Here is a 72,089-nt window from a genome sequence, read left to right on the forward strand (position 1 = left end):
CGCCAAAGGACAAGTCACAGTCACAGCTCGAGTCACAGTTCAGGTCACAGTTCAGGTCACAGTTCAGGTCAAAATCACCTGCATAGCCATTTGACAGCTACGCCGCCGCAGCTGCAGCAACGTTTAAACGCCACAAACGCTCCAACAACCGCCAACAACAACAGCAACACCAACAACAACAACAACAACAACAACAATAGCATGCCGTCGGAGGGACTTCATCCGACGGCGGCACTGCAGCTTTATGCCGCTGCCGCTCAATTGGCGCCCGGCGGCGTTCGTGTACCGCCGTGGGGACCGTTTCTGCAATTTGGTGTACCGGGTGTTTTTGGGCCAAACGGTCCGTTTTTGGGCCGACCACGTTTCGAGGCAACGGCCGGCGGACATCCCAGCACAGCGGCGGCAGCAGCGGCGGCCACACAAATGGCAGCGGTAAATGCCAGCAATGCCTTTGCAAATCTCACCGGTCTCAGCGCTGCGGCCCTACGCAATGTGAGTGCCGCCCAGACAACGGCCGTGGCCGCTGTGGCAAGCACTGTGGCAACCATACAGCATCGCCTCATGATCGGCAATCGACAGAGCTTGCCGCCGGCGGGACCACCGAGCGAGGGATCCAACGAGGATGGCGGTAAGTGCAACGATTTCAACAGAAAACCGAAAACAGAAAACGATCAAAGAGCACAGCAAAGAAGAAGAGTATATATCTGAAATGGTCTGATTGGGAAAAGAATAAGTCAAACTGCGTATAGATATCTGATTGGGAAAGGGAATGCTTATGTTTGAGCTCCTGATTCTTCAATCTGAGAACAACGAGTTGTTGTTTTGCCTTTGCCACTGTATGAAGAGCACTATACCTATGGTAAATCTTAAATATTGGAAATTGCAAGATTTTAAATACGTCTATAATTTTCAGGGCTGAAAACCTCCAAAATTTTGTTAAAGGTTCGGTTCGGCTGTTCGAGCCATAGAGCAAGACATCGGTTCGGTTCGCGAATTGGTTTATATACCCCAGAACCCAAGATTTGGGCTCAAACCTTGGTTTAATTTCATACAAAAAAATATTTGAATTGTTATACGTATAAATTTTTGATTATAATTTAAATTTATTTGAAAATTTAAATATGACGTATTTTATTGCAAAGTCTCAAATAGTTGCGTGGTATTAGAAAATCATAAAATTTATGTAATAACTTTTTTCCCAACCGAACCTTTTAATTAAGAAAACGGTTCGGTTTAGGTTTGGGTTCGCAAAGTCAATAATTTCAAGGGTTCGGTTCATGAGCCGGTTCAGGCTGTTTAAAAACCTGAACTGAACCGACTCCAAGAGATTCGGTTCAGAACCGGTTTGTAGCCTTGATAGCTTTCTTGAATAGTGTTATCCATCAACTGATGCCTGCTTAAGTTTCATAAAGTACGGTCATTAGAGTGGCTCGCAAAAAAGCGGCTATCAAAATCGTAATCTACGATGAATTCTAAGAAGAACTGCCCAAGAAACCATGGGTCTAAAATCAATATCGAGCTTCCAATTTGTAAGGAGAAGTTATACGTGTTTTTTTTACGGGTAACTGCAGTTAACTGTCTGTTCCAACAATATTAAAACTAGTGCGTGCTTTTAGGAGCTTGTATTTATTTAAACTCGTCGATGAATAAAATTTTAGCGATTTTTGATTTATTTTAAGACATACCAAAAGTCGGAATTAGATCTGTAATGGAAAGATTTTTCTTTAATGTACTTTTATCTTAACTTTTTGAATGAATATAGAGTACATTCCACTATAGTCCAAAATAGAAGGGTTTAGTTAAATCTAAGAGTTATATAATAAGAAATATAATTTATCTCACCCTCTAAAAAGAGAGCAAAAAATGCTATGAGCTGGCTAGATGCCTTTCTCTAAGGTATACCCAAAATTTAAGTAATATATACTATATTCTGAAGTAAGACCTTTAAAGGATAATTAATTTTCAAAATATTTGTTTTCTAAAATGAGAGAAATATATTTTTGACCGAAAAAGAAAGGCTACGATGGGAAAATTCCATTTTTCGGGATATATCTAAAAAATAATGAAGTATATTGAGTACTTTCCTTTGTAGTCTGAATTACGGCACCCTTAATAAACTTTAGAAAAAATTCGATGAGCAGAAATGCCGAAAATTTTTTTGAAAATATCTATCTATATACATTATTTCGATATATAAGCAGTTTTCAATAGAAAGACTACAATAAAAGTTAAGAGATATAAGGATAGTTAGAGAGATAAGTGAATTTTAATTTGTTGATGCATAAGACTGTGAACAATTCTTCTCTAATGTGTTTATTTTTATATTCATTTATTCGTTCATTTCAAACACGAGATCAGAGCTCTCTGAAATTGTATTGATCGTGAATAAAAAGATTCCTTAGTATAGTTAAAATCAATGCTAAACTTTTAGTTAACACCTTCATTCACTTAGCTATGACATAATGAATATCTTTATATATTCATATATTCATTAATTTGAAACTTGTGAATTTGAAATCGGAGCTCTTTGAAATGTAAACCATTTTATAGATTGGAACTCCCCAGAAATCAATTTGTTTGTCTGCACAACGTATATGATTCTGTATATAAGGTTTGCGACTCTGGATTGGGTGATCATTCATATTGATTCACACCAGATTCACAATCTGATGAGCCATCATTCAACGCAGCTGACTTGGCACTGACTATATGGAGGTCAAACTTATAAGCGCCATCTATAAGATGACAATCTTCATAGTCCTTATCTTCACAAAAGAGAGAAAAAGAGATAGAAAGAGAGAATGTGAGTGAATATGTTAGCGAATATGTTAATTCATTCAATTAACCGTGTGCTAAATGTTTTTGGATTGTCAGTTTTGCCAGTCGCATTTGACTTTTGCTACCTACAAAACTTATTTATTGATTTAGCTAATCAGCGATCGTTTATTATGTAAAGTTCGATTGATTTTTGCATACAAAGTAGATTGGTCCCCCGTCCACGGCCCCCTCCCTTAGATCCCTCTCCGGTGCCTATTCCGGGAACTACTAGTCTGAATTTTAAGATTCCGTTGCCTGCTGTGAGCTATAAATGAATGCGATGAAGGTCGCATTAAAATTGAATCGAAATCTCCTATTCACTTGATACGAATGTAAATCGGAATAAATGACGGTAGTCATAACAAAATTCATGATCATCATTAGGCCCATGTCTCATTTCCATTAAAAGAATCTTGAAAATTCCTTTTGTTATATCATAATACTTAGCAACATCATGAAACTTATTCGTTTTTAGCCTTAGGTCTTCAAGATCAACTTTTCTATAGTTTAAGCCAACGCTTAAAATAGTTTTGTATCACTTATATGGCGTGTGCTTAGCTCACACTTTGGTAGCCATAAAAACGTCCTCATAACAATATATGATATTATATAAGACTGTATAAATATTTATTGTAGATACGAAAAAAAAGACCAACTTTTAAAATCAAACTAAAATTCATCTTAAATATTTTGTTCTTAAAATGTTCATATTACTAATACTAAGAATATTAATCTAAAAAATCAAAAATCTAATACAAGAATAACAATGTTAAATTGTTAGGAAAGTATAAATATGTCATATTTTATAGTAAGATAATAGTTGTCCCGTAGCGCTCTGGTTAGAGTCGTTAGAGTTAGAGTGAACACAGTAAAATTTCATGTATAAAATTAACCAAACCAGAAAAAAGTGTTCATGTATAAATTTAAAAAAAAAAGTAATAAGTTATAAATTTAAAAATATTTTTTTTTTAAATTTTAATAACATTTACTCTTATAACAGGAACTTGGTCTAATTTGAATTGTTCTCAAAACCAAGACGTGTTTTCTGTCTTTAAGAATTTTATGCTCTCAACGCGTTTTTTTAGACCAAAATTCTTAGCTTTGAGACCAAAATCTTAATTTTAGAAAAAATTTTCTATCAGTGTATCACAATAATTTATTAATTAAACAAAGATTCAATTAAATTGTATTCGAATCTATGTTTAATAGAAATTTTTAAAATTATTAAACAATAACTAATAGCATATTGGTTCATTAATATGTTATGTATATCAATATGTGAAAAACGATATCAGAATTCTCTTTCAGCTGAAATATGAATATAGGAGTAATCGCTACCTTACTCTCTCTGATTACTGACAACTTAATATAAATCAGTCTACTGCGACTAAAAAAATTCCAATCTGTATTCAATCACACTATTTGTGATGGCGATAAAAAGAATTTGACACTTTTGATGTTTGGAAATTTCCTTTTAAATAAAAAAAGTAGTATTCAGGTCTTGATTGTTGTTTATTCAGACAAACTTAAGTCTTTTTCGGATTCCATCTCTAACTTACACAGACTATCGATAGTTTTGCCGTTTAATTGGGCATCTCTCAGCTTTGGATAATCTTGTTGCCCTTTCAACAAAACATACATAAATTAATGCTCTCAATTAGTTTTCGTATTCGAATTAGCTAATTTTGTTGTTTAGTTGTTGCCTTTGCTCAATACATCGATCACTATCGATATCAACTATTATTGCCATGAAATAAGATTGATTTTCTATGGAAATGTGATTAAGTAACGATTTAGTATTCCCAGAACAGAGACGCTATCAATATTATCGATAATTGTTGTCCTATTTGCCATCTTTAATTTGATCACATTCAGTTATCAATAATATATAATAATTTCTTTGTACTTGGGTGGAACTTTCTTAATGCGGCTCTTGCCCCATTTTAAATGGCCCAAAGCATTTGTTGGCCCGCAATCATTGGGCCCAAATTGATGAGCTCATTCCAGACAATTGCGTTAGCTGCGTTTTGATTGTCGGTTGGCCGGCTCGCTCAGCGGGCCAATAATGCTTGGCCAAGACCCGTTCCGCATTGCAGTGGCAAGCGGCAAGAGGCAAGAGGCACGAGGAAGGGGGAACGCTACGGCGACGGCGACGGCGACTGCGGCTCATTGGCCAATTAGCATTAACAAATGATGGCTAGTTGGTGTAATTATGGCCATAATGCATATATCCAATGCGGTGATATGCTAGCACCACCGCACCATCGCAACCACAGCTGGGGGCGTTAGCGGTGGGCGTGGCCAAAAGGCGCGCTTCTGCTTGTTGTTGTTGTTATTAACTGCACTTTGGCTGCAGCTGAGCAGAGGGAGCAGCGGGAGCAGCGGGAAGACGTAAAGGGGGCAGCTGTTTAATTAATTGCCAACTCAAGAGACAAAGAGAGAGAGGGAGTGAGGGAGGGAGACAGCGCCCACTTCCTGTGTCGCCATTTTAAAAAGTAATTATTAATTTGATTTGATTCAATTTGATTAGCAAACGCGATGGCAGATAAATTCATATGTAGAGTCGCAAGTTGCAAGTTCCCAACTAAGACGTGGGCGCACAGCTGTGGGCGTGGCATGGCTGGCTGCCGTTGGTGGGTGTTGGGATCGTCTGGGGCAACATGAGAGAGAGAGGGGGTGAGGGAGGGGAGTACGCTTCGCTTGTGTCGTTGCCAATGCTCATTAATCATTTTGGCGAGCTGAAAAAACTCTTGCAAGCAGCCGTGTGGCAGCAACGTCAACGGGGTAGGCGGGGGAGTGTACAGACACAAGGAAAAAGAAAGAAAGAAAGAAAGAAAGAGTAGGAGAGAGAGAGAGAGAGAGAAAGGGGGGGACACCATCAGTCACTTGGCCATGCTCCGTTTTCTTTTTGGCTGCTTTTTGCTCATTTCACGCCGGAAATGAAGAAACTGTCATAAAACGATCGAAATCATTTATCATGCGATTTTTCGTTGCTGTTTGCCATTTTGTTTCTAACTCTGCGGCTGTGTGTGTGTTGTTCTGTTGTTTTTATAATGAATTTGAAATGAGCTTAAAGGAAAACACACACAGCACTTCCGCCTTATAAAGACGACGGACGACAACAAGTCCAACTGAAATCTGAAAACTGACAACTGACAACTGAAATATGATACGTGTATGATGAATCGCTTTTGGCCAAATAGATTTGATTTCAATTCTTTAAGCATTTCCGTTTCGTAATGAGCTTTTTGTGTCAAGCAAAGGGTTCGGATGAAACATAATGGAATTGAAACAGCATTCAATTATAATCTATGATTATAGATAATAAAGAAAAGTAAATTTTGGAGAAATGTAGAGAGATGGGGAGAGAGAGATAGAAAACTGTCTATAAGTCAAGTGAATAACACAAATGAATAACTTGTGAATACAACAAACAGTCATTGAATTAAAAAAACTAAATTTTAATTAAACGTTCCTTTGAATATAGTTTAATATTTATTCGAAAATCTTAAAAGTATGCTATAAATAAATTTTTATCGAATACTATTCACATTTCACAATTTCAATTGGTGCTGAAATAATCAGATTTCGTTTAAGTGAATTACAATTGAATTCTAATGTCTAAAGTGAGTCAAATGAATGCATTCGCATATTGAATACGTATGACTAAAGCGAATAAAAATCATATTAGGCTAAACACTCGCCAGCTCGAACACGAAATGAGTTAATCTTTCTGCAGCTATTCGACTAATTCAAGTGAATGCATGTGAATACCCTAATGGTACTCAATTCAATTGGCGTGTTTTGATTAACATGTATCAACTATGGTTCTACACATTTCGCAATTGCCTGCAATTAAGTTTTGGCTATTAAAAAAGGAACTCAACAATCCCCTCTCGTAACCTACCTCCCCCACCCACTCAAATCCCGTTACACGCCCAAAAAAAAAAGAGGCAAGAACATGAATTTAACTTCAACCTGGACAGGTCAAAGAGTTTTCTTACAATTTTTAGAGTTGCCTTTAGTTTTATTTTTTTGCCTTAATTTTTATGACTTAAGTGGTTCGCTTTTCCCCTCAGAAGAGAGGGTTGGATGGAGGGTTGCTTAAGGGTGCTACTGTTATATTGCTTAGCTGACGCGCGCTCTAAACGAAACCTAACATGCCACGGAATGTGATTGTGGCATGCAACACAACAATACAACAACACAACTCGTTTACTCTGATTTCGACTTTAGCTTGCGAAGTTGCAAGTTTGAGGTTAGGGCTGGCATCGTTTTGCAACGTTGCCAAATTGCAGACTGCACCGTTCCAGTGAGGATAAAGGGAGGGGAAGGCTGCTTGCAAAGTGCCACCTATCGTTGCACATTGCTCGTTGCACATGGCACTTGGCACACGGTGGGCGCAATAATCATAATAAATTTCAATTATCGTTTGCATTTTGTGCCACAGCACAAATCACAAATCCCAGAGAGCGACAGAGAGGGATAGAGGCGGGTGAGAAAAAGAAGGCAAACACAAAATGAATTATGTGTCTTTACACTCAAACTCACACTCGCACTCACACTCAAACACATTCACATTCACATTCACATGCACTGTTATTATTAAGTCATTTGAATGCACTTTGTGTGCATAAAACGCACTCACTCACACACACGCACACATACGCACGCACATTGAAATGTGGCAACGCTGTGCTGTTGACGTCGACGTCGACGACGACGCCGACGCCGCCCTTTTGGCTTTGGTCTCGTCGAGCGTTTTGTTAGTCGCTTTTGCTCTTAATGTCTCTATTATTCTTGTGTATTTGACGTTGTTATTGAGTTATTAAAACGCACACACACACACACACATATATATATATATATATATATATATATATGTACACTTCCACACACTCACACACACACACATACACTCCGCTGACCATTGAGGCGACGTCGCGTCGTTTAAAACAAACGAGTTTTTTGTCGCTTTTGCGAGCGGCAAACAAACGTAACACAGCGCCTGCCGCATAATTAGATACACTTTAACAACAAACAGCAAACAGCACAAACCATTCATTATGGGCGTGCTCCAGTTGTGCGTTATACAAAGAGGAAGTGGAGGAGAAGGAGAAGGCGGGCTCAGGTTCACATTGCAAAAGAGAGAGACAACAAGAGGGAGAGGGAGAGAGGGAGAACGTTCATTAGGTTCGCTAGCATAGAAAAGGATATGTGTTTACAAAGTGGTCAAATGGCATGTATGAGTGTATTCATTGTTGCATGAATAATATACGACTATGCGCATATTAGATTGCACATTCGCTTAGGCAAGTCAAAGTGAATATAATGAATGTATTTATGGGTATTTATAATACAGTTAGAGTTAGAATACAAATGATTGCCTATTAACATATATATGTATATATAATGAGTATATTTATGAATAGTTTAATTCAGCAAGTGTATTCACCAACTTTTCTATACTTATTTAAATCTAAATTTATTTCTATGAAGTAGCTCTATAATGTCATCAATATTTATTGTATTTTCAAACATTTTTCTTGATCAATTTATTAATCTTAGAATGTATAAGCCAGAATAGATTTCTGAATAGGAAATGTTTGACATTTATTTTGATAAAAAAAAAAGGCTAAACGGAGAGCATTGCTGTTCAGCCAAATGTGCAGCATCCATATATATTTGTCCAGCGCTGTGCGAAGCAGTCAAAAAGCGTCTCTAAGCGCAGCCAACACCTTTTGTACCTTTTGTCGGCTTTGCTGCGATTCTCTCTTGGCCCGATCGCAGTTAATTTGATAAATTGCAAAGCTTTTGCATGCATTTCGGACAGAGTGTGTCTATGTGATTGTGTGTGTGTGTGTGTGCCACGCCCCTTTTTTTGGTATATATACACAAAATATATATGTATGAATATGCATGTGTATCCTGTTCACGCGAAACTGTAGCGAACCGACAAAATAGAAACGTAATTAAATTGTTTTGTTTTTATTGTTAGCCGACGGCAACTGCAACGAGGATATGGCCAATGGATTTAGGGTTAACAGAGGAACATAAGGGAGGGGTAGATGAGTGTGAAAGGGAGAGGACGGGGGGAACATTATCCACTTCTGTGGAGCGTTGTAATTGAAATATATGATTATGAATATTTATGCATTTTATGTATTTTGTATTTTGTATTTGTGTGTGTTTGTGTGTGTTGTCTTAGTTAATTTAAATAATTTTCCAACACTTAATTATGAAGCTATTTAGTGTGATAACAAAGCGTTTTGGCATCAACACAGATTACAGCGAACTTTTGAGGGAACCAGTTGCCTTTCTCTTTCTCTTTCCAGTTTCAGTTTCAGTTTCATTTCCCATTCCCATTTCTGTCCCTTTCTGAGTCCCTAGTGGTTATGTGTGCTTAGTTGGGGGTTAGTTTTTGGGCATTTCTATAACCGTAATTAGTTTTAATAACAACCAAATTAACTCTAAAAAAAATACATAAATAAATAAAAAAAATAACATTCGTTTAATTTTTTCCATATTCATAGGATTTCCTGGAGATGGCGATGACGACAGCAGTGCTGCAAAGCGTCGTAGGTCGCGAACAAACTTCAATTCGTGGCAGCTGGAGGAACTGGAACGAGCATTCTCGGCCAGCCATTATCCGGATATATTCATGCGTGAGGCGTTGGCCATGCGACTGGATCTGAAGGAGTCGCGAGTTGCGGTGAGTTTAGTTGCAATAATTGCCTCTTGGCAGGCTCCTTCTGCGGCCTGAATTGTCGCCGCTATTGTTGCATCTTTGCTGAGATTATACGCTTTGTTCCAGATAGGTATGGTTCCAGAATCGACGTGCCAAGGTGCGTAAGCGTGAGCACACCAAAAAGGGTCCCGGTCGACCGGCCCACAATGCCCAGCCGCAGACGTGCAGCGGCGAACCGATTCCTCCCAACGAGCTCAAGGCCAAGGAGCGGTAAGTTGACGGTTCCATTTTACACAAACATATATATTATTCAGCAAGTTATCAAGATTATACCTTGATAAACAATATAAAGTTTATCAAAAACATAGACACACTTTAAAGGCTATTTTTAGTAAGTTGGCAGTTAATTAAGTTGTCACATCACTGTTTTTCTATTTTCTACTAGATTGTGTTACAGTTTCTACTAAAATTATAGTCACTTCAAATGCAGTTTATTGCGTTTAAGCTTTACTTACAGCTTCTGTCGCAATATGTATTAAACTTAGCCTAGTGCATGTTTAGTAATTCTTTGATAGAAAATTCAGTAATATAAAAATATGCCCAAATGCTTTTAAGCTTGACTTTATGTTATTTTTACTCAGTCAATTTGTGAATCATTAATTTCTCAAAATGATATGCAATGTAAATAAATATATTTTGGACAAGTTGGCAGCACTGTTATGCTTATTTAGTAAGCTCAATAATTATTTGCTCTCGCATCAACTAAGGCTGCAAACATACACTGGTGGGCATAAGTATTTTGACAAAAGTATAAGGAAAATTTACTCATAATTTGAACTAACTTCATGTACATTTTAGCATTAATGAAAAGCTCATTTGGATTCCGTTTGAATGATACAATAAATTCCTTAACCCATTAAGTACCCATTGAAAATTTAGAATTTATGCAAAAATCTACTTTTTTCACTTTTTTCCTAGGGCTTCAACAAAAAATGTTTTGATGCAATAGTTTCTCCAAACAATTCTAATAGTGACTGCAAAAATAAATTTTTTTAAATGTCTTTGCTTATATTTTTTATGATTTTTTGCATGGGATGGTCTCAGAAAAATTTTGTATGAAAAAGAGGAAAATGTGCAAAAAATTTAATTTTTTAGCAATTTTCAGAAAATCATAAAAAATATAAGCAGAGATTTTTGAAAATAAATTTTGCAGTCACCATTAGAATACAGTTTAAGTCAAAGTATTGCTGATAAAGTTATCAAACCCCCTAACTAGACATTGAAAAACAGACCTTAAAAGAGATTGATACAGATTTTCCAACGAATATTTTTTAGTTTTCCAATTGTATATTTTTTTCTCAACAAGTTGACAGCACCTAAAGCTGGTAATTCAACCTAAAGCTTGAAGAGAGGGAGCTTAAATTGCGTTTATCACTCTAGATATTTAGATCTGATCAGAGAGAGCAGGATTTATTCAACTCTTGATAACTTTACTATCTAGTTGCACCGAATTTGTATTAAATCTTTGCTTTGCTTTGCCTCTTTTTTTTCTTTGGTCCTTGCAGAGCGAGAAGGCGCAAGAAGTTGGCCAAGGCGATCGACAGGCAGGCGCGTAAGTTGCAGGCCAAGGGAATCACCGTTGACCTGGAGGCGCTGAAGGCCGAATACATATCACAGCATAAGGCGAACGGCACGTTCTCCGACTCCGATCTGGAGGATGATGGCATACAGATCGATGTGGTTGGCGGCACCGACAGCGACGATGAGCTGGACAGCGATGCGGTGAGTCCCGCCCGCTTGGGTGGCGGACATCTTGGGATGTCCCACTGTGGCGGACTCGATGGCGATGGCGATAGTTCGCGGGGTGGCAGCTATATTGGAGGCGGCGGCAGCTTGGGCAGTCCCAGTTCGGTGGCGCCTCCATCAACGCTGCACACGAGCAGCAATGGAGCTGGTGGTGGCAGCGGTGCTGGCTATATGCACTCGGAGCAATCCGATGCCGGTGAGACGGATGAACGCGATTCAAATGCACGCGACTCGGGCTCCCCCAAATCGTTGCTCTTCCCCGCCAAGGCCTTCCATCAACTCAACCTGCAGAACTCACAGCATCACAGCGCAGTCGCTGCGACGGCAACGGCGGCTGCGGTCGCTGCAGCAGCGAATCTTGTCCACCAAACGTCGCCCATCAGCATGCGGCGCAGCAATCCGTTCAGCATCGAGTCGCTGCTCTTCAACAACACGTGAGGCAGTCCAACTCCAGATTTAGTTCCAGTTCCAGTTCGAGTTCCAGTTGCGATTCCAGGTGCATATCGACTTGGCCTGGTGCTCGGCTCCATTTACCAAGCCGTCTAGCTCTTTCGGAGTTGGCAACGCGGTCGGGTTTGTCTTTTATTAATTTCCTTGTCATTCAAAGTATGAGTTCCTAAATGTTTTTGCTCATTTCACGTTTTTTTGTTCTTTCTTCTCGGGTACTTATCTCTTAATATAATTAAATCTATTGTAAAAATTAGTTTATTTCCTTTCGTTTCTTTGTTTCGGCTTTATCTTTATCGTTTATTCTGCTCTCACTCCAGTTACGGCTTCGAGCTTAATTATAGCTAAGTGATTTTATTTATTCCATTTTTTTTTTTGTGTCTTAGCTTAATTTTTATTGTTCCAAGAGAGACTAAAATTAGCTCGTAGTTTGAATTTTTTTTTGCTATTTTTAAGATATTATTATAAACAAATTTTCATTTTTTTTATTTTAATTATTATTTTATTATGATTTTTATTTTAAACGCAAAGCAATGCTTAAAAGAAATGGTAAAATTACGATATATATAATATGTAATAATAATAATAATAAATATAAATATTACATAAGTTTTTTTTTTGTGCCGTATGACTGAGTATGTGTGAGTGTGCGCGCGTATGTGTGAGTGTAAAAATGTAATTTAAAATAGCAAAAAAAAAAAAAACAAAATACAGCAAAAGAAATAAGAACATAAGCTATTTTTTTTTTGTCTTGAAATAGAAGAAAAAGAACAACAAGGTAAAGAAAAGAACATATAACATATATCGCATATGAGACACACGAAAATATTACAAATAGAATGCAAAGAACATATGTATATTGTATTTAAAAAATAATAAAACAAAAAATAAACCCAAAAGCAACATATTGTCCAACAAAAATAAAAACAAATTGTAAAAAACAAAACAAAAAAATACACAAAACATGGCTTTTTTTTTGGTCCAATAAAATGGCAAATAAAAGTTGGCGAAATGCGTTCCAATAAACAACAATTTAAATGGCATCAAACAAATATTCCGCATAAATGAGTTGACGTGTCTTTTTGACTTCCTCTTTAGGGTCTTGAGAATTGGTCGCTCATTTCACACAGTCTTCGGATGTCTAGTTAATGGGCTCGAGTGATTTTGATTTTTATGCGAGGTATTCAAAATCAAATATGTTTCTAATAGCTCATAAAAATATGGATAAACAAATCAATTGACAGCTGTAAAAATCGAAATGCATCTAGGGAATTTTATGGGTATCTCTTTGGCAGGTTTCAGCTACTTATTCCTACAGAAGTCAGGGAAACCTGTTGTGTTATTTAAAAACAAATCTGAATATAACAAAAGTTCTCAGCAAACAAAGCCAAAATCATAACGATTGTATGAACTAAACTTTTAGATATCAACTTGGATTTAATAACCATATCCTCCATGGCAATATTATTTTGATTCTATTTCAGAAATTTGCTTCTTTTTTTTTAAGCCAAACAGAAGCAAGATTCTACTCAATTAATAAAAGTAAGTAAAACTATAAGTAATGTTATGTTACATACCGATCGAAAGGTTTAGTCCTAACTTACAAAATGGCGTACTAAAGCTTATGCTAACTCACCTGGTTCTTGACATAAGTGGGAGGGGAAAAATTTTAATGATTGCAGCTAATTGGGCAGTTGGGGCCTTTTGGTAACATTTTTAATTTTTACCTTTATCACCCAAATCCGACAACTAGTTCAAAAGATAATTAAACTTGAAATTTTTAGTGGACTTCTCAAAATTAAATGAAAATTCAGTTTGTTTGTTAGTCTGTTTGTATCAAAGCGCTAAAGAAGATTAGGGGATTTACTACTTTACGACTTTTAAAAAAACCGCTAGTTTATAGGGAAAAAGCTAAATTCCGCTAAAATTGAAACCTCAACAGTTTCCAAACCATAGAAGCTACATATATGTTCTATATATCATTGGAAATGTGTGTTTGAGGCTTTTAGGCGTACCTTTAAACTTTATTTCTTAAGTACTCAGGTAACATTTTACAGGTCAAATATGGTTTTTTAGCTTACATTTTGCCGATTTTTGACAAAAGGGCTCTAACGATTTTTATTAAATTTAAGTATGTTGTAGTACGTACAATTGTGAAACATAAATTTTGGCTGAGGAGTTTGGAGGATATTACTTGTTAACTGAATATATACATTTTTCTATCGGTTGAAAATCACGTTTTAGTACGAAAATTTTTTTGGTTTTATGGGATATCTCAACCAAACTGATACAATATGCATTAAACTTGGTTTTATATATCCCGACCAAAATTGGTTAAAATCGGACCACTATATCATATAGCTGCCATAGGACCGATCTGTTCAATATTAAGTCTTAGCATGAAAAACTTTTTTGTTTAACGAGATATCGTAACCTAACTAATAGAATATACATTTAAGTTAGACTTATTTACTTATGACTTATAGACTTATGTATTTTTTTTAATATTAATGAAATTCAACAACTAAATATATATATTTTATTATCTGACTGCATTAATGATAAAGTTACAATGTCACAAGCCAAAGCAATTGCAAAAATTTCTGTTATTCAACAAAAATAACCTCTAAAAAAAACCAAAATTGGCATTCGGCACTGTGCAAAAAGTAATTTTTATGTACAGAGAAGCTTACCCTTTTTGCGCACAGTGCACAATGACAATTTTGGTTGTTTTTTTTAATTAATTTATATTTTTATTTAAAATTTTTATATTTAACTGAATTTTTTTCGTCACAAAATTGGATATCAGAAATTTTGGGGCTAGAAATTTCTTACGTCACAAGACTTTTACCTCGTGTAGAGGTTTTTTTGTGGGATTGGCATTCTCGAGAAATAATCAGAAATGTGGGCGCACCTCTAAAAACAGCTAAGAAAAATAAGCCAAATTTTTTAAATTTAAAAAAAAAATACACCATAGAAATAAAATGTTTGTCATATGGGGCCCCAAATCTATAAAAATAAAAATGGGTTTCGTTCGAAATTTGTTGGAGGTTAATTTAAGTTTCAATTACTTTTGAGAGTTCAACATTTTCATTTAAGTTTATAGTAGTAAGTATTAAAAAACAAAAGCAAATTTTCCAAAATAAACAAAATTTTATTGCTGAATCAATAAACAGTATTTATTAAAATTCGATTCAATTTTAATAAAGTTAAGAGTGTTTTAAAAACAAAAGAAAAGGTATAACACACTATAATTGGTAGACAATTATCGTCCTTTCTTTTATGTAGTACGAAACATACATAAGTACACGTATATTTAAGATGGTTATCGCAGTTGATAAAAGAGGTCAAGTAAAAGAGCTTGAGAGAGAGTGAGAGTGAGCAATCGAGTGAGAGATTAAGCTAATTGAACGCGTGCTGATCAACAGGCTGATCCGCTTTGCTGCAAAATGCCAGTCAATGTGGCATGCAACACACAAAAGAGTGTCAATTGAATTTGCATACAGTTTTGGGGCCCAAGTTGCGGTATGGCACAATTAACCGTTTAAATTTTAAGCCCGGTTAGTTTAACTGGCTGTTGCTGTTGTTGCTGTTGCTGCTGTTGTTGTTGCTGTTGCTGCTACACAGCGTGACGTCGACGTTGACGTTGACGGCAACTGCGGCAAGCGCTTTCATGGGAATTTGTGGAGTTCATTTCATGGCAATTTTATTGCTTATTAATTTTTCAGTGTTCGCGCTTTGCTTGTTGTTGTAAGTCTTGTTGTTGCTGTTGTTGTTGTTGTTGTTGCTGTTGCTGCATGCTGTTAATGATTCCGCGTGTTGCTTGCCCCCCTTTTGTGGTTGTCGATGCTGCCCTGTTGATATGATTATTACGTTTATGTATTTTAATAATTGTGCATGATTTGAAAGATTTTCTGCTGAGCGCTCAATCTGTCGGTATGTGTGTGTGTGTGTGTGTGTTTGCGTGTATTTGTAGATTTCTCGAGCAGCTTTCAGCTGCCTTCAGTTTCAATTTCTTAACTTCTCTTCAGTCTCTTGCTCCACATTGCTCTCCTTTCATTTCTTCCCTCTCTCCTCTTCCCTCATTCCCTTTGTCCTTCTCTCACTGGCTGCTTCTTCCATTCGTTTCGTGGTCGTGTGCCCCCGTCGCGCATCCATAACTTTTGTGGCTCAATTACTTTTCGATGCAAATCAAATTGGTCGCTTTTAACAATTCTTCACACGTTTTTCATTAAATTATTATTATTATTTTTCTTTTTTTTTTTATTTTCTTCTGATTTTTCGACTGCCTCCTTAAACCCTCTTGACCATACAGAAGAATAAAATCTCTCTGCTTTGGCTCATAATTTTACGGATTCACCTTTTCAGTCTATCTTTAACACTGTATTTGTATCTTTAGGTACATCTGTATCCGTATCTTTTTGCTTGCGTTTGGTTATTGTAAATGAGTTTTTATTGAGCTCAAGAGATATTTTTGTTTTCCTTATTGTTCATGAATTATTGTTTATTGGCCTCTGCCCTGCAATCGGTTAGACTGACTAATGGATGTGCTACCCTTTCATATAATATCTTAGCATTTCCTATCATAGGACAGTAAAAGCTTAAAAATGGATTGTTTCAGATGACTAGTTTTTTTTAAAAGTTATCATTTCAGAGAAGATAAATTTGAATACGATTCTCTTAGAAAAAGTAAGATATTATATCTATTTAAAAACGATTATTTTAGAGAATTCGCTCTAAGATGTGGTTTTTTTCTTCGACATTTTCCGCTATATATATGTAACGTTTCTTCTACAGGAATTGCATTAAAAAAACTTCTTTCTAGAAAAATTTCTTTTCGGTTGCGTTTATTTTAGAAAGTTGGTTCTTGGCAAGATTCTTTTGGAGAAGGTTTTTAAAAAAATAGACTTATAATAATTGTAAGAGATTGTCTCAAAGTACTTACTGGTATCAATATGCCCGCTGTTGTACCCTACCTTATAGCGCTTAATCGAAATCAATAAAGTTATTAAAGCGACGCTTTTAAGTTTTCTGTAACAGATTCTTAAGCCAACAACTGAATAACAACGTAGCAACAATGCGGATTAACGCTTCATCATAAACATGGCAACAACAATAGCAGCAACGAAAGCAGCAACAACAAAAGCAACAACAACAACAACGATAACAACTGATTGTCATAATTATGGGCATTTTGGTGTTTGCCGCTTTCTTAACCAACATTGACTTTGACTTCGACTTCGACTTGAGTTTTGGGCTCCTTTTGTTGTTGTTGTTGTTGTTGTTGCTGTTGTTATTGTTGTTGTTGGCTCGTTTTGCTGCCGCTTCCATTTCAATTTCGCAGCGGGAGTTGCCACTCACACACACAAAGACACACACAGACAGACAACAGATTGCTAATCAAAGTGTTTATAGTGGAAGATCGTTTGTATTATGATCTTGATGCCTTAATTTATTCACACTCTTTGGTAGAAGCTTGGAATTGGCCTGAAAAACTGGCCTGGAGCTGGTGTTAATCTTTGCGCCTCAGTGTTTTGGACTCGAGCGTTTTCTATTTACTTTCGAGCGCTTTTCAATTTTCACAGCGGGTCAAAATGGGGCTCGGAAAGTACACTGCAAAAAAGACTAGCTTCTAAAATCAAGAAAATATTTTATTAATCTAATTTCTAACTCTTATCTAAAAAAATCAAAGTTCTTAATACAAGAATAAAAATCTTAAGTTGTTATGAAAGCATAAATATGTCATATTTTATTATAAGACATTAGTAGACCCGTAGCGCTCTCGTTAGAGTCGCCGCTTCAGACGAAAGCTGGCACGGGTTCGAATCCCACTCGGTTACAAGGAAAAAACACCAGTAAAAATAACATTTATAAAATTTACCAAATCAGAATAAAATGTTTATATATAAAAAAAATTATATTATAAATTTAAAAATCTTTCTTTTACTTTTTGGCTTAAATTTTAAGAACATTTAATCTTATAAAAATAACTTGGTCTTATTTTAAATGTTCTTAAAACTAAGATGTGTTTTCTTAATTTCGAGACCAAAATCTTAATTTTAGAACATTTTTTTCTGTCAGTGTACGAAATGGGCAATGGGAATTGGGAATGGGAGAGCTCATGATCAGCGCTGTCTACAAACCCGAACAATGTTTGTAATTTATTTCATTGTACGATGATTAGCAGGCATTTCTTTAACCAAGTGAAAAAAAGAGCAAATCTCGAAATGAAGTTGGAGTTGGAGTCAGCAGTTGAAGTTGTATATAGAGTCTATAGACGAAACTGAGGACGTCATGGCTTGCTCCACTTTCTTTGTTTTGATTTTGGAATTTAATTTGGATTTTTTATAGTATTTTTATTGGTAAGCCGATGCGTCGGCTTATTAGCCCATAGTTATGGTCAAACGAGTAGTTTATGGACTGAAATTTTTGTGGGTCTGCCTCCATCCGTTGCATTGTGTGCTGTGGCAGGTAGCGCGAACAAATTGAAAAACAAACCCAAAAACTCGCTATGAAAATCTGAGCATATTGTTATAATTGAGTTTTAGCCCACATGCTGCCACGCCCATAAGAAAACCACAACAGCAGGCGGAGATGGAGGAGGAGGAGAAGGAGGAGAAGGAGGAGGAGGACCAGGGGCAGAAGGAGAGGTAGATTCCTGGGGATGGCGCTGACACCAAATATCATAATAATGAACTCAAGTGCGTGGCCAGGACACAGGATGACAGGGATGTGGACAGGCCAGGGGTGAGGGTGAGGGTGAGGGTGAGGATGATGTTGTGAATGTGGATGTGGAGGGGGGAAAACCATCGACCCCTCGTTGCTTCCCCGGGTGTGAGTGACTTTTAATTTACTTCAAATCCGTACTCAACTACATGGCCCCCGGGGGAGTTGTTCCTGTGGCAAGTGGCACGTTCATACAAGTACTCGATGTACCTTGCCTTGGCGACTTTTGACTTTCGAGCGTCCAATGGTGCAACCACCAACAAGGTCCGTTAGCCCAACAACACTAAGCAACAACAATTTGAAATTTGTTCATTTCTACGTAGTCCAAATTAGAATAGTCCTTGTTTTTTGTGAACATTTTGAAAAGGACTTGGTTAAGAAAAGTATGACTATTTCTTGCTTCAAGACTGTTCTTTTATATTGTCTGATATTCAGAATTAGTGTTCTATTTTTTTGATTTCTTTTATCAAATTTTTCGACGAAACAAAAATTTTACTCGATTTAAACATTATTTTTATTTTTATTGATATTGAATTTTTCTTGGTACTTTTTAAAATTTAAGAATTCTCTATTTTTTTTGTAAGCTTTTTATGCCTATTTGAAAAATTTTAAACTTCTCTCTGTTGAATCCATATTTATAATATGTGATTTCAGTAACTATTTTATGATTTCTTCCTTACTTTACAGTTAGTACTCCATTTAGTGCTTATTGCCTTTGTTAAACTTTTTCATACTGATTTCTGGTAACAATTTATTTGTTATAATGATAAGAATTAAGGCACATTTTTTAAATTTTTTACTCGTTTTAAGACAATATTTAAGCTTTTGACAAAGCTCTGAAAGTTTGAAGCGGGTCCGACTTTTGACCTAGCAACTTTACAAGTTCAAAATTTTGTTAATTTTTAATATCAAAAAAATTATACACATTCTGAAAAAAATAATATTTATAAAAATGTGACTATAAATTTAACTAAACCTTTCTAGAATAGGCTCTTAAATATTTATCGGTTTTCCATATATTAAACTAAAATATATTCAATACAGCATTTTGGCTGTAGAGTGTAATAAGCCAGTGAAGTTTTCATAATTCTTGACACATTTTTCCTCCCATTTCGCTCCTGTCCTCATTGCTTTAGCTCTCTTCCGTTCCTTTGCTTTCCTCCCTCTCCCTCTCCCTCTCGCTCTCGCTCTGCTTCGCTCTCTGTCTCTCTCGCAGTCTTTGCATTTGTCTATTTGGTGCGCACATCATTAATTTGTTATACGGAGATTATCTATTTTTATTGTTATTAATGGCAAACAATTTATTAAGCTGCGAGGACGACACACACATGCTGAACTCCTCGGGCAGGGCACAAAGGGCGCAACCCGGGGGAGTAGGAGGGTTGGTAGGGGAGGGAGGGAGAGCGAGAGAGGGAGGGAGAGAGGGGATGGCGTAGTTTGAATCATGTAAATCAACAAATTTCACTAAACTACGTGCGGGTGTTGTGCAGATGGATTGCTCATTATGTATAGAGGGAGAGGAGAGATATAGGACGAGAGGGTGAAAGCGAGAAAAGGAGGGAAATAGATAGACTTAGAAAAGAGCAGACAAGCAAAGGAAGGGACAGAAAGAGAGAGAGAGAGAGTGAGAGAGAGGGAAAGGAAGAGAGAACTGTGCAAGGTGTTGACGTCCTGCACTTTGTAGCACATTTTGCATTGTTGTTGTTCCCGTTGTTGTTCTCGTTGTTGTTGTTGTTGTTGGTGCTGTAACAGCCGCTAGCCCGGATACTCATTAGTATGCGTAGCGCCCACAAAACTGTTTATTAGGGTCATTAGCGGCGCCTCAGAGCCTGCTCCTCGGCCCATTTTCCCAATTGCCATTTCCTTGTTGGCCAGGCCAGCAATAGACCTGGCAACTGTAACTGTAACTGGAGCAGCAGTAGAACCAGAAGCAGACACTCACAAATACCCCTGACCAACACTGGCAGGTGCTACGAAATCCCCCAAATGGAGAGAGAGAGAGAGAGAGAGAGAGAGAAATTGGAGTTGAGGAGTCTGTCAAGACCGCAGTTGCACGTAGATAGCTAAAATGAGAGGAAGGGGGCAACATTAGACCCTAAAAGCAAACTTTATCATATCAAAATGAACCAGTTGATCATCATTATCAGAGCATGATTAAACGTTCAGATATTGCAAACAGTTGCCGGTATTATAATACTTATAATAAAATGACTCGAATAATTTAAATAATTATTTATGCAAATTATTATGTTCTTTCATTTCCTCGAAGCATAATTTAAAAAAAAAATATTTTTGTTTTCTCAAGTATAATTCAATTATTTTGATTTCATTTAATTTAAAATTGATTAATACGTTTTACCTAATCCTAATTGCTAATCATATATTTTATTTTATTTTATTCACTTTAATACTAATTTTGTTTTTTCATTTAAAATAAAATACAGAGCTATTAAAACTATATAACAAATATAATTCAATTAAGACACTATTAGTACAATAAACTTTTCTTGTAACATGTTTAATATTTTTTTAATACTTACACTAATAAAAAAAAATGTTCTAAAATCAAGATTTTGGTCTCAAAATTAAGAATTTTGGCCAAAAAAATGCGTTGGGAGCATAAAATTCTTAAATGAAGAAAACACATCTTGGTTTTGAAAACATTTCAAATACGACCAAGTTCTTATTTTAAGAATAAATGTTATTGAAATTAAAATCAAAAAATTAAAAATGAATTAATAATAGATTAATATTCTTAAAAATAGTAATATGGTATGAAAATGTTCTTATTTTAAGAACGAAATATTTAAGATGAATGTTAATACTTTTTAGAAGTTGGTCTTTTTTTTCAGTGTAGATACATATAATATCGATGTTGTTAAGAGGAATTACACTGAGGTTGGAAAACAGAAAAAGTGTCAGAGATTAGAAAATCTTAAAGAATTTGAAAATAATAGAAAGAACAGGAACAAGCTACTTATAATAAACAAGCTACTTATAATTAGTTCATATAGATTCTAGAATATAACGATATGCTCTACCCAAACAAATGATTTCTTTATTATTGAATATAATAGTCGACTCGTTTATTAATGTTGACAACTGTAATCTCTTTTAAGAATTTTCTTAAATGAATTCTCAAACGATTTCTCTATTAGCTCTGAACAAATTGTACATATATTTATATATATAGTATGTAGGATCGACTGTTTAGCTAATAGTTTATAGCTGCAAGTCTCCTCTGTCCTCTGTCCTCTGTCCTCTGTCCTCTGTCCTCCTCCCTCCTCCCCACACCCCTTTCCCTTGCAGCCAAGTCGCTGCGTTGCGAGGCAAATGGCAAATGGCTAAAGACAAAATAAACAGCGCATAAATTTAATATTAAATAAGCATAACATAATAAATTCGATTCCAATAAATCCAATTAGTCATGGCCAAATTATTATTGAAGGCAGCCGCTTGTCAGAATCCCACAGGGTGATGAGGGGAGAGGGGAGAGGGGAGAGGGGAGCAGACAAGTGGCAAGTCGAGAGCTGAGAATCGAAATGCGATTGGGTCGCCCCCGCAGTGACCTTACCCCCCATCCCCCCGCATCCCCTCCTCCAGCAAGTATGTATGGTATAAATCCTGCTCTGGTTGTCGAGTATATTTTATGCTCCGCTGGCAGTTTCGTTGATAACACAACGACGCTGATAACAATGCGGGGCCCAGGGGCAAAGAAGCTAAAGATGGAAGTGGAGATGGAGATGGAAGTGGAGATGGAGATGAAGATGGAGCTGGAAACAAGCGTTGCTTTTTGTTGTTGTGCTGTGAATTGAACTCTAACCTCGCTGCAACTGAAAAATTGAAATGCCAAGCGAATGAAATGAAATGTCTGTGAGGATCCCAATTCGGATCGGATCGGATCGTGATGTGGATTCGGGTTGCTCTTTTTGGGATGCGTCTTCTCCTATCAGCGGTTGTCTCACATTTCCGTTATGCGTAGACAAATGAGATAATTGGGCACATGAATTTATGCCAATGACAAGTGGCCTACCATGTTGACCTCCCGCCCCTGCCCCTGCCCCTGCCTCCATTCCCGCCCCTGTTTTCCTCCTGCTCATACTCAATCTAGCTGCCTTGTTTTTTGTGTGATTTATTTAATAAGCAGGCATATAAAGAAATCGACATGTAACCCCTTTCCCCTTCCCATCCACCCCTGCCACGACCACTTACCCCACCCACCCCACACCCCTCGCGTCTGGCACGTCCATGTCCAGTGCATGACTGTAAAAATTTATTGGCCATCAGTCAGAATTGCCAATGCAACGTGGGGCAGCGAGAGTTGTGGCAGCGAGAATTGTGGCAATATGTTGCACACGGGCGCCGATAAGCACCGCCAGTTATGCAAGCCGTGCAACATCCCCCTGCCCCTGCCACACCCCCTGCCACTGTCACGGCTCAATATGTTTTCGACTGTGCAAAATTGCGGCGCACTTGAAAATTTGTGACGTGTTGGCAACGCGGTTGCAATTGAAGACATGCCACAAATCCAATTTTTGGTTATGTTGCAAGGTTATCTTCTGAAGCTGCTTCAAGCATTCTCAATACTCGCACTCAACTGTCAACTCAACTGCGAATCGAAAAACGATGTCGATAAAAGTAATTTCAAATAAAATTGACACATTGTCAACTTTGCAACGATTGCAAACGCGATTTTTGGAATTGATTCGAAATATCTGAAATATCTGAATGAATACTGTTTGTAAGGATAAAACCAAAACACACTCGTTGATCAATTGCTTATATCCAGGGGAAAAATATTTACACAAAATTAAAGTTAAATCTACTCATTATTTTAATTGTGACGGCAACAATTTTTTTTTTTTTTAAATATCTTCTCTTATATTTTTTAAAATTTTTCAAAAACTGCTAGAAATCACAATTGTATCCACTTTTTCCCCCTTTTAATACAAAATTTTGTTCAGATCTCCTAACAAAAAAATCATAAAAAATATAAGCAAAGATGTTTTTGAAAAACATTTTTTGAGGTAACTATTAGAATTGTTTTGAGAAACTTTTTGCAACAAACGATTTTTTGTTTAAGCCTAAGGAAAAAAGTAGATTTTCACATAAATTCAAAATACTCAATGAGTACTTAATGGGTTAAGTAAAGTTTTATATAATTCAAACGGAATTTAAGACCTTTCCATTGATGTATATATAGTATAAAAGATCTTTATTTTTAAAGTGTTTTAATAATTAGTTTCAGTTTAGTCAAAGCGTGATCTATGCTTCTTTAATGTATGTTCCTTCTCCCTATTATTGTTTTAGCGTTGCCAGACTGGTTGTTTTCTTATGCTTATAATATATTATGGATAGTCCTCTTTAGATTCAATCTATTGTGATTATTCTCATAAGTTAATTATAATTTTATTAATTACATTTTTAATCTTTAAATATACACGTATCCTACATGTTCTACCATTTTCATGAATGTTTATAGATCGAAAGTCTGTTATTGCGTTTACTCTTTGTGTTCTACATTCGTAAACGTTTTGCACTTTGGTCAAGACAAACAAGTTTATTTCACATATCTGAAATTTAGTTTGAAAAAGTTTTTGAAGTTTGAGTGAGAAGAAGACAGATAGAATAGGAGATAAACATGGAGAGAAAGAGAGAGAAGTTATATCGTTTATTATACAAAGAAGGTCTGAATTCAAGTAATGCTTTACTTTTGTCCGTCGAGTCAGGATAATTGTTTAAATTTTTGAAAAATATAATAGAAAAAGGTTCTAAAGCACTTTTAAGAAAATGAAGGTACATATATAGAAAAAGCGAAATTGTATTATAAATTAGACTTTTACCAACTTTTAAGGTATATTCCTTGACTTTTCCTTAAATTTGACCTTGTAATTAATTTAAAGTTTAAAAAATTACCCAATCAATGTTGAATCTAAGCTATATTGAGATATAAGAATGAGAATACTTTCTTTTACTGAGTACTTTGATTTTCAGTATTACTCTTCAATTATTCTTTTGTTCATACTAAATCTTGATACTGCCAACTTATAGTGCATTCTGACAGCGACTTGACCTCTTCTCAGAATCATTTCTCAGTTGTTTTGTTGCGCTGGCAAAATGGACATCATTTTTTTTCGATGAAACCATTGGGAATGCCTGTGATTTTGACCTGTTCAAATGGACAGGGGAGTGGGGGAGGGGAGGGGGGAGTAGAAGGAGGGGTTAAGAGGGTGAGTTTGGTTCTGAAATAATGGAGCTCAATGATATTAATACGTTCGCTCGTTATCAAATTGCGTTTGCATGCAGAATGGACAGTTTGGACGGAATGGGTTACAGTTGCCATTTCTCTTGCTCTACCCATCTCTTTCACTCATCTTGCAGCTATCTCTCTCTTACACACATAGACTGTTAGCTGTATGTTTCTTGTGCCGTTTCTCTTGCTGTTATTATTATTGTTATTTTTCTGCTTTGCCGGACACGGACATGAAACGAGCGCCATATTTAAGCTTCGTACGTGAGCTGTGATTTGTGGTGATGCCATCCTGAAAGTCCACCTCCCCCATCCACCATCCCCTACCCCTATACCCCTCAGGCAACACCCCTTCACAAGTCGAAGCATACAAGAGGCGAACCAAACCGTAAAAAGCCTAAACAATAAACACACATATAGAAAAAGACGAAGAGAATTGGCGGAAGAAAGAGAGGGGAAGTTAGAGCTATGGTTTAGAACGTGAGTAGAAATTTGGAGCAGCTTTATTTGCTGCTGAATGGTGGGTGGAAAGCGAAAGGGGAGAGGGGAAAGGGGGTCAAAGGTGACAAAATGCCAATGCAAATAAAACGACGGCGACAAAAACTTTATTTAATTTAAAAGCTAAAAATATAAAATAAATTTTCCACATTTGACTTTTACAACGACAATTTGCCCGTTGACTGTCGTAAACCGACGCCCGCTCATCCCCTCCCCCCCTTTCCCACCTTTCTGTTGGAGCACCCTCGTCAGCAAACGAACCTAACCAAATTTTTCTGCCTATTGCAACCTTTTTGTGATCCCTAACACACACAAAATGGCAACCCCTAACCCAAGTTAGCAGTGTGGAGGGGGAGGGGGAGAGAAAAGCTAGAAAAGGGAAAAAGTGCCGTAAACCGTAAAGCGTAAACCGTAACCAAAAACCGTACGCAAAGTTACGATAATCGTTTATTGAAATGCAAATTTTTTGCTGATTTTGCTGCTTTTAGAAGTCAATTTGAGTTGCTGGCACCCCAGCGCTCTTTCCCTCCCCCCAGCCTCCCCCGCTTTTTACCCCTATCTCCCTCCCCATCTCATAGGTAGCTCCGGGTTTCGACTATGTGGCAACTTTTACACTTTTGTTATGATTGTCTTTTGCTTACGCCAAAAACAATACAATAAAAGGTCATCTATTTAACATATGCATTTGCATATTTACAGTTTACAAGTTACACACACCCTCACTTAACCCCTAATACCCCTCTACCTCTAGAATCTATGGGGTGAAATAAGTAAATCGAGTTCACCTGGGTTTCAAGTGTGTTTAAGTGGGTTCATCCAGTAATTACCTTTGGGTCACTTGCATCATTGAGCGGAGTCTTGAATTGTGTTTCTTGATTTTTAAGTCCCCTATATATATATTTCTTGCTCCAGCTATCATCATTCTTTATGTTCAATTAATGGATTTTTCTGTTATAATCAGATTTTCATCACAAATCATAATATTTGCTTCAGGTTTTTTCATAGAATGGGTTTTATAAGACTGTCGTACTCAAGTTTCTCAAAAATTGAGGCAATTTTAAGACTATATCGAATATTTTGACAAATATATAATATTTCTTTATAACTTTGTGACAGATGGAAATATGATATTATTATTTATAAACTGAACTCAACGAGCATCGAAAACGTAACGTAAATTTTCTATTTCTATGAAAATTAGTCTATTATAAATTGTTTCCAAATCGAGCTATTCTAAATCAGGTTTCTACACTGAAAAAAAGACCAACTTCTAAAATCAAGAACATTCATCTTAAATATTTTGTTCTTAAAATAAGATTCTTTTAAGACCATATTACTAAATCTAAGATTATTTATCTAAAAAATCTTAAAATCTTAATATAAGAATAAAAATCTTAAATTGTTAGGAAGTATAAATATGTCCCATTTCGTATGAAATAAATGCTGGACACGTGGCACTCTGGTTAGAGAAACCGCTTCAGTTGTGAAGCAGTAGGCGATGGCTCGAATCCCAGAAGAGTAACAAATTAAAATAACATTTATAAAATTACTAAGGCAGAATAAAATGTGTATAAATCAAAATTAAAAAAAAAAAATTATAAATATAAAAAATAATTTTTATTCTTTTTTATTTTTTGATTTTAATTTCAGGAACTTTAATTCTTAAAGAAAAACTTGGTTTTATTTTAAATGTTTTCAAAACCAAGATGTGTTGTTTTAATTTAAGAATTTTACGTTCTCGACGCATTTTTTAGAACAAAAATCTGAGTTCTGAGACCAAAATTTTGATTTTAGAAAATTTTTTTATCAGTGTATATATTGCTATATCTTCTTGTATAGTGTATCGTCTAAGATCTTCCGAAAAATAGTTTAATAGTTTCCCGATTAATTTAAGGAATTAAGTACAGGTATCTGCAGACTTAAGTATCGTCTCTCAAAGTTCAATTTTGATAAATTTTTTAAGTTTCCCATTTTCCCTCAAATTAGTTTCAGATTTGGCATTTGTTTTGCTCTTTTCTTTGTCGCTTTAATCATCTACTTAAACCCGTTTTGTGGTCACATATCTTATCGCATTTCAGTCGATCGATCAGAAATCAAAACTCTAAATCTCATTAATTTGACAAGCGTTGCGCACAACACACACACCACACAAACACACACACACACACACACACACACACACACACACACACATCTCTTTAACACACTTTGCACTTCAGATAGACAGACAGGGAGGCAGTGAGAAAGGGAAAAAGGGAGAAACGGAGAATGGGCGTGGGGTTGATCAAATTTCCCAGCTGGGAAAGATAAATATTTTCATAATACAATGAGTTACAGTTAGATAGATACATATGTATCTCATAGATACTAAATTAGAGACAAAGATAGCAGCTCCTGGTGCTGTTGTTGGTCCTCATCCTCATCCTCATCCTCCTCCTCTTTCTCATTCTCTCTGGATGCTCGACTCGCTGATGCAACTGTCAACTGTCAAAAGTAGTGCAACCAGGGATTGGCATTGGGTTCGGCAAGGGGTTCAAGGAGGGGTTTCGGTGGCTCGAGGTTTTTGGACTTGATCTGGGGAGTGTGTTCGACTATTTGTGGCAACGGCAACATGAAAATCAAAACTGTTAGATACGCTGATAAGATAAATAATTGGAATATGAAGCTGGCAGAGCGGCAATCCTCCCTGTAATCTCTTCCTCCTCCTGCTCCTGCTCTACGAGAATTGACACACGTCGCGTGACACACAGAGAGACAGAGAGAGAAGCAGAGGGGAGACAGAGGAAGACGTATTCTCACTGTGTGTGTGTTTAATCACAGCAAATAATTAAATGTCCATTTCACAGGGCGACACCGTCACCTTTCCCCTCCCTCTGCCTCACCCTGCCCTTCCCTTGTGCCTGTCTCACACTTTGTGGCAGCAACGACACGTGTGCAACAAGAGGCATTAGGAATTAAGACTTAATTTAAGTGCTTATCGCCTAAAACAAATCAACAAATATGCCAACCCCTCGTCTACGTCTGCCCTCTTCACCACTCTCACTCCTACCCACATACACACACACACACACCTGAATGAAGTGCATTGATTGCTTGATGACTTTTTGGTTTGGATTTTTTTGAGGTTTGCCAAAGCAAATCTAACATTGAGCAACAGACATGTCTCTCTCTCTCTCTCTCTCTCTCTCTCTCTCTCTCTCTCTCTCTCTATCTCCTGTCTGCTGTCTCTCATTGTCACATTTATGAGTTGTGCTTAGCTAATAAAGTCATTATGTTCCCTTCCCCAACACAAAAGCACAATCCTCATTCCAGACATTCTATGATATCAAACACACGCATTGTTTCATTATTTGGAAGTAGCTTATGTACACTACAATAGTTTTGTTAGGGCATTTGAGTACTAGTATAAAGTTGGATCAAAGGTCAATTAAATTAAAGCAATTAGAAAAATAAAATTATTCTTTTTTGTATTACATATAAATATTTAAAAGAATGGATTATAGTAATATTATTAATTCGCACAAAGTAAAGGCACGATATTCCAGTTGCAACCGTCTTTGGGAATTGTCAGTTACCTAACTTATCATATAGAATCTTCTTTATATGCACACTCAGAAAAAAATCAAGATTTTCGTAGGCGATATTCTCAAGTACAAAAATCTTATTTCAAGTTCGGTTTTCGCAAGTACGAAAATCTTAAAATGAGATTTTTCGAGGATACTTTAAGTCTGTTTTGTGTTTAATTGAAGTCTGAAAAATTGAAAACATACGACTTTAAGTACACAAAAATTTTGAACTTATCCCAAAATATACTTGTTTCTGGTACAAAACATTCTTACTTTTTAGTTAATTTAATCTTAAAACATACTCTAGTATGTATACTAAAATTAAGCAAAATAACAAAATTAAATATCATTTAAGCATGGCTTATTTTGTTGGTTCTACTTTGGAATAGGTGCTGATTTTAGCAGTGATACAAGCTTAACGTCATCTTTGTGTTGCTAAACTGATAGAAAAATGCTGTAAAATTTTAATATTTTCACATTGATTTAACTATTTTGCTCTATGGTTAAGCGTTAAATACAGATTTAAAATGTAAGCACTTTAAATTAAAAGCAAACATGAACATATTACATTTAAATATATTTCATATTTAATTTAAGTATTATAATATTTAAAATATAATTTGCTTTATTTATTTTATTACAATTTTTTTTTAATTTTAAAATTTTTTTTATTTTAACTTTGCTTTTTACTGTTTTTTATTTATTAATTTATTTTCTCAATTGTTTTTCAATTTTTTTTTTATTTTGATGAATCTAACTATTAACTCAATTTAACTTTTTTCCTAACTCTTCTTCTTAGCATGGCACAGAGTGGGGTTCGAACCCAGGCCATCGAGCTGAAAAAGTTCTGTCTGTAGAAGGTCGGCCACTCTAACCATTAAACCACCGGACTTAAAATAAATATTTTTCTATTTTTATACCCTGTTTTTAAAATAACCAGCTTCAATACTAATGAGTTTAAAGTTAAATTAAAGCTTATTATATTTAATTTTAATACGTTTTTTATTAAATCTGACATCAATCCGAATTCTTTGCCACATACTTAAAATAAGTATGCTACGTTTAAAAGAAATATGGTTATTTAATTTGAAGTTTTTTTTTATTTGCGCAAAAAGTAATTTATATCTTCGTGGTAGCTCACCCTTTTTCGGACAGTGCAGAATGCCAATTTTCGGGTTTTATTTTTTTTTTTTTGTTAATTTATATATATATATTTTTTAAATTTTTATATTAAACTTTATGTAGTTCGTCACAAAATTGGATATCAGAAATTTTGGCGCTGGAATATGCTTTCGTCACTAGACTTTTCCCTCGTGTAGAGGTTTTTTTGAATCCAGCAATTAATTATTCCTCGTATTTTCAAAGGTAGCGTCTTGTTGCGTTCTGATAAGCCACACTTTTCTATATTATTTTTAACCCATTACTACCCTTAGTACCCCACACCTCAACTAGTGTCATATCGTAGCGTTCCAATTCTAGTTCCAATTTGAATCGAATAATTTTGATTTGACAAATCAATCGGGGAGCAAATAATGTCATTATTTGCTGGCATTATTTGTTATTTGTTATTGTAATTATTATTGTGGCATGTTTATCGTTTAGTTGTTTTATTTCTGGGGCTTTAGTTTATTCATCAGCATACGCCCACGTGTCCCCGGCCACGCCCCTTTGCCGCGATATAGTCACTTATTAATTTCATTATTTGCTCAACGTTCGTTTTATTTATTCATCAATTTTATCAGCACAAATTAAAAACAAATTAGTCGACAGTAGGTAAATAATAATAAAGTGTAATAAAAATCACAGCCAGAACGGGATGAGGGGAAACGGTTCGACTGGTAGCAGGTGGGGTGAGGTGGGGAGTATGGGATGGGGTAGGGGTAGGGGCTTGATATGAATCCATCGTTGATAAGCGCAAAGCAACTTGATTCCAATGTATGTTAAATGATTAAGAACTTTTTTTTCATTTAGTTTTTGCCCTGTTGTTGTTTTTATTGTTGCTCGGCTTTTATTTTAATGCCATTTTTATTGTTTTTAATGAGCTTTTAATAATAATTGATTTGTGATTGCGGCAATTTGATAAAAACCAAAATGAACCCACTGAAACAGAACAAATGACGCCAATTCCAATCGATATCGAAATCGAAATTAAACTCTAGCCTCGGAATTGAACTTGAACCGGTATTAAATATTTAACTGTCATATTACTTTCTATTATAATTCGATTAAAGTTGCAAACTAATATCCAATAATAGCTATAGACTAAGGAGATATATTCAGTTTACTGCTCTGGTAGATCCTATGCTATAAGGAGAACTTTTAAATACTTAGCGACGCAGCCGAAAACCTCAAAAATGTTGGAGAATTCAATAAAATTTAATTTTTGATTGCGATTTCTTGAATTTCTGGGTCACAAATGAAAGGAAACAAGAATATAAATTCTACCAAGTTTTCAATGTAAAACTTCAAAGGTTTCAGTATTATATTAACAAAATTGCTTGCAACGTTAGACAAAAAACTTTTTACACTGATAAAAAAAAAGTGTTCCCAAATCTAAATTTTGGTCTCAAAACTACGAATTTTTGATTTAAATAAATTATTAGATATTTATACTTTTCTAACTATTAAAGATTTTTATTCTTGTATTCATATTCTCAGTATTAGTAATATAATTTTAGAATGGTCTTTTATAAAGAATTACATATTCAAGATAAATGTTTTTGATTTTAAGCGTTGGTTTTTTAGTGTAGATTATCGATATTCCTTATACATACTCAAAATTTTAAAATTACCTACTTTTCATTAATCTGCTTTGATTTTTTGAAGGATTGTAAAACTTTACATATTTTATAGCCTCTCACTAATTTTCAAACTCAACCTATAAATTTATTATTTACCTACAGATATTTTCAAGATAATTTAATCGATTGTAGTAATTTTTTCAGCACAGGAAAATTATTTAAAATAAAATGAAATTGTTCAGAGGCATATTTTTGATTTATTTTTAATTAAGCTTATCGTATAAATGATATAAATAAAATGCAAAATGTGAATCAGAGGAAATTCAAATGCAAATTTAACCATAAAGCCCCAACAAATGAATAACACTAACAATATACAACATAATGATAATACGAAAATATGTTTTTCCCGTAATTTAATATATATATAATATCATGAGAGAAAGCGCAAATGTCACAAAAGATTTCTATCCAAATGGCAACAGCTTCCAATTTCCTGTAGTAGGGGATAAAGGCGTGGGGGTGAGGGCTGCCAGAAAATTTTGACCCAGGGCTGGCGAGAAACCTAATAGAAAATCAAGCGTAAGAAAATGGCGCCCGATAAGCAAAAGAAAGAGCTTGGAAGACAGCAACAAGAACTGGGGAAAAACCAAAAATAAAAGTTGAACAGGAGTCGAGAGAAAAACGCCCCGCAGCAAATTAAATGAAAATTTGTTTGTGTGTGGAAAAATCAAGTGAAAATTAATTGAATTGAGTTGAGTGCGGCGACCGCTGCCCGTTTATAGATTTTTGCGTGCCGATAAACAAACAAACAAGCAGAAAGAGGAGCATAAAGAAATAGCAGAAGTGGGCAAAATAAATGAAGAGTGCAGACTGAAATGTGAACGGGATTTTCTTTTTTGCCAATCACAAGACTGAAAGGAGAAGGAGAAGGAGTTGGAGACGGAGACGCACACGAAGCAGCTGCAGCCCAGCAAATGGTCAGCGAGGGCGGCAATTTTCACTCACTCCCCCACAGTGTGTCTGTGTGTGTGCGTGTGTGCATAATTCATTTAAAAGACGCAAAAGTCGCAGCTGCGCAGTGTGCAGGGAGCAACGCAGCAGCAGAGCAGCAGCGGCATTTGGGGAGAGCAGAGGCAGAGGCAGAGGCAGAGACTGCCCTGGGGGCCTCCGGCCGTTGCATATTTAAGACATTATTACATTATAATCGCATAAAACAATCAATAAAATGTCAGTTGCCACTGCCTGGCAGAGCAGTTTTTACTGTTATGCAGCGCTGCCAGCGCCGCTGCTTAAATTGCTCATAATCATAAGGCAACAAAATTTCCCAGTATTTCTTTGGCCACGCCTGTGCTCGTAGCGCTGTCTCGCTTGCACGCATTCATATTGCCATGCGCTGTTGCTCGCACAGAATACACACACATACATACATACAAACATACACAGCCAGCAGCATACAAGCAAACACACACGTACACAACGCACACAAATTCACTTTAAATCAATTTTTTTTAGCGTTTTTCATTTCATTTTCACGACGTTGTCGTCGCTCGACTGTTGCGCCTAGCTCGCTAGCTCTCGCTCTCGCACTCACGCTCTCGTTCTCACGCTCTGGCTAGCTAGTTTTGTTTTTGCTTTTGCATTTGCGCTCACTCGCTCGCACTTGCAGTCGCTCTCTTTAGCATGCGCGCACTGAGGCAGAAAAATACCATTATTAGTGAGTGAGTGCGAGTGTGAGTGTGAGTGTGAGTATGAGTGCGAGAGAGTTGTGTGCTGGAGTGGGCTGCAGTTGAGAGCGGGAGCACAGCGCCTTGGCGTGTCTGTTAAGTGAAACCATTTTTCTTTTTATTGCAACGACCACGACGACGCGACGCGTCGCGACGCCGACGCTGGCTGCGCTGCTTGCTGCGTTCGTTTGTCGTTTTGTTATTTCTCGCTTTGGCGCACATAAATTTGAACGTTAATGATTTTTGCTTGCAGTCGCGCATGCGATAACAATAACAACAGCTGGCCACAAGTGTTGAAAATGCTTATGCTTGTTGTGGTTGTTGTTGTTGTTGTTGTTTTTGTTATTATTATTATTGCTCCTGGTGCTGCTGCTGCTGCAGGTGTCGCTAGCCATCTCACTTTTAAGCAGAGACACAAACCCACCAATACCAAAGCAACGCTGCGACAATTGCTGCTGTTGTTGTCGTCCATACATATGCAATTATTAAGCAAATACACACACACACACACACATATTTAAAGTCGTCGTCGTTTGTTGTCAACGTCGTCTGCGGTCGCTTTGCCATTTTCATTTAGACGTCAACTTTGAAGCGTCGTCGCGCCTCTTCTCACACTCTTCGCTCTCGCTCACTCGCTTACTCGCTCAGTGTCTGGCTGCTTTGCTTCGTTCGCGCTCTCGCTCTCGCTCACGCTCTCTTCAATTGCTCAGTTTGCTTGCTCGCTCTTCGCGTAAATCAGCGCACGGAGCTTTGAGTGTAATTTTAATTCGAATCAATTTGTTTGTCGCCGCCGCGGCCGCCGCACAGTGGGTCGCCATCGTTGGCAACGCCGGTTGCCACAGTATCGAATTCTAGCAGCAAGTCGTGCTCTCGGGTCTCGAGCCTCGAGTCTCCAAAGTGTCTGCCACATCCTAGTCTTCTCCGTTTGCTTTTGCTTCATTCTTGTTATCAGTTTTCTTGTTGCTCATGTGTTTTTGGCTAATCGGCTGACGCAACAGTTGCGCCCCCAAACAGTTAACAGTCAACGGTCCCGCTTTCCGCTTTCCGCCTTCCAGCCACCCCCTCCAATGGATCAACTGCTCAAGCAGCTGGCGGCAGCTGCGCAGGCGCACACACAGACACAGACTCCACTGATGGGCCACGTGGGGCACATTTTGGCCGGGCTAACGGGTCCGGGCCAAGCTCATACGCCAACGCATTCGCATGCAGCATCCGCGTTGCAACTTTATGCGGCCGCTGCCGGATGGGCACCGTTTCTGCGCCTAAATGCGATTAACAGCTCCAATTTCAATTCCAATTATCGCCCTGGCGCCTGCGGCTCCTCCTCCTCCTCCCCCGCATCCTCCACTTCCACCTCCGCCTCCGCCCACATGCTGCGTCACATGGCGCTGCTGCAGCGCGTCAATGCAGCGGCAGCGTCGAAGCTGCAGAAGGTCAAAGGGCATAAGGAGGATCATGACGAGGAGGAGGAAGTGGAAGTGGAAGTCGAGCTGGAGGTGGAGGCATTGCAACACACAACTCGTAACATGTTGCAGGCTGAGGACAATGAAGGTAAGCTTATTAAATATGATTCACAATTAATGCAATTATGTACATGATGAGTTAATTTTTATTACCCACTGTAGTAAAAATTAACTCATCTCCTTTTTTACAAAATTTCCCAGAATTTTAAAATAAATAAAATGAAAAAAGTAACATAATTTTCTTACTTCTCCCTAAAATTTAAATTTACAAAGAGATTGCCTAAAAGATAATAGATCTATTCTTGAACTATCATTAAATGTATAGCTTTTTAAATTCGGTTGTCAAATTCACGAGAAAATATAAAAGAATTAAAAGCTTTAATCTGAAGAACAATTTAGAAAAACTATAGACTCTAAAGATTAAAAAAAAAGTCTAGAAGATTTTTTGTAAGTGGAAAAAAATTTGGTTTGTTAGGGATAGAAAAATAAGTGAAATTTTGTTGCCTAGCTTTGTTCTAAAAAGAGAACAATAAAAAAACAAAATAGCTCAATATAATCAAATATTTCTCATTGCTTAAAATAGAGAAAACATGTTGATGGTTAGACAACTAATATCTTTTATTAATTTTACCAAAGTGTATTTAATTAATATTTGAGACTCATTCTTTTAAGCCAACAAAGTAAAAAAAAAATGGCTGCTGTACAATGTCAAATTTGGTACAAAGCAGTCAGCATGCGTAAACATAAAACAACAAAATAAAATGTTCACTCTTTTAAGTGTTTGTTGCTTAAAGTTCCCTTTCATTGGATTAAGAGATTAATTAATGAATTGGCAAGTAAATAACTCATTAGTAAATACAAATTAAATGCGTATTGCACAATTCATGAACTGATAATGTGAATGTGAAACTGGAATGCGTTCACTAATTGAATTATCTGTCAGTTCACTGACTTTAAACAACACTCAAAAGTCAATTGCCTGATTGCAGCAACAACAACCAATGAGAAGCAAGCTTACAACACACACACACACACACACACACACACAGACATGTAAAGAGCACAATTTGTGCAGACTCATTAATTTATAGCAAACATTTTGGCAGCGCCGTCGACTGCGACGCGACGCTTAAAGAGCACAACAGTAGCAAAGGCAAAATCAAAAGCAAAAACAAAAACAAAAACAGAATCAAGTTTTGTAGGCGCCCCGGCGCGCACTTTATTCAATTTACCAATAAAATTTCAATCGCATTGCTCTTTTTAATCAATTCGCTGCGACACGCACACCAACAACCACCACAACCACCACAACCACCACAACAACAACAACCACAACATGGCAGACATGCATAATTTGTGTGTTGTTATGTTTTTTGATCAATTTTTAATCAACAACAAACACAAATTTCGCTTGATGCTGGCGCTGACGCTGCTGCGACGCCTGCAGCGGCCATTTGTGACATTTGTTGTTGTTGTTGTTACTACTGATATTGCGGCTCTCTTTCAATGCGTTTGTGTGTGCTCTCAGCTATTTGCCATTACAGTTGTTATTGTCGTTCTCGTTCTCGTCCCCGTTGTTGTTGTTGCTGTTTTTGAATATGCGCGTAATTAAATTTAGCAAAGTATTTTGTGCGTTTTATTTGGCCTACTGCAAATAATTTAGACATAAAACTGTTGTTGCCAAAAACCAGAGTGGCAGGGAGAGAGTTAGAATGTGCAATATGTATATATTTTCTATATTCAAGAAAATCGCCATTAAATAAGTTCCGCCTTACAATTGAGAAATATTTTTTTTATACTAAGAAATATTTTTCTTTAAAATAGAAAGCATCACACTTAAAATAAATGTTTTAGGGTAAAAAATATTAAATTTTTCTAAAATTTAGGAAAATTGCCTTTTATCGACTGCTCAAAAGTCTTTCTGTATTTAAAAATAATAAAAAAATAAATAAAATGCACAATAAAATTAAAAAATGAAAACGACAAAATAACATAAAGAAATAGATTTGAAATTAGTTTTTACTTTAATGCAAATAAAAAATTTATTAAAAATAAAACCAATGTCTAAATATTAAAATTTTAGCGTACTTTTTTTTATCAGTGTTTAGAAATATTTTCTATTATTAAGGGCGAATTAGTCCTATAATAAGGGGGCATCACCTTAAAATGTAGTAACTTTTTTAATTTTAGAAAATAATCTCTTAATTTCACACACCAGTTTAAGTTGTACGGACAACAGATTCGCTGGTTAAATTTGCTTTGTACAGAACTGTAAATAAATTTTATCACTTAAAAAAAAAAACAAAAAATAGAAAAAAATTTCTAAAATTGACGCCCAGTCGCCTTTGGCGTGTTTGTTTCAGGGCGTTTTTCTATATTTTAGTGTAAAAATCGACTGTTTAAGGGCGATTTTTGTGGCAAGATTTTTATAACTGTATGAGATACAGTTGAAAAGAGAACATTTAGCTGCAAGGTGTTTTCAACCAGTGCTGCCAGGTTTGAAGCACGCAAGTTAGCTAGATCTGCAGTAAAAATATGCTAAAAATAAGCTAAAAATAAAAAAAAAATGCTGCAAAATAAGCTAAGTCTAAATGACCAATAATACACTAAATTACTTGTTTTCAAATATTTATATTTATTTTAAATATGCCTTTATATAATTAATTTCATCCTCATCTTCCTGCAATGTATAATTGTCATTGGTTTTCAAAGTTTTTTTTTTTCTAAATTTATTTTATGCGTCTGATTAACAGAACCAAATGCCAAAACGTGCTTTTTATTGTAAAAATGAACAAGCTCCGATTTTTGTGTGTCCGTAAAGCATTTTAGACTCATTAAATATTTCATTTTGATGCAATACACGTATATTATTAAAACTAAAGTAAGCTAAATGAAAAATAAAATATGCTAGATTTCAGGCATTCAGGTATTCGCTAAATTTTTAAGCTTTTCCATTTAAAAAAAATGCTAGAACTAGCCTAAAATATGCTAAACTGGCAACACAGTTTTCAACACTTGATTTTTTTTGCATTTATGCTGTTTCTTTAAGAAATTGAGAGGATTTTATAAGCGCGAAGTTAAGTGAGAGAGATGAGAGGTACATATGTATTTAAATAAAGAACAGCAGCTGAAGCTGCTAATGAAATGCTGAGCATAGAATGTCAACGACAGGTGTAGAAACACAAAACAGGAAGAGTAAATGATCTGTCGCTCTCTTTGTGGTGCTGCTGTTCCGTTGCTGGTCCTGTTATTAAGAGTATGTGACGGCCATTAGGCAACGCCCCCGCAAAGTCAGCGAACTACAACAAATTCGGCTAAACGGGCAAGTGGCCCAAATTGTGAAAAACTTCTCTTCGTCTTGCATCTTTTCTCCACCTCCACCTTCGCCTCCTTTTTCACCGACTCCGTCTCCGTCTCCTGACTTCAACTTCTGCTCTGACGACGGGAAATTAGCTGCCATTAGTCATTTTTATTGTTTTCGGTCGCGGACCCCAACGCCAGCAACAACAACAACGACAACAACAACATCGGCAATAACAGCAAGTAGCAGCAACAACAATAGATGAGGAAAATTGGGCAACAAACAATTTGTATTAACAATTTTTCCATTTGGCCGAAGGTCCGAAGTGAAATGTCTTAATTATTTTGGGAGCTAATCGCCTCCTGCCTTTGCAACAACCACAACAACCACAACAAACCGACAAGCAACAAGCAACAACCAACAATCGACAATAGACAACCCGACAGCGCAACAAACATACAATTTTCGTTTACGACATTTTAATTAAGTTTTTCGTTTCATTTTCCCTGTGACTTTGGCCTTTCCCTCATTTCTTCTCTTCGCGTTCACTCTGCTTGGCACTCGTTTTGTGGAAATTGAGCAAATTAATAAGAACGCCATTGGCACGCCCCGAAAACGCTTCGGTTCGAGTTCAAAATCGAGCCAGAGTTGCCCTTGCCCTTGCCTATACCCAAAACAAAACCTATTCTCTTGCCTCATTCCTCCTTCTTGTTCCCGTTCTTATTCCCGCTCTCATTCCCATTCCCACTCCCATTCCCGCTGCTGGCTGCTGCTGATCATCATCAGTGATCATCAGTGATGAATGAATTGAGCTGATCTCCTACTGCTCATTAGCCTCGGCCGACCGCGAGCGCGTCTGGTAATTGCCATAATTTCTATGGAGCTACCTAGACCATAGATTAATTGTGTGTAGTGATGTAAACTGAACTGAGCTGAGCTGAAGTGGAGCTGGAGCTGGAATGGAATGGTATTGAATGGGAGGCAAGTAACTCAATTGGATTGATGCTTCAAGAACGTTAAAGCCACATGATATAAGATATACGATACGCAATACACCGAAGCCTAAATACGCTTACAGATTGTGTAGATCTTTCCTAGAAGAGATCATTCATTATACCCCTCTCTCTCGAGAGAGAGTGCTTTCTGCTCTGCCCCACAATCTTAAACGCTTACCAGACTTGACTTCGTAACTTTATTTAGGAGAGAATTTTCGGCTTCCTAATTTGTACTTCACTTTACTAACACTTTACCACTTCTCTATGTTAGGATATTCGTCAACGTTTTACGCTTGCTTTGCATTTTGATATCTGAATTTAACTGAAGAAAACTTAATTTCAAGAATCTTTAGGTCGGAACATGTTTAATTCAAGGTTTGATGATTTTTTATAAATGGTTTTTGTTTTGCACCATATTCTTAAACGTTTTATAGTCTGCATTTTAATTTATCGCTAGAAAACTCGTAATCCTCTAAGACTATCTTTGAAAAAAAATGAACAGAAATAAGATAAATCATTTTTTTGAAAGGAATTTGGGCCTCTGAATACAAAAATGAGCTCAGAAACTGTGTAGAAGGTTTTTGTTTCCTGTAAGGGTACAAAATGTAAAAAAATTTCAAAATGATTTTTAGATTATAAAATGCTTGATTTTAATATTTCATAAATATGCCATATAATTTAATTAGTTAGTATTTAAACTTACCTTTAACGAAAAAAAATAATAAGATCAATTTGATCGGCTATATTTTAAGTTTTATTTACCATATGGCGTGTGCAAGTCAAAAAAAGTACCGCTCAAAGCTTCTGAGAGATTTTAAACACTGGCAAATGACTAGCTGTATTGAAAAACAACAATCAAAAAGCACATTTTTTTCTAAAAATGAATTACTTCTTTAGTTATTGTAATTAAAAGGATTAAACAAGACACTTAGAGGCAATAGGAACAAGATCCCTTTATAATTTGATTGCTCTTTCATTAATCTACCTCAACGTGATTAAGTTGTTGAGTAACTCGGATTTGTAGGGTAACAAGACATACCCAAAAACAAGACTGGAAGCACGCGGAGCCATCAACATCAACGACTAATGCGCATTTCTGGGTCTGGGTCTGGGCCTGGGTTTGGGTCTGCGTTTGGTCCGATTTCCACTGATTTTCCCCTAATTAATAAACCGCTGAGCATCAGACGTCATTCGTCTCGTTGGCTAATTGGTCCGATCGTCGGTTCAGCCGACGAGACGCTCCAAATGAGCTTTTGACGAGCGTTTTGCCTCGGGAAATGATAATTATTTAAGTGACTCTCATTTAGCTCGGCAACTCTGCCAAAAAATAACTGAAAACTGAATGAAAAACATTAAAAGACAGCTGCAAAGTGGAAGGCCCCACTTGCCCTCAAATCATTTTGCATAATTTACGAGGGCGACAACCCTGGTCGAGGTCCATAAATTTGCATTGGACGTTAGCCAACATTGAGTCTCTCAACTGCCCAACAAAAGGAAATGCATTTAGTTTATTTTTTTTTTTTTGGCAGAGCAGCCCTTAACTCAAACTCCTGCCCTGCCCCCTTGTAGCACTCACCCCTTTTCTGGGACTAATTCCCCCGAAGAGCTGGGCGTGTGGAGCTATTCATCTAATAAAAATCAAAAGGCGTTTTGTTCGCTAAACTTAAATTGAAAACACTTCAGCGCAACAACAACAAAAGCGACAACAACAACAAAGGGATAAACACTTCAAGGGGCGGATTTAGCTTAGGTAAAATACAGGCCCAAATACGAGTAAGTGCAAGCGCCCAACTCTCTCTTACTTACCCCCCGCTCTCTTGGTCTGTCTCTCTTGTGCTATCTACGAGTATATCTCTGCTGCCGCTCTCTCTCTCTCTCTCTCTCTCTTTCTCTTCCTCTCTGCCGTTTAGCACAAAGATGGCGGCTCTAGATAATGAAATTTGCCAAAATAAAAAACAACAACAAGAACAACAAGCGGCCTTTCAGCGTGGCATTTGTTGAGGTGGGGTGGGGTGAGCGGAGGAGTAGGTGGGGGGTATCAGGTGGCGCTAGGGATGGAACTCAACGCTAGCCTTTTGTATTTCTCGTTTCATGTCTCTTCTCGTCTCGTGTTGTTGTTGTTTTTTGTTGTTGGCCATTTACAGTTACAGTTTTGAGGCGTAATTTTTTTCTTAAACAGCCACGCCCATTGCCTCCCCCCACCGCTTTTTACTCCTCACTTAGCTGTCTTTCCAGCCAGCGTTGTTAACAAATGGCCAATAAGTTGGCAGCTAAATTGGCCAGGCCATTTGAGATTAGCCGTTTAGAAGTGCCATTAAGCAGAAGGATTGCAAATGAATTCACTGAATTTCCCACCCATTTTCCTTGCTTTCCCACTTTTTTCTTTGCTTTACTTGTTTCGTCCTTGTCAGTTTTTCCTGTTTGTTTTCTGGCTTCTTTTTTTCATAATTTGCTTGGTGAGTGCACAGAAGTGGAAACTTGAATCTGAAGTGGCATTTTGGGGGGGAGGAGGAGGGAAGAACGGGTTGCCAGCCCTAATGTCAAACAGATTGCCATTATACTTTTTCTACTTTATAAACTTAACCCTAAACTTCAAATGCATAAATACTAAAATACAATTTTGAAAATGCATAAATATTTAATCTATGGTAAATATTAATATTTGTAAAATCTATATGTGTATATCGTTTATCTATTAATTATTTCATTAGAGTTTTAGGCTGACTTATACATATGTAGAATACATACATAAACTATAAGACAGTTTGGATAACTCTATATATTCTTTCATAGTTAGGAACTGTAATGTTATTAGTTATTAACTATTATCCATATATAATGGAAAGATTGAAAATTTATTATGGAACTAATAGTGTTTAGAAATTAAATATTACTTATAAATTGCTCATTTCCTGTGGAGTATTACTTTTGTATATCATAATGCATCACAAGAGTTTTGTTGAAAGGTTGTTAAATAAACCATCTAGAATCAGAAGTCATTTTTACCTTTTACCCGTTTTTCTCCCTTTTCGTGAAAACACAAAAATGTTGCAGATGTACATTTATCATAAAAAATCGGATTTTTCTAAAAGTCAGTATGGGAGGGGGATGAAGACAATTTCAAAAAAAAAACAAAAAATTTCTCAAATTCTACTTTAGTTATACTAACAAATATCTAAAATTTTAAGTGTTTATCTTAACAAGAAGTTTTTTTTTTAATTTAATTTTTTGTATTGGTCAAAGAGGGAGGGGGTGAAGATAAGATCCATGTAAAAAACAAAAAAAAATATCAAAGTCCACTTAAGTCAAACTAATGTTTGTGCCAAGTATCAAGCTTCTAGCTTTATATTTAGTTTTTTTTAAATATATTACATTTTTCTTAATATTAAAATGAAGGCGTGGTAAATTTGATGTCTCTAGTTTTTCATTTAGAGTTTTTACCAAAATATCGGGCTTTTTTCACATAGTAATATGTGAATACCATGCCCCAATTGGGGACTCAGGCCATATAAAGTAATAATGATATATGAGATACATGAGAAGTCTACTGTTATTAACTTAGTATCTGCACATTAGTCAATCACATATAAAGGCATCTGTATTGTCATTTTCTCAACACTTAAAGCGAGTTTAATACAATCCCAACCCCCACCCTATTCCCTCCTTACTACTTCCTACTGCCGTCTTTCCTCGCCCTTTGTTACATGTACAAATAAGGAGAACAAATACCCGATAGAAAAGCCGCAGACACGTAGAGTTGAGCGTTTTACCACAAAACCGCCTTCCCCGCCGCCCTCTTCACCAAAATAGCTCCCTGTCCTCTGCTGCCCTGTTCCAAATGCTATGTCGTCCTCCTTGGTTGGATAGAAGAACCGCACACGTTTCGATTTTATGTTATCTCCATGGGACTTACCAAGTGATACGCCCCGGTCCTGGCCCCGGTCCCGGCTCAGTCCACCCACAGCCTCTGCACGGGCAACGACATGAAAATTATGTAAAACTTAAGTAAAAGATGAGCTCGTCAAGAATTATGACACCCAAGGGACGAAGATGTGTGTAAAGCGCAACAGTGAATAAAACAAGCAACAACAACAATAACACCCTGTATACACAGGGCTCACTATAGTACTTGTCGTTGCTGTACAAACAACCCTGAAAAAAAATGGACAAGTCATATATGTTGGCAAATAGCGAGCGAGAGACAACAACGAATACGAAATGCCCTTTTAAATTTCAAATAGCTGAAGTAACAAGCAGCGAGTTAAGAAAACTGTGGCGAGTGACGAGTAGCGAGTGAAAAGTAGCAGGTGACGAATACCGAGCAGCGAGTAACAAGTGACGACGAGTAGCGATTGATGAGAAGCCAAAAGTAAAAAAAGTAGCGTGCAACGAGTTACTACTAACGTTTAACAAATAGCGAGTGACAAATACTGATTTATAAGTAGCGAGTGATAGGTAGCGATTGACGAGTAGCGAGTAATACATAGAAAGTGACGAGTAAGGCGCAGCGTGTAACGAGTAGCGGTAAAGGATCAAAGCTTGACGATCAACGCTTGTCAATCAACGAGTAGCAAAGATAATTTTTTATATATATATATTAATTTCGGACTGAATTCCTAGAGGAAAAGCTATTTTAGTTGAATTTGCTAATAATGGGAATAGAGTCAAGTGTTTTTCGAGAGCCGAAAGTCCCCAAGCCCAGCTAACTCATCATAAAACTCGATAGCAAATGTGAGTATGCAAGTAGATACCCTGTTAAAAAAATATATCACTCAACTAACTGCTCAAGTAATTTCTGTTTATATAACCGATCGGACAGTCGTAGCTAATTTTCCATTCTTTCTGTATATATTGCTGTTCACGTTTTGCATCCTTCGTGCTGCTTTCGTCACTAGCGCAGTAATAAATTTTAATTGGCTTTAATTTGTGCATACAATTTATATGGGCTTTATAGATTCAGAGTTGTTTCTCTCGTTTAATTTAAAATCATCTTAATTTGTTAAAACACACTTTAGCTAATTTATGACTACAGGGTATGAAAAGCAGAAATCAAATCTAAACTAAAACTACATCATGAGGCATTTAAGTGGTATCCCTCCACACACACACACACACACACACACACACACACTTACTCACACACACCACCCAAGCATATCCTATATTATATCCACACACCCACGAAGCTTGTTTGGCGCTCGTAAATGCCTCATGTGCGTTTATATTGAAACAGATTGCTCCACTAGCCTGCCCCCGCCCCTACATTTTCCTCTCATTCTCCACCCTGCCACAAGTTGTCATATACTCACTGATTGTTGTTGTTCTTGTTGTTGTTGTTGTTGCTCGTTCGTTGTCTCTCATGTTTCGCTTGTTGTGTGTTGTCCTTTGTGAAATTGTTGCGGTTTGCAATTTGCTGCAAATGACACTTGTTGTGAGTCCCCGCTGTCTCTGCTCTTTCATTCTCTCTCTCTTCCTCTCGCTTTCTTCCTCTTGCTCTCTTTGCCTGTCTCACTCTCACTTTCTGTCTCGCTCTGTTGCAAGCTGGCCGCCATGTTGGTCTCCTCATGGTGCGTGCGAAGGCGACGCATCGACTGCGATGCGCATCAACCACCACCAAGCGGAGCCGAAGCAGGACGAACACCACACACGCCCCACAGCAATTGCCTATGCCTCCCTCTCCCTCTATCCCCCCTCTTCCTCTTTCTCTTCCCCTCCCTCTCTCCACTTCGTTGTCTGCCCCATCAAAATGCCGCACGACACTTCGGGGCTAATACAATTTATACACTTGGCTTGGCGTCGTTTCGGTTTTGGCTCAGTGCCATGCCTGGCCAGAGGGGGCAGGGGGCAGGGATGGAGTAAGAGGCAGGCAGCGGAAGGGGCAGAGACTCCTTTGCGGCGGCAGAAAGGACATGCTGCGGGGTGAGGCGGTCGCGATTGTCAGCCAGTTTTACGGTTGGATCAATGTTTATGCCGTTACACACGCACACACACACGCACACACACACACACACACACACAGACAATCACGGCAAGGCATTTATCCTTGTTACATATACACACACTGGAAAAAAAAGACCAACTTCTAAAATCAAGAACATTCATTTTGAATATGTTGTTCTTAAAAAAGGAACATTTTAAGATTATACTACTAATACCACAAATATTAATCTAAACAAGTGGGAAAGGCTATAATCGAGTTCCTGACCTTAGAATACCCGTTACTTATTTCAATATATATAAAAGTACTTTAAAGAAAAAACTTGTATTACTTTAAAAACATTAATTCGCAATTACTGCCTTTCTTTTTTTACGATCTTTCTGCGATTCAATGCGATAATTGATAATAATAATAGATAACGTTAATGACCACAAAAAACGTATTATCTTAAAAACTGTTTAAATTTGAAACAAACGACCTGCATGGGGTCTATAGAAATCTGTGTGCCAAATTTGGTTATTCTATCTCTTTTAGTCACTGAGATCCTTTTGTTCATACAGAAGGACAGACGGACATGGCTATATCGACTAAGCTGTTGATGCTGATCAAGTATATATATACTTTATGTGTTCGGAGATGCCTCCTTCTCCCTGTTACATACATTCCAACGAACACAATATACCCTTTACTTATTTTTTAAGTAACGGGTATAAAAATCAAAGTTCTTTATGCAAGAATAAAAATCTTAAGTTGTTAGGAAAGTTTGATTATATCATATTCAAGACTGTAAACCACATTTTGGTAAATTTTCGGTTCGGCGGTTCGAACTATAGAGCAAGACTAAGGTTTGGTTCGCGAAACGGCTTATGTACCCCCTGAACCCAAGGTTTGGGTTCGAACGTCGGTTCAATTTAATGAATAAAAATATTTTTATTGCTTGAACCGTTTCTTGACTTTTTCAACCAAATAAATTTTTAATTAAAAAAAGTTATGATTTTGATAACAATCTAAATTTATTTAAAGATTTTAATATGACTTATCTTGATCCGAAGTCTCAAATAATATATAAAAAATAATATAAAATAATAATATTAGAAAAGAATAAAAATATTGTAATTATTTTATTTTTCGAAACGAACCTTTTATTAAGGAAAGTGGATTGGTTCAGGTTCGGGTTCGCTGGGTAAATAATTTCAAGGGTTCGGTTCATAATCCGGATCACGCTTCACTTAACATTTAACAATAACATGTATAAAATGACCAAGTCAGAATAAAATGTATATAAAGCAAAATAATAATAAGAAAAAATTATAAATATAAAAATTATTTTTTTTTTCATTGACTTTAAGTTTAAGAACATAAAATAAGAGCTTGGTCTTATTTCAAATGTTTTTAAAAACTAATTGTGTTTTCTTAATATTTCTTATATTGAGAGCAAACTTCTTAGTTTTGAGAGCAAAATCGTGATTTTAGAACATTTGTTTTTATCAGTGCACTCGCATACATACATTCTGTGCAACAACAACAACAACTCAACAACAACAACAGTGCCATACAAAAAGCTTTCTCATTGTTGGCTTTTGGCGACGTTTGTAAATTGGAAAATTTTTGCTTTTACGCTTTGTGTGTGTGTGAGTATATGTTGTTGCTGTTGTTGTAGCTACATATTTCTTGTATCCAACGCTTGGCGTTCCGCTCGTTGGGTTCTACCCCCGCCCCATTTCGTCTTCAGCGTTGTCGTTGTATCTAATAAACCTTAAATGAAGGCAATATTGTGGGGTTGTTTTGGGTTAATATTGAAACGATAAAATTGAATTGAGCCGTATGCCCCAGCAACAACAACAAAAGCAGCAGCAACAACAACAACAACAACACAGACGTCCCTGAAAGTTTTGTCGAGCTTTGTTTTTGCTTAACTTTTGTTGAATTTTTGTGAGTTGTAATGACACTTTTAGCTGACTTTGTAGCCATTTTGCTAGCTGTCTCTCTTCCGCACTCTCCTTCTCTCTGTCTCTGTCTACACTCACATATTTATTTGTGTGTGTGTGTTTGCACTCATTTCCGTTTCCGTTGCCATTGAAAATGTTTTTGCAGCGTGTGGTTTTTAATCAATTTTTCAAACATTTCTGACATTTACTTTTCTTTCATAAATGTGTGTGGTGTGACTGTGTGTGTGTGTGTGTGTGTGAGTGTGTATCGGAGTGGATGGGTGTATGAGTGTGTGTCCTTGTGCATTTCTCTGAGCATACATGTGTTTCCTATATTAAAGCTTACAAGTGAATTTAAGACTTTAATCTGTTATCGATGCGTTGCATTATCGATAAGTTCTTAACGTATTTTTATCTAAGTTCAAGTGTAAATCTTCGTTAGTTTGAATATGATCGATTCCCTGAAATATCGATATATTAGTTTATTTCCGAGACTACTAAATTTAAATCAATGAAATAAGTTATCGTTACACAACGAAATTTATTTTAAACATAAGCTATCGATAGTAATGTGGACCTAAAGGAACAAATTTAAAAAACGAAAATGATCTGTTCATATCAGTCATTTGATTTATCCGACTTATATTAAATTATTTATTATATTAAATTTTTTTTTATTTTTCTATTTATTGAAAAGTAAGAAAAATTTTGACTTGTAAAGCTGCTAGATCATAAGCTTGACCAATTTCCATAACTTTGTCAAAACTGAACCGATTTTTAAACGGAATGTCATTTTATCGTGGATTGGCCTCCAAATTAATTTTGCATTCGATTTCATTTAATTTCGTAACAAAACAAAATAACAATTAAATCTCAAGTTTTTACTTTTGATCCACTTCTTATAGATTTAAATTTTTAATCAACTTCTTATGTCACAATAAGTATCAATAAGCACTTTAAATTTCAATGTCTAGTTAAGGGTTATGATAACAATATCAAAGATATTTTGAGATGAAATGTATAGAAATTAATGTCAAATTTGAAAATATCTCTTTGATCAAATTTAAGGAGACATTGCAAACCGGCCCTTCAATTGTTTAAAATTGATTTCTTGCCATTACCGGTACTACTACAGAAACCGAAAAACACTACTTCAAATTTTCAGAAAGTCGGGAAGCTTTTCAGGACTGATCAAGAGAAATTACCGCTTAACAATTATATTGTTAAATAAATTATGAAAGCGTAGAAGACATAGCCTTAAAAAATGAGTACACTTTAACGGCATTAGGTGAGCTCCTTTTTGCAGTTATCATATTTAGCGCCTTGTTGTCTGCAAAGCTTTTGTACTCCCCCTTATCTCCCTCATCTTCTACTCTTCTTCCTCTTCTCCGCATAAATTTGCGTGAATACTAAAGGTAATTCAAATGCCGACGGCATTTTATTGGCCAGCAACGTCAAGAACAACAACGACAACAACAACAACAACGACAGCTGCGACTCTTCCGCTCAGCGCGCAACTGTTGGCAATATTGTTGTTGTTGTTGCTGTTACATTTTTTTATTAATTGAAAAGTTAATTAAAGGTGATAAAAATTATACATGCCACCGATTTTCGCGCTGCAGGCGTTCACCAGCGACAGCCGCCGAAACAACAACAACAACAGCCATAATGGACATGGCAGAAAAAAACACGTTTCAATTAAACGCACACACATACAGACACAGCTGCCCCTCCCCCCGCACTTTAAAGGAATTGCAAGTGAACATATTCACATTTTATAGTGTAACTAGACATAATGCTGATCAACTATATATACATACATAATATAAATATTGTATACGACTTGATGTAGCCTATTTATCAATTAAAAATACAGGGTATTTGCTTATATGGACAGCATTTACAACAAGTTGCCATTGAGCTTTCCTACTCTCTCGCTCTCTGTCTCTCGGCTTACGAGTCCAGGCGAAAGCAACGGCAAAACGAGAGCGACATCAACAAGCGTCGCTGTCGCTGTCGCTGTGCAGTCAACCGAACGCAGAGAGCGATGGACATGGACAGTGAGCGGGAGAGCGAGTGGGCGGTGTGTGCAAGTGTGAGTGAGACAGCGCACGCGCGCAGCATGGCAAGTTAATTAAATCCTCATGTATTAATCACAGCACCTAACTCCCTCTCGCCGCACCGCGCCAGGGTCTCTTCGGGACCATCATGACGCTCTATTAATCGCCATCGTCTCAAACAACAACGTTCTACGTATGGTATGAATGTATGTGTGTATTTACGTCCTGGCGTCTCTCTTCTGACATTGGCGTCAGCGTCCAGCCGCTGGACTGCTGCAGTCAGCCTTGTCTGGCTCTCAACTCTCAGTCGCAGCCTCTGTCGCTGCCGCTGTCGCCGTCGCCGTCGCAGTCAGAGCTTCGGTTTCAGTCTCTGCGCTTGCGTGATTCTGATGGCAAATTAATTCCTTGGTAATTTGTTTTGATGTGATGTGCGACTTGAAATTGATTGAGATTGTGTTGTTGTTGCTTTTGCTTTTGCTCTGACTCTGGCTCGGGCCAATAACAACAGCAACAACAACAACGGCGGCTGAGAATTCATTAAAGCAGCAGCAGAAATCAATTTTTATGCTGAGCTTTATTTCTGCGCTTTGCTTTTTGCTTTGATTTTGTTATTGCTATTGTTGTTGTTGCTGTCCCTCAGATTAGCTTAGCTTTTGTTGTCTTGTTGTTGTTGTTGTTGAGGGTAGGTATAAAACATAAACCACAGTCAGACATAACTTTCAATTAATAAACTATTGTTTTTATTAATAGATTTTTGTTGGTGCTCTTCACACGCTGCTCATAAATTAAATTTGTTTGCACAATTAATTACATACATACATATATTATGTATTGTGTGTGTGTGTGTTTGTGTTGTTGTTAAAGGAAGCTTAAAACAATATAATACAAAAAGGGCAAATGAAATACGATTAGTTATGAGCTTTTATAAGCGCGTTGAGCAAAACGGTTTAGCGATTCACTTCATTTAAACCGTAATTCGTGCACATACCGGTTACCACTTTATAAAAATATTTCGTACGAGACTTGTACGAAAATTTTCGATTCATTTTCGATAAATGGTTACAAGTATTGATGTAAAAATATATCGAAATATCAACAACTCGATTTCAATTCGATTATTTTTTTGACGATCTTTCGAGTTGATTTAATCAAATTACATGAAAAGTCGACAACTTACTGGGGCTTATACATCGTAGTTAATTTGCAGAATTAAGTTTAGTCGTTCAATTTTTGATGAGCTTCCGTAGTAAATAAACTACAAAATTGTCAACGTTGGAGTTAGGCATGAAAACGATGTACAAAATTTTTTTTATCTTGAGAAAACTCGATATATGCAACTCGAGCTACTATTTTCCGATATATCGACAACTCGATACTTATTTTTGGCAATTTTCTATTTCGATATAAAACTCGATGTAGAGTTTGGATTTACATCACTAGTTACCAGACTTCTATATGTATGAAAATAATATACTTTTAATTTTATATTATTTGAATACAAATATCAGACCTGTTCCGGTTTTCCATTTCGTAGGCCTGTTCAGTTTGCTGAAATTTTTTGCGAATTGAACCGAATTAATTCGTGGGTTAAAAAGACGTGAAAATGTATTTTACGGTATTTATATGTGAAGTTCATTATAATAATTAAAAACAAATTTAAATTAAATCAATTTTAGCATAGACTACACATAATTTGGCATTAAAATAACTGATCTTGGGTAACAATGAAAATGATAATGTTGAAAAATTAATGAACTACTTTATTGATTAGCTTTTTGCTTCCTTAACTTTCTCGTACTATTTAATGTGCTCCAAGTGAAACTCGTATCGGACTTCAATCCAATCAAATTCCATCCACCCACTTAAATTGCATATTTGCCTAGGTAAAACTCCGTATTGCACCTGCAGCAGTTTCTCAGACTGAAGTTGAGATTCAGATTGAGGTTCACAGGCAGAGAGAAAAAGAAAGAAATAGGTAGAGAGAGATAGAGAGAGAGAGAGGGACTTGGGGCACGCCCACTCGAGGAGGACGTCGTTCGTCATCAAATTAAGTAAATTACAAGCTCTCAAATGTGCAAGACTCGTGTTTTACCAGGCTAATAACTGCCGAAAAGCAAGAGTCCCATATTCCATCTCTAATCCCGCGCTCCTCTCTCTCTCTCTTCAGTACGCTCGTTGATTCGAGATTCAACTCCAACTGTGCAACCTCGAACCTGAACTGCAAAATTGATCGTGCGATCTGTGAAAGGAGGCAGCCAAAAACCACAACAGCAACAACAACAAGAACAAAAACAACAACAACAGCACGAACTCAAGTTAAGAACTCAATTTAAAGCTTTAACTCTGACTCTGTTCCACAGTCACAGTCACAGCTTAAAGCTCTCGCTCTCACCAGCTCCCTGCTGCTCTCTCGTTCGCTCTGCTGCGCTGCTCTGCCGGTGAGCATCTGTCGTGCGCTGGCTGATCTTTGCCGCGCTTCCTTTCTAAATTGATTTTGAAAACAAAATGATCGTAAATTTTGATCGTCTTTGCAGCCTCTGCAAATTACTGAGCTTTTGCCCCAGACCCAGAGACCCGCCCTGATCATCAGTTGTTTTTTTTTTGCCGTTGTTATTGTTGTTGTTGCTCAGTTGTATACCTTGGCTTTTATGGGCCTTGATTGAGTTGTCATATTTTATTACCGAAAATTTTAGACAACGCCACAACGACTTTGAGTCGCAACCGCAGCGAAACGTTTCATTTGCCGTGGCGAATTGCGATCGTTGGTGACGCTGACGTCGACGTCGACGCCGACGCTGACTGCAAATGTCGGCACATACGCTTAACACCTGTGTTCGTTGTTGCCTTGCAGTCACTGTATGTGTGTGCTTGCATGTATGCTTGTGTGTGTGTGTGTGTGTGTGTGATATTCAGGTGATAATATGCCCGCCATTTTCGTAATGGAAAGTAATTATTGTTTGCGGCAACGAATTACAGTAATCGTCATAAAATGTTTCCCCATGACTGCCTACAGCAAACCAGACAAGGGAACGCCAACAACCAACAACCAGCAACTGTCCAACACCAAGACCCAACAATCAGCGGCAGTAAACAGCAACAACAACAACAACAGCCGCTACGGCAGCCGTTGTCCGTTGTGCCCTGCTATAATCAAGGGAAATAACATTTTCAAGCAGCGTTAAAACTAACATTAATTATGTCCGAAACGAACAAAACGATCAGCGAAGAGAGCAAAGACGCGGACGTAAACGAATTCGAATTCGAAGGCAAAGACGAAGACGACGGCGACGACGACGAAGTCACAGTGCAAGCAACTGAAATAGGGCAAAAGGAAAGCAAGTCAGATGGGGCACACTAACAAGAGAACAGCAGTGTCAGAGAGCGAGAGCGAGTGAGTGCAATAATTGTCACAGGCAGACAACAAGCATAGACTTAACGAAAGTTAACGATATTTGAGTTGAGTGGGAGTGGGAGTGAGAGTGAGAACAGTAGCGAGAGCAATTGATTGTTCTCTGAGAGTAGCGCATGAAAAGTGAACAATGCTGAGCGCGGGCAAAGTCAAATGGGCTGTTAAATGAAGAAATTGAAAAGTAAATGTGCAGCCAAAGAGGAAGATGGCAGCTCAACTTAAACTTGACTCTTAAAGTGCGCAGTACAAAATGTTGCTACAGAGTTACGCCCCAGACGGGCAGGCGCAACAAATTCCGCAGCAGCAGCAGCACTGCCGACAGCGCACACTGGGGCAGGCGGCCGATATGCGTGGCAAAAATCATTTTTTTGACGAAAGCGTTTGTAAAAAGTAATAAAAGCATTCGATAGAGAAATCTCCAGAGATTACAAATCCAAAAGATTTTGAAATCAGTTAAAATTGTGGGCGTGACAGCCTCTCAAAGTTGACCCTTATTTCAGTGCGCGCACAAATGTGGATTTTTTCCTAAAATGCAAACTTTAAAACTGATTTGATGACAAGTTATATGACCGATCTTTATGTTTTGGTTTCATCTGAAAAGTACATTCATTTTAATTAAATGCCGTAGAATTTTGTTTCTTCACTTGTTGATTTTCATTCCAGCGATGTTTAAAAAAAGCACTAAAATTAGTCTATTTTTTGACTTTGATGGAATAGAAAAAAAATTGGACTCGAAGGACTCGATCCCACTACCACAGGAGTCTTCGTTAATCAATTCTCTAACGAAATAACCCCGGTCTTTCATGCGTCCAGCTGCGTCTGGGAGAGTTATAGGACGAAAACTGATGCAACCTCACAATAAAATGGTGTTAGAAGAGGAAGAGCGCAGTACAATTTCATACGTTTTCGTTATGCGAGGCATCATACAAGATTTATCAAAAAAACAAAATTTTTTTTTTTTTAAATAAACGTAATTAAACTTTTTTTTATATTAAACGATGCTGTTTAAAGAATAAAAAAGATTGAAATTTATATTTCGAACAAAAAATAAATAATTTTTTTTTTTAATTTTACATGTAAAATATGCACTGAAAATATTTTTCAACTTTGACCGAAAGCCCTGAATCAACCATTAGGCCTATTACGCAGTGAAAACACTCATTTTAAAGCTTATAAAGTTTTCTATCAAATGCTTTTTAAATTTTGAAAATATCTTCACCGGTTCAAAAGATATGATTTTTGCAACGCAAAATGAGGATCTGCCCCACTGTGCAGCGGCTGCAGGAGAGCAACAATGTTGGGAATGGAAATGGGAATGGGATGTTGTGCAGTGGCAGCGACGCTGACGGCGACAGTGACGCCAACGCCGAGTCGATGCCGATCGAAGCGAACGAACGAACAACCGAACGACGTTAATAAGAAATTAATGTCTTGATCATTTTCGATCGTTATGTAAATCAATCAGGCAAATTATAGCTCAGGGGCTTGCCACAATAATTAGACCCTATTCGTAATGCAGCCGCAAAGGCTGCAACAGCAACAACAACAAAACAGGCACGAACGAGATGGCAAGAGTAGGAGACAAAGACAAGAAACCAGGGGCCGATAGTCATGGCGTGCAGACGACGCAGACGCTGACGCGCCCCTCGATCGCAAAAAAAAAAGAAAGAAAAAAGCGAAAAAGAGGAAACATTTTTGCTGGCATGCAACGCCTTGATGTCTTCTTCGAAGTTGTTGCTGTTGCTGTTGCTGTTGTAGTTGCAGTCGGACGTCTTCATTAAAACAACAAAACATTTATGCGCCGCTTTGGCATGTCGATGTCGATCGCAGGCAGCGATCGTTTGATCGTTTGAGAGCTTTTCGTCATGCCCTGCACAGAGAGAAAAAAGACGTACTGAAATTAGGTTTGAATGACCTCAAGTTAGGTACTATATAATCCATATCTAAAATCTGGTCGAATTACTTATGTTATATATTCTTGTACTTATATTCATTATGTAAGCACAACAAATTTGGAATCAAGTAAAACTCTACAATTTGCTAGAAATAACTACGAACATTTTTTTATTATGAAAGTTCAAAACTGAAGTTTGAAACTGTTTTTCACAGCAAATACTTGCAGATCAAGCTCTGAAACTTGAAAAAACTACTTGAAAATATTCGAATTCTTACATTTTCGAACTTAGGAAATCGTATTTGAAACACGATCTAGGTCCGTAATATTATTTAATTTAATATGATTGAGATATCAGTCTTGTGTACAAAATATATTACATGATCTTTTCGCTCTGTGTGGCCACAAAGACAAAGAGCTGGCGATTCCAGGGAGACTTTGTCTCCTCCGGCCTGGCTCGAGCTGATTCCCGTCTTCGCTCTCGTCTCTGATCTCGTTCTGACTCTGACTTTGGATCTGCCAACGTAACAAGATGCGTAAAAATTATTGATTTTCCCTGACTTGATTGTTGTTGGCTATCAAAATTTAATCATAACATGCACCACGAGACCAGAAGAAGTGAAGATCGGCTGCTGTCGATCCTTGGCAACGGACAAACGGGCAAACAGGCAAACAGGCAACATGTTGCCAAGTTAACCACTTGAATTTTCAATTTTGCATCGCAACAGCGGCAAGTAATTTGCTGCGTTGACGTGCCTGGCGTGGCAGATGAGCAATGACCCGGCACCCGAGACCAGAGACCAGACAGGACGAGGAGCACGGGACAGGGATGGGGATGTGGACGGAGTAAGGAGCAGATTACAGCCGCTGCTCGTCGTGTCGATCAATTCATTTTAATGCAAACAACTCATATAAATTCATGTGCAAGTTGGCAGCAGACGTTTCATGGCAAGTGCGAGTCAAACTCGACTCAACTTAAGTCGACTCGACTCGACTCGACGCCAGATCGGCAGATTGAAGTGCCCTGAATGTGGTTCCTACCATACCTGTACCCCATACCCATTACCCTGTTTATACACAGATGCAGTTGCATGTAGTTGTGTATATGCTTCTACTCGGGTCAGTCACTCAATTGGTCGGCCTCTCCAATTACCGTCGTGCAAAGTGCAAAGAAATTCATTAATTTAAGTGCCACACATTTGTAGTCCATTGTGCGGCGCCTTAGACCCTTTTTTGATTCCCTTTAGAGCTTAGGCGCACTCTTTCCTCATTTTGACTGGATTGTAACACCTATTACGTATACTCGAAATGGATGTGTAACTTGGCAAATTACAAGCTAATCACATTTCACAAGTCTTTAATTAACTTGTATAATTTGCATAGTTAAACGTTTACGAATGCCGCCGAAAGCAGAGTTAGAAAATGATTAAGTCGCGCACAGATCTTGAAAGTTACACCTAAGATAGATTAACTGAACAGAAATTTTACGAATGTCGCATAAAGCAGAACGAGAAAAGCGAATGCACTTTTGAAAGAGACAGTTAGATAATAAGGAATGTCGCAGAATGTATAGTTAGATAAAACAGAAGACAACACAGATCTTAAAACGTTTACGAATGTCGCATAAAGCAGGATACAAAAAGTAAAATAATCGCATTAAAGAGAAAGAATTAGAAAGACTCACATGCTTAAAACTATTAATGTTATTATATGATAAATTCACCCAGCAAGTAAAACATTTAAAAATGTAACTAAAGTCACAGAAAGAAATATGTAGATAGAGTAAGAGACTGTAACAGAGATTAAAAACATAAGCCTGGAGTCATAGGTGTGAAATGCTTTACAGAAAGAACTGTTATCAAGTTCTTGTTCTAATACTAGTTCTAATACGTCAATTATAAAATGAAGTTCCTTAAAATTCCCACGATTTTGTTGTTTTCTCATGAGGTTCAGGAGCGTTTAGCGTGTGGTGTGCTAACAATTTAACACACTCCAAAGTCACAGACGCAATTGGACTCTCATTTGGACAATTCATCAAACTGAAACAACAACAACACCAAAAACAAGCAGCTAAACGACTTTGACAGGCAATGAAAACTGTCAGAGAAAGGGGTTACGGGGTTACACAACAAAACGTTCCAAAAAAAAAAAAAAAAGGAAAACTAACTTGGAAAAAATGTACGGGAGTCGATGCATCAGGGGCGCGTGTCTGACTTAACGCCCCGTTTTGTAGTTCAGCTTTTGTTTTTTTTTCGGTGGGTTTTTCTTTGGGTGTTGGATGTGCCTGGCAGCACATAATTAACAGCCTTAAACCCTAATAGCTGACGTTTTTTTCCTGTTCGACCAACTATTTGACTTGATTTTTTATTTGAAAATGTTTTTTTTTTTTTTTGCTGACTGTGCGCGTTTTTTTGTGTGTGTGTGTTGTGGGCCAAACACGCGACGTAGAGCAAAAAAAGAAAAAAGGAGAGCAAATCAAATCATGTGACAAGTTTCTAATGAACCTCAAAAGGTGCTGTGACCCAGCTTCGGCAGTACCGACAACCAACCCATCGGCATCGACATCGTCATCATCATCATCATCATTATCATCATCGTCATCGTCTGGCATTTGTGTGGCCTATAAATGCTAATGAGCTCAACGTTTATTCTCGTCATTTTTTTTTTTTTTTTGTTTTTGTTGTACTTTTAACCTAGATTTTTTTGGTACTTTTTTTTCAGGTTGCAAGTTAATTTTTTTTTATAGATTTTTATGGTGATTTTTTGGGCTGTTTTGGGTGGGCTGTTGTGGTACCGCTGGGATGCAGGGATCGTTGGTATCACTGGGTCCTGGCTCGGCTTTGGATTTGACTCGCATTCAACTGCTTCGGGCGGGTAGTTTTGCCCCGCTCATCGTTATGGTCACGAGCCTTTTCCCCGAGGGCCACAGCAGCCCGATTCCGAACTTACATGCTACCTTTCTCCCTTTCTCTCTCTCTCTCTCTCTGTCTGTCTTGCTGTCGCTGCATTTTGTTCCACTTGAGTTTGTTTGCTTAACGACCTTTGAAATTAGGCAAAACTAAGGGGCAATAGGCGTTAGATGGTTCGCTCTGTGGACTCAATGCAGCAGCCCGTAGATTAGACACTGTCCACAGAGTCACAAAATCACAGAGTCTCGAGCCGAACCGAACCGAACCAAACAGAACAGCAACAATAATAACAATTTATACTATTTATATGCAAATGTTGCCCAAACCCCACAACTGTGTACCATTTGCCTGGCCTAATTAAAATTGGGCTACTGTTTTTAATTAGCCTAAACACAGGCAAGGAGACACTCATCCTTGCATGGGCAAACCAACGGACACGACAGAGAGAAAAGAGAGAGATAGATCCGAGAGAAACATCATAACAATTTGTAGCAAAAGTTTTACTTCATCTTAAGTCGATATTGATATACAGGTATCGATATCAGTTATCAATCTCAAATCGACAGAGGAAGAAAAAATATAGCATTGAGAGCAATCATGTATTCAACTATTTTACAGATTAAATTTTAAAGAGTTTGAATTTTAAAATTAGTTTCGATGAAAGCGTAATGTAAACCGTAACCCTTAACCGGTATTAACCGATTGAAATTGGTGACAGTAACTGAAACTCTAACTAAAACATAACTTTTTTTAATACCGAAACCGAAATTATTCAAACCGAAATAACCGATTCATGTATAACGGTTAGTTTCGATTCATAAGCATTAAATCCAATTATGTTGTTAAGAAGTTCTCATCGTTTTTCAAATTTGTTTTGATTTTAAATTTGAATATTGATCTTTTTAAATAGATATGTTTAAAAATCAAATTTTTTTTTGCATATAGTATATTAACTTTTTTATAACATTTCTACCTATAATTTTTTTTTTTTTTTTGTGAACCGAAATCATATCAACTTACATAAAACTGGTAACCATTTTGAAACCGGTATACAAACTCGATTCGTTTTGATGCCCTGATCTGTAGTATAAAGTAAAAAACCTATAACTTTCAATAATAGTTAATATGTAATTATGATCAGTTGTTTATCAGGCGGAATCCTAACCCCTATGAGGCTATATCAACTATTTCTATATCTAATTCTAAATCTATATCTGTACTTATAACTACAATATATCCATAACTTCATTTGTATATATATTTTTATATTTTTGTCAAGGTCAATATCTCTCTATCTATTTCTTAAAACGTTCTTATGGCACATACATTTGATTTCGTCGAATTTTCTTTGGGTTTCTTTATAAGCTGTCATAATTTCGATCCCCACTCGCTCTTTATGTGCTTATCAAATGCCTGACCATTATCTGATTTACTGCCAGCCTCCTTTTATTTAGCTGTTGTTGTTCCTGCCACGCCCTGCCCGCCCGCAACAAAAGAGTTTCATATCGATTTCAGTTAACATATGAAGGCGCTTTGTAGCAAATTAGGGGCACAAACCCCAGCAGCAGCAGCAGCAGCAGCAACAACATAACTATGCCACAAGAACAACAATAGCAACACAAAGGGCAACAACAACTTGCCACATCAGAGTGCGAGAAACAAGAAACAAGTGAGATGAAGAGGCAGAGGCAGAGGCAGAGGAAGACTGAGAGTCAGAAAGTCAACAAAAACCATAATTCAGATAATTTTATTTATAACACCCTTGAGGAATTATATTTTATTTACTCTTTCAAGTGTGATGATGAGGCCGCAGAGCCAAAAGAGAGAGCGAGAGAGCGAGAGAGAGAGAGAGAGAGAACTGTGTACAAATGAACAAGCGGACCGAGACCAAGGACCTGCCTCCTGTTCCTGTTCCCGTTGTTGTTGTGAGCTCTATGAAGTGTCTGGTTGCTTTTGTTGTTGCCTGGCCAAAGTCAATTGAGGGTTGAACGGGCCTCGAGACACTCCTTCGATTTGGTAGCAGATGTGTTTATAAATTGTTGAAATCTGTGTGCATTTTAACATATGAAAATCACGTAGTAGCCGTAGACTGTCGAAGGGACAGACAGGGGTTAGTTACATACATACACATACTTACAGATATATATATTGCAGTGTATATATTGTTGGGGTCTGCCGCATCATTGTCATCATTATGATAAAGCTGCGTTCAAATCAAATCTTCATGTGCCTGATGTGCATTTTATTATTGCCATTTCTTTTCTCTCGCTGTCTATTATTCTCTCTCTCTCTCTGTCACTTTTTGCGGTTTTAGTGGTTGCTACTAAAGGCTTGTTAAATGCTTGTCCCTACCGCGCCAGTTTTAATTGGTTAGCCAGCAAATTCAGCAATTAAATTTCACTTAAAACTGCAACTAAACACAAGCTCTGATTTTACACATTGAGGGGGAAGGGATGGAAGGTGGGCAGTTGGGAAGGGAGTAAGTGGGGGGAGGCTTGTCTAGAAAGAACCCGATTTGGGTCTGCGTTACATTGTAATTTACTTCCGCAGCGGCGTTTTAAGCATATCCGAGGCACCAGGCCCAGGCAACACCCACCACTTCCTAATTGTGAAAACCAATTTGCGCTGCTATAAATTAGAAAGACAAACGACGGCAACAGAAACGGGCAACGGCAACGAGCACCGACAACGTTGTTGCCACAAATGTGGGAGGGCGGGAGATACTGACTGCAGCAGTCAGACTGAGCCTGGGCGTGGCACATTTTGGTTGGGGTTCCTGTTCGGCTCCTCCTGTTCCTGTTCCTGTGCGGTTTTGCCGTTTGCATATCTTGGAAATTTACATAAATAGACTTTAATTGTTTGCAATTATAATGCGAGGCGAGCGTAAGCGAAACCAAAAGGCATAGACAGACAACAGATCCCATATCCTATATACCCATATCGCTTGCACCACCTTCCCCTGATCCAACTCGTGTCTTGTCAGTTAATTATGCTCGCTTGTTGGCTACAGTGAGACCAGACTAATGCCAACGACTTATCGACTTTTATTTTTCTTCTTTTTCTTTTTATTTTTTTTTTTTGCAGTCTCCTCGGCCTCCGCCCACGACGATGAAACGGCCAGCGAGAGCAGCGCTGCTGCTACTATTGCCGCTGCCGCTGCCTCTGCTTCTGCCGCTGCCGCTGCCGCTGCCAAGCGTCGACGCAGCCGCACCAATTTCAACACCTGGCAACTGGAGGAGCTGGAACGAGCCTTTCTCAGCAGCCACTATCCGGATGTGTTCATGCGCGAGGCGCTGGCTATGCGGCTGGATCTGAAGGAGGGACGGATAGCGGTAACTATAACTATCGATTGTTGTCGATAAAATTTATTCAATTTCATTTACAAAAGTTAAAGTGTCATGTGAGCGTTAGACAAATTAAATTGATTTATCGATTACAGAAAGCATCTATCGATAGTTTGATTTTTATCGTTATCGATATTGATAATTATCGATTGTTAACGATAACTTAGGCATAAATACAAAATCAAACTTATTTTTCAATATGCATAGTCATCGATCAATTGTAATCGATAAATCTTTTAAATGTTGTTATCGTTTTCTATATATCGCTAGACAATTTACCCCCAATTATATTCGTAATGGCTTTTAATCAACTCATTTAAGCAATTCAGCTGTACATCTTTATGGATATGTATAACTGAATCGTAATCGTTATCGTTATCGTTATTGATATCGCACATGATTGGTGGCAACATTTGCGTGCGAGCATTGTAAAACAATTTGACGGCAACTGCAACTCAATTACTCAATAAAACCAATTACCTGACTATTTTTATTCATTATAATTCAGTTTATTTCATTTCCAATTGCGTTTCGTGTCGCTTGTTGTTGTAATGATTTCAATTGCATCCAAGACTTAAACCCCTTTTGCCGACGATGACGACGACAACGACGGCGACGACGACGACGACGATTGCATTGGCTGACTTGCATGTCAGGAGTGTGATTATCGTCGTCGGTTTTTTACTGTCGCTGCTGCAACTTTGGCACAACTCTGGGACATTCGTCTACGCTTTTGCCCGAAATTGTTTCTTGACATGACATATCAATTTGTCAATTCAAACCAGACAAGGCGAGGTGAGCTCAGGCGAAGTGAGGTAAAAAGTGGCAAGTTGAGTAGTGTTGCCAACTCTGCAATATGTAAAAAAGTACATTCTAAAATAGGACAAACTAATTTCAAGTACAGCTGTATTTAGTTAGGCTGTTTCTAAAACTGTTTTCAATTGCTTTCAAACGTTGCATTGATTCATAAAATTTAAACAAAGTTCTACAAATCTCAAGCCACCCATATATCAACAATTTTGTTGAAATATTCAAAACATATTTAAAAAAAAATTCAAATATTATTTCAAAATGGAATAAAAGAGTAAAAACTGTATTTTAAATAAGATCATTTGTCGTATAAGGTATATTTAATACGACAAATAATCTCATTTAAAATGTATTTTTAATAATTAATAATTTTGCTAAAATTCTGAAATTTCAAGCAAAACACCTACATATACAATAAATTGAATTAATTTCAATTCATTTTGAATTTTTTATTGCATATTTTATGGCAACAAAAATAATTTAGTGAACAATTTTAATTAATTGAATTGCAAGAATAAATTGAAATTTGTTTTCAAAAGTAATTGCCTAGAAAATCTCTTGAGCTTTGTGCTATACAATCTGGTTTACATACCAACTTCTTCAATTTGCGAATTACAAATTTTTGAGTGCTCGGTGTTTGAGAATTTCTTTTATTACAGCAAACATCGATACAAATTGTTGTCAAGTTATGATATTTAAAGATTTTGACCTTGGTTTTCTTTAAGATTTAAAATAAAGCAATATTTTGTCAGTCGTAAGTCTCCAAAATTGGCGGTAAAATAGCTAAATTGGCAACGCTGAAGCTGTGACATGGTATGGTATGGTGAGGTGAGGTGAGGTGAGTTGTGGTGAGACGTGGCCAGGTGAGGTGAGCTGAACTGAACTGAGGTGGCAAGGCAAAGCAAGACAAGACAAGACAGTCAGACGGACAGGTGAGCCAGCTGACAGACAGAGCGAGCGAGAGGGAGAGACAGAGAGAGAGACAGAAAGAGAGAGAGAGAAAGGGAGAGGGATATAGAAGTTTCGGTTTAAAGCGCAGGCATTGGCATTGTGAAGCATCGCATGCAGCTACTCAAAAACAATTTGCTGCACATTAAAAAATGCACAATGCATGCAAATGACTTCAAATTGAAGTGACACACACACTCACACATACACACACACACACACACGCCCACGCGAACTGCGTTGCGCTTGAGTCGCTCAACAAAACTGTCCCTCAATTAGGGACGCCATTTTGTTTACGAGCAAACCGACTCTCAGTCTAACCCCATGAATAACGAGTGCATATCGAATACTCTGACTATGAATACTATTATGAATACAACAGCGACACGTCAATCATAGTTAAGTGTTGATAACGATATTATAATTATGACTTATTTAAAGCTCAAAGCTGTTCAATTAACCAGTCGGCATAATGAACCAGTTCAAATCTAGTTCCAAAATGGCAAACAAAATAACCTTTTAGCTTATGAATGTACACATGTACATAGGGAATATATTAAATTGGTCTTAAATAAGTTTTGCAAACAATCGTTAATGTAATCAATATCTATCGATAGATTGTAACCTGTTTATTTATATCAATAAATAAAGTTTCTAAGATTAAGTCGATTGCTAAGTCAATGGAACTCGTATCGATAAATTTAGTCGACTCTATTGTTATTAGAAGTTGCATTTGATAATTTAGAAATGTTAATTATATATAATAGCATCAACCCGATCAGTCAATTGATGATTAGTTTAATCGATTAAGATTATCATTTACTTTATTCTTCAGTTTAATAGGCTATTTCCACGACACATTTGAATGTTCCAGATTTTTGGCTTTCCACTACCCAATGTAAAACTGTTAAAACATTTGCCACTCACCCGAAATAAATCAGCTGTTCAGTTTCTGTAAAAAAATTAAAAAAAAATCTGAAAATAAGAACATTTTTATATTTATATTGAAATTATAATTGGCGCAAATTTTATGCTTACCTTTTTATAGAACAAAAGAGGTGGTTAATGTGATGATTGCTTTTTTTCAAGATCTTATCGATAAAAGTACTGAAATTCGACAGAGAGAACGGCAACAAATTTTAACATTTGATTTGAATGTGGGCAAAATGATCATTCGGATTTTGAATTGAACATTCGGTCTGAATGATGAAAATGGCGTCGAATATGCCGAATGTGCTGTCGTAGATATAGCCTATTACATTTGAATTGCCACATTTAGATATTCGTTATTGTAATCGACAACTACTCCCAGCTCAATATAAATCGATTCTTGTTGCTGGTTTGATTTCAGTCGCTTTGCGACAATCGTTATTGTTATCGACAACTTCTCTGTTTTTGTTTTATTCTTTTCCTTTTAAAACTGCGATTTGTTTTTTCATTCGTATAGATATTCGATATCATAATCGATATCTACTCCCATATCATCGGTAGGTTTCAAAGTTTTTAAATTATAGCTAAACATTTAAGTCCAAAGTTTTTCTTTGTGATTTGGGTTACATTAATGTTTAGCCTATTTTAGAATTTTGTATTTTATTTTTACCTCTTTTCTATATATTACTTTTTACAAATCTAGCTTATTTTAACGGTCGATTACTGGCAACACTGAATCAGAAGCATACATTCGATACAACCGATATTGTTGTCGATAACTTTTTTCATTCAATTTAGTTTAAAACTACGATTAGTTTTCTGAAAGGACATACTCGATATTATAATCGATAGCAACTCCCATCTCAATTGATATCGATTATTTTTGTTGGTCTGGTTTCAGAAGCATACATTCGATACAACCGATATTGTTATCGACAACTTTTCTGTTTTTGTTTCATTCTCTTCCGTTTGAGACTGCGAATAGTTATCTTAATCATATACATACTCGATATTATATTCGATAACAACTCCCATCTCAATTGATATCGATTCTTGTTGCAGGTCTGGTTTCAGAAGCATACATTTGATGCAACCTATATTGTTATCGACAACTTTTCTGTTTTTGTTTCATTCTATTCCGTTTGAGACTGCGAATAGTTATCTTAATCATATAGATACTCGATATTATATTCGATAACAACTCCCATCCCAATTGATATCGATTCTTGTTGCAGGTCTGGTTTCACAACTCTGGGACATTCGTCTACGCTTTTGCCCGAAATTGTTTCTTGACATGACATATCAATTTGTCAATTCAAACCAGACAAGGCGAGGTGAGCTCAGGCGAAGTGAGGTAAAAAGTGGCAAGTTGAGTAGTGTTGCCAACTCTGCAATATGTAAAAAAGTACATTCTAAAATAGGACAAACTAATTTCAAGTACAGCTGTATTTAGTTAGGCTGTTTCTAAAACTGTTTTCAATTGCTTTCAAACGTTGCATTGATTCATAAAATTTAAACAAAGTTCTACAAATCTCAAGCCACCCATATATCAACAATTTTGTTGAAATATTCAAAACATATTTAAAAAAAAATTCAAATATTATTTCAAAATGGAATAAAAGAGTAAAAACTGTATTTTAAATAAGATCATTTGTCGTATAAGGTATATTTAATACGACAAATAATCTCATTTAAAATGTATTTTTAATAATTAATAATTTTGCTAAAATTCTGAAATTTCAAGCAAAACACCTACATATACAATAAATTGAATTAATTTCAATTCATTTTGAATTTTTTTATTGCATATTTTATGGCAACAAAAATAATTTAGTGAACAATTTTAATTAATTGAATTGCAAGAATAAATTGAAATTTGTTTTCAAAAGTAATTGCCTAGAAAATCTCTTGAGCTTTGTGCTATACAATCTGGTTTACATACCAACTTCTTCAATTTGCAATTACAAATTTTTGAGTGCTCGGTGTTTGAGAATTTCTTTTATTACAAAACATCGATACAAATTGTTGTCAAGTTATGATATTTAAAGATTTTGACCTTGGTTTTCTTTAAGATTTAAAATAAAGCAATATTTTGTCAGTCGTAAGTCTCCAAAATTGGCGGTAAAATAGCTAAATTGGCAACGCTGAAGCTGTGACATGGTATGGTATGGTGAGGTGAGGTGAGGTGAGTTGTGGTGAGACGTGGCCAGGTGAGGTGAGCTGAACTGAACTGAGGTGGCAAGGCAAAGCAAGACAAGACAAGACAGTCAGACGGACAGGTGAGCCAGCTGACAGACAGAGCGAGCGAGAGGGAGAGACAGAGAGAGAGACAGAAAGAGAGAGAGAGAAAGGGAGAGGGATATAGAAGTTTCGGTTTAAAGCGCAGGCATTGGCATTGTGAAGCATCGCATGCAGCTACTCAAAAACAATTTGCTGCACATTAAAAAATGCACAATGCATGCAAATGACTTCAAATTGAAGTGACACACACACTCACACATACACACACACACACACACGCCCACGCGAACTGCGTTGCGCTTGAGTCGCTCAACAAAACTGTCCCTCAATTAGGGACGCCATTTTGTTTACGAGCAAACCGACTCTCAGTCTAACCCCATGAATAACGAGTGCATATCGAATACTCTGACTATGAATACTATTATGAATACAACAGCGACACGTCAATCATAGTTAAGTGTTGATAACGATATTATAATTATGACTTATTTAAAGCTCAAAGCTGTTCAATTAACCAGTCGGCATAATGAACCAGTTCAAATCTAGTTCCAAAATGGCAAACAAAATAACCTTTTAGCTTATGAATGTACACATGTACATAGGGAATATATTAAATTGGTCTTAAATAAGTTTTGCAAACAATCGTTAATGTAATCAATATCTATCGATAGATTGTAACCTGTTTATTTATATCAATAAATAAAGTTTCTAAGATTAAGTCGATTGCTAAGTCAATGGAACTCGTATCGATAAATTTAGTCGACTCTATTGTTATTAGAAGTTGCATTTGATAATTTAGAAATGTTAATTATATATAATAGCATCAACCCGATCAGTCAATTGATGATTAGTTTAATCGATTAAGATTATCATTTACTTTATTCTTCATTTTAATAGGCTATTTCCACGACACATTTGAATGTTCCAGATTTTTGGCTTTCCACTACCCAATGTAAAACTGTTAAAACATTTGCCACTCACCCGAAATAAATCAGCTGTTCAGTTTCTGTAAAAAAATTAAAAAAAAATCTGAAAATAAGAACATTTTTATATTTATATTGAAATTATAATTGGCGCAAATTTTATGCTTACCTTTTTATAGAACAAAAGAGGTGGTTAATGTGATGATTGCTTTTTTTTCAAGATCTTATCGATAAAAGTACTGAAATTCGACAGAGAGAACGGCAACAAATTTTAACATTTGATTTGAATGTGGGCAAAATGATCATTCGGATTTTGAATTGAACATTCGGTCTGAATGATGAAAATGGCGTCGAATATGCCGAATGTGCTGTCGTAGATATAGCCTATTACATTTGAATTGCCACATTTAGATATTCGTTATTGTAATCGACAACTACTCCCAGCTCAATATAAATCGATTCTTGTTGCTGGTTTGATTTCAGTCGCTTTGCGACAATCGTTATTGTTATCGACAACTTCTCTGTTTTTGTTTTATTCTTTTCCTTTTAAAACTGCGATTTGTTTTTTCATTCGTATAGATATTCGATATCATAATCGATATCTACTCCCATATCATCGGTAGGTTTCAAAGTTTTTTAAATTATAGCTAAACATTTAAGTCCAAAGTTTTTCTTTGTGATTTGGGTTACATTAATGTTTAGCCTATTTTAGAATTTTGTATTTTATTTTTACCTCTTTTCTATATATTACTTTTTACAAATCTAGCTTATTTTAACGGTCGATTACTGGCAACACTGAATCAGAAGCATACATTCGATACAACCGATATTGTTGTCGATAACTTTTTTTCATTCAATTTAGTTTAAAACTACGATTAGTTTTCTGAAAGGACATACTCGATATTATAATCGATAGCAACTCCCATCTCAATTGATATCGATTATTTTTGTTGGTCTGGTTTCAGAAGCATACATTCGATACAACCGATATTGTTATCGACAACTTTTCTGTTTTTGTTTCATTCTCTTCCGTTTGAGACTGCGAATAGTTATCTTAATCATATACATACTCGATATTATATTCGATAACAACTCCCATCTCAATTGATATCGATTCTTGTTGCAGGTCTGGTTTCAGAAGCATACATTTGATGCAACCTATATTGTTATCGACAACTTTTCTGTTTTTGTTTCATTCTATTCCGTTTGAGACTGCGAATAGTTATCTTAATCATATAGATACTCGATATTATATTCGATAACAACTCCCATCCCAATTGATATCGATTCTTGTTGCAGGTCTGGTTTCAGAACCGTCGCGCCAAGTGGCGCAAAAAGGAGCACACGAAAAAGGGACCTGGTCGACCGGCGCACAATGCACAACCTCAGAGCTGCAGCGGAGCACCGATTCCGCTGCTGGAGCTGCGAGCCAGGGAGCGGTAAGTGTATGAAGTAGCCGTTCCACAAGTTCCACTTAATTATATGGGGAATCCTTTCGAACAGTGCACAGCGGAGCAAACGAATCGCCAAGGCGATTGAGAGGCAGGCACGTAAGCTGCGTCTCAAAGGGATCGAGGTGGACATGTCGCAGCTGCGGACTGACTATCTGGCGGCGCACAGAGATGAGGCTGCTGAACTGGAGCTGGGATTGGAGTTGGAGCAGCGCGACGATGATGAGCTGGCCATCGATGTGGTCGGTGTGTGCAGCGATAGCCTGGACAACTCCCGATCTCTGAGCTCCACTTTTGCCACGATGACGCCGCAGACAAACCAAAGAAGCTGCCAGGATGACAGCTCCGATGACGATGGCGATAACGATAATGATAATGATGGCAATGCTGTGATAAAACTGGAACCGCTGGAGTCACCGCATCTGCCCAAGCTCCCAGCTCCTCATGCTGTACCGCCGCTGCCGAGCAAGGGACACTACAATTCCTCCTTCAGCATCGAATCCCTGCTGGGCACATAGCACACCCATAAGCAATAACAAATATATACATTTAAATATGTACCTATTTATTTAATATAATGTTTTTTTTTTCTATATATAATAAATCCTATTAAATGTGGCATTAGGGGTATAATAAAGTTGTGCTCATCTATGTAAAAGGCTAAAAAAAAACTATCTGCGAGTCCATCAATAAAATATATATATTTTTTATCCCCAATATTCGATGAAATTTATTTATGAAATTTACAAATTTATTTAAATTAATTCTAAAGAACTTGCTCTATGATTATCTGGAGTAGTAGAACTCAAGTTTTAATGTGAAAAGTGATTTTCAAAAATATTAAACTTGTAATAATTGTTTGCAAGTCAAGTTTATTCATAAACTAGAATCTGAAAAGTATTTCAATGAAAATTGGTTTCGGTTTAACAATTCATAATTAATAGAAATTTAAATAAGCACTTGTTAATGCTTGTGGGCAGTGGAAAATTAATGAAATTCAAAATTAATTTTACAGTTTAATTTATTTTTTTTATGAATTTCCCTAATTTCGGCATATAATTTAGTAGGCGACATCTGATCATTTAAAAAAAGGGGCTTTCGAAAAAGCAGCAATTTTTAAAAATAGAAAAATTATAAAAAAGCAATCAAATTTTTAGTTCTCATACTTTTTAAGGAAACTCAGAAACACATCTTTGTCTTCGTAGTCAACATATAAATCGCCAAAAGATTTGGAAAAAATGCAAGATGCACACGTATCCATAGATGAGATTGTTTAAAACCAAGCCTGCAAGCCTCCAAAATTTTGTTAAAAATTCAGTTCGGCGGTTTGAACCATAGAGAAAGACATCGGTTCGGCTCGCGAATTGGTTTACATACCACCTGGGTTCGAACCTTGGTTTACTTTTATGGAAAAAATATTTTTATTGTTAAACATTTTTCTCTACATTTTGAACTAATTAAATTTTTTTTTTAAAGAATTAAATTTTGATGATAAATTAAATTTATTTGAAGATTTAAATATGTCTTATTTTAACCCGAAGTCTGAAATAATTGCGTAATATTAGAAAACCATAAAAGTTATGTAATTTTTATTTCGAACCGAAGCTGTTTTTTTAGAACGCGGTTCGGTTTAGGTTCGGGATCGCAAAGTAAATAATTTACGGCTCAGAACCGGTTTGCAGACTTGTTTTAAATAGAAAACTAAGTGTATAGCTTAGATTTCGATCTAGACAAATAATTAGTTGACAATATTGTTGCTGAAAATATGGCGAAAGGTCCCAAAATTCATGAAGCCTAATTATTACTTTGTAGATTAAGGCGCACTTTTGTGAATGTGAATGCGAATGAATATGAGCACGAATGCGTATACGTATGTGAATTTAAGAATGCATTTTAATTCCAACAAAGTGCCCGGCGGCTGCGTTTGGTGTAAAATTGAAGTGCAGCAGTTGTGGTGCTAACCACAGAGAGCAGCTATCCAAGCAGAAGGCGGAGGCAGTGCATCCATCAAGTTCACACGCAGCACGCAATATGGAACTGGACATGGACATGAACATGCGCATGGACCTGAAGCTAAAGCTGGAGCTGGAGCTGAAGCTGAACCCCAATTATGGGTCACTGACCATGGGCTGAGTTCTTCAATCAACGTGTATTTCTTTAATTGTCGACAATAGTTATCGATAGTATATGTTTCCACTTCATCTCTGTACTTTCAGTGTCAATAAGGCATTCTGATAACAACAGGTTTTGCCTGTTTACATCGATAGCTCATTTTATATACCGATAACAATTGTATCAATAAATATTTTATCTAATAATTAAAAAACAATTTTTATTGTAATCATTAAATTATTATTTATAAGCATTTGAAGTATCAAAAAAACTGATCGATAGTCTATAGATTGTTCACATATCTATAACGATAACAGATAACAATTTACTTTCTTTATTAGTCGATTAAACAGCATAAACTTAATTTTAAGTTTCAATATATATTAAGCATCTCCATAACTATAAGATAGTTCGATATATTGATATATCCATGATACATACATGTACATTTGCACATCTGGCAATGGGACTTTTTTTTAATAATATTATATTAGCGCTAGTGACGATAACAATCGGTATAACAGTTGCAAAACGATCACATTCGCTAAAAAATGCAAAAAGTTGCTCGTTCAAAGTTTTATCAATCAGTATTTATATCGATAGACTTGCCGATAATTATCGATTGTACAGCTGCAGTTAAATTAAACAAGTGGCAACCCATCTTGGCTGTCAGTTACAATACTCGTTGAGGGATCACGACCCTTTATTATTAATGGCATAAAGATTAGCTCGAGGTGTCGAGGGGCAAGGTGTCGAGCAGGGCGGAGGAAGGCGGTAGGCGGGGCGGAGTTGCTCTAACACGTGCGACCCAACAATGAATATGATGATTTTGGCTCTGGCACTTTCGAATTTCGGCCATTGTGCCTGCAACACGGTCAACCAGGCAACTGTATCTTACAGATACTTTTTAAGCTGAATGCTGAACTCATCATCAGGCAGCAAAGTCACTGGCAGCGTCACCATCACCGTCATCGTCTCTGTGTCTCGTCGACCTGCATTGCCGAGAGGCAATTTACGAAATGCAACACGTCCCGGGATCGAGCAAAGGAACGTGCACCATTGGGACCTGAACTTGCAACTGAAACTGGGACTGGGACTGCGATTGTGACTGCGACTGCGACTGCGAGTGCGATCAGCGGGGTATGAAGAAGGGGTAGGGGCAGGAGACTTGCCACAAATGTAATACACACATCAGGCAAATAAATTAGAAGGCAACTCCTTCGGCAGAAGCGTCAGGAGCGTCGCGCCCTCCGGTTGCAAGCTGCGAGACTCGAGACTCCGACTCGACTCGCACAGAAAGAGAGGCAAACAGAGAGAGAGAGAGAGAGAGAGGGAGAGGGAGAGAGAGTAATGCCGACAATCCGTCATGCAGGTGTGAATGATTCATTAATTTCTCGCCTTCATACGAATTTTCAGTTAACATGCAAGCGGAACCAAAACGAGCCGCCGCTAAAAGAGTTACGCAGCAGCCTGCAACATCGACAACAGCAACGGCAACAACAACAGCAACAACAAGCCACAGCGACGCATGCCTCGCAGCCTCAGTTCCAGTACAAGTCCCAGCTTCATTCCCACTCCAGGTCCAGCTCCAAGTCCGAGTTCCCGCTTCATCTTCAGCTTAACGTCTTCATTACGCACGGCCTACGTTTCCGCTTCACTCCGTTTGCTGCCATTTGCCATTTGCCACTTGCCCCGTTGGCTGTTGCCTTGTTGCAAGTTTGCTCGTTGCCCGTTGCCAATTTCGTTTTGCATTTTCAATTTTGTGGCATTTCCTACGTCCGAGACAGCAGCGGGTGGGCTCCCCCACCTTCCCCTTCACTCCCTCCCATCCCATATATCACCTTCCTACTAAACGCAGCTGTGCCACATTTTGTTGCATCTACAGCGCAGTTGCAATGCTGTGCAATAATTGCCTGATGAGCCTGAACAATCAAATGCCAATTTGTGAATTGCGAGTTTTTTTTTTTATAGAATCAAATCAATTAAAAAATCGACTTAACACTCATGAGTACACTCATGAATACACTCATCAATACACTCATGAATAGCCATGAATACATTCGTAAATTAACTCTTGCAATTGCTCGCAAATTATTTCACAAATATATTTATGAATACATTCATGAATGCACTCTTGGGTACATTCACTGTCATGAATACCGGTTTA

The 72,089-nt window shown here is 37.0% G+C and overlaps 2 protein-coding genes across 2 annotated transcripts; both read left to right on the forward strand.

Moving 5' to 3' along the window:
- The first annotated feature begins 408 nt into the window (after positions 1–408).
- Positions 409–12,070, forward strand: LOC117789822 (homeobox protein unc-4). Its single transcript, XM_034628969.1, has 4 exons — positions 409–628; positions 9,351–9,529; positions 9,636–9,775; positions 11,071–12,070. Exons 1-4 carry the CDS (start codon positions 424–426, stop codon positions 11,747–11,749), a joined length of 1,203 nt encoding a protein of 400 aa, XP_034484860.1. The 5' UTR covers positions 409–423; the 3' UTR covers positions 11,750–12,070.
- A 22,578-nt stretch (positions 12,071–34,648) lies between these two features.
- On the forward strand, positions 34,649–68,466 carry LOC117788820 (homeobox protein unc-4). Its single transcript, XM_034627699.1, has 4 exons — positions 34,649–34,817; positions 60,338–60,495; positions 67,659–67,798; positions 67,863–68,466. The coding sequence occupies exons 1-4, from the start codon at positions 34,649–34,651 to the stop codon at positions 68,326–68,328; spliced, it is 933 nt and encodes a 310-aa protein (XP_034483590.1). The 3' UTR covers positions 68,329–68,466.
- Positions 68,467–72,089: the final 3,623 nt, after the last annotated feature.

This window comes from Drosophila innubila, chromosome X, assembly GCF_004354385.1.
Source record: "Drosophila innubila isolate TH190305 chromosome X, UK_Dinn_1.0, whole genome shotgun sequence".
NCBI classification, from domain to species: Eukaryota; Metazoa; Arthropoda; class Insecta; order Diptera; family Drosophilidae; genus Drosophila; species Drosophila innubila.

Bases quoted from the DNA above. Each gene is read 5' to 3' on its own strand.
- LOC117789822 (XM_034628969.1), top strand. From the start codon at position 424: ATGGCAGCGGTAAATGCCAGCAATGCCTTTGCAAATCTCACCGGTCTC. The intron at 629-9,350 runs GTAAGTGCAACG...CCATATTCATAG, and splicing joins GGGATCCAACGAGGATGGCG to GATTTCCTGGAGATGGCGAT. The intron at 9,776-11,070 runs GTAAGTTGACGG...TGGTCCTTGCAG, and splicing joins GAGCTCAAGGCCAAGGAGCG to AGCGAGAAGGCGCAAGAAGT.
- LOC117788820 (XM_034627699.1), top strand. From the start codon at position 34,649: ATGGCGCTGCTGCAGCGCGTCAATGCAGCGGCAGCGTCGAAGCTGCAG. The intron at 34,818-60,337 runs GTAAGCTTATTA...CTGCTTCTGCCG, and splicing joins GCAGGCTGAGGACAATGAAG to CTGCCGCTGCCGCTGCCAAG. The intron at 60,496-67,658 runs GTAACTATAACT...TTCTTGTTGCAG, and splicing joins TGAAGGAGGGACGGATAGCG to GTCTGGTTTCAGAACCGTCG.